The 61,667-nt window shown below is 38.3% G+C and overlaps 1 protein-coding gene and 2 long non-coding RNA genes across 9 annotated transcripts in view; all 3 read right to left on the bottom strand.

The window, feature by feature from the left end:
* Nucleotides 1–10,944: 10,944 nt before the first annotated feature.
* Nucleotides 10,945–21,632, bottom strand: LOC311446210. Its single transcript, XR_014698806.1, has 4 exons — nt 21,258–21,632; nt 21,054–21,152; nt 12,413–12,492; nt 10,945–12,323 (listed from the first exon to the last, which is right to left on the bottom strand). It is a non-coding gene; the product is annotated as an uncharacterized lncRNA (long non-coding RNA).
* A 1,245-nt stretch (nt 21,633–22,877) lies between these two features.
* LOC311429916 lies at nt 22,878–33,600 on the bottom strand. Its single transcript, XR_014688471.1, has 5 exons — nt 33,482–33,600; nt 33,164–33,379; nt 30,766–30,907; nt 27,810–27,868; nt 22,878–23,775 (listed from the first exon to the last, which is right to left on the bottom strand). It is a non-coding gene; the product is annotated as an uncharacterized lncRNA (long non-coding RNA).
* A 27,531-nt stretch (nt 33,601–61,131) lies between these two features.
* Nucleotides 61,132–61,667, bottom strand: part of ROBO2 (roundabout guidance receptor 2) — an 897,160-nt gene continuing 896,624 nt past the window's right edge. For all 7 annotated transcript variants that reach the window (XM_084538901.1, XM_084538898.1, XM_084538899.1 and 4 more), the window contains one exon: nt 61,132–61,667. This exon is cut by the window's right edge and continues 4,782 nt beyond it. The gene's annotated coding sequence lies outside the window, so the exon portion shown is untranslated.

The raw sequence follows: 61,667 nt of genomic DNA, 5'->3' as shown, positions 1-61,667 counted from the left end.
AAACAATATCACTTCTCTGACATAAATACAGCAATGTTGATTTGTCCCAGCTGAGTACTGGGCTCCCAAGCCCTCTTCAGATCTGCCATTGTATGGATAACATCATCCAGACAGTGCTGGACATCATACCAGCCAGAAATGAATAGAAATTACTACCTGTAAATTGCACAACACACCAATACAAAATTACATGACCTAATACAAATACTTACATTTTCCCTGTGAGAACATCAAGGTGTGGACCTCTAAACCTGGAAGCATGGTCTGAGCTCACCTGCAGCAACATGGGGCCCTGGGGCAGAAGCCTGGGCCAGGGCACTCTTGTCCTGCTGGCCTTTTCAGCCTGGGGAGAATGGGCTGCAGGCACAGGGAAGGGCTGCGGTTCTCTCCAGAGGGTGAGGAGGGGGACTCACCTCACTGAATGAGTGTGAATGAGTGTGTGAAAGACAAGGGGCTGTACAGGCAAGATTTCCAAACTCCAGCATTCAGTGAATTGGCTGATAGCATGTCTGATTTGTTGTTCTTACACCCAGCTGCTAAATCATATTAAAAAGAGCTACAACACATTAACTATCTCCAATATGAAGTTGCCTTGAAACAATGGCTGGAGTTGTCCCAGAGATACTATAATGAATATGGTAATTGTTCCATGTGATCCTGATGCATCACATTTAAACAGTTCAAGCCAGCTCTGGGAAAGGCAAAATAGACAGATGTTTAGGACAGGCAAACTGCTCTCCAGAAGGAAAACAGGTATTGCCCCATCATCTACACTGGAAGGCAATGAATAACCAGGCAAGAAGCAACAGCTGATGGAGAGAGAATTTGTGCTGCCAGGGAGGCAGCCCACTGAAGCACCAGGATCCCTGCCTGCACGCTTCATCCCTAGCCTCACTGCAACGACAGTAGCAGCCAGATGCAGTTCCTGAGACACTCTCTTTCATCTGATAGATGAAACATGATGTCATCTCAGGTGATCTGAGATGAAGGACATCTGCACATTCTTCTGTAGTTATCTCCAGTAGCCCAGTACTTATCATTGACCTATAAGAAGAACCAGTTTCTATTCACTGTAGAGAACTTTGAGGAGCTTTAAACCAGCACTAAAATTGTGCGGTATATATTGAGGACAGTTGTTGGATGGAATGAGGCTAAGCAAAGACATGTCCCCAGTATCATGTCATTCATCTATTCTGTTTGCATTTAAGCTAAAATCATCTAACCTGAGATTCTTCCCTCTGGGCTGTTCTTTTTTTTGTATCTGGGAACTGAAAATCTAACCTCAGCTCCTCATACCTAAAATGGGAAAATAAGTGCTTGTCTTGCTGGGGGAAGAAGACACGAAGGGGAGCCGTTTAAAGACAGAAACATTAAAGATTAAGAGGCACCAGGAGGTGTAGCAGTAGGGTTTCTGTAAGCAGAGATAAAAAGATTTGCATACTCTAAACACACCTGTATGTTTTTGGAGAAAAAAGGGCATGAAAACTTCTACTGGTAGAGTTTCTTCCCATATAGACATTAAATACAACAGAGGAACGCATGTTTATTTACCAAAGCACATGCTCATAAAAAAGTCCTTCTCACTCACTTCTGCTAGCAAAACATTATCAGAAGATGCTTTCCTAATTTGTATGGCTTAAAATGTTGATTATCTAAGCTGAATTCTTCAGAAAACAGATGAAAACAAAAAATTTCAGTCAATACCTAAACACTTCTGTCACGAAGGAGTCCTGTCAGAATTTCACATAAGTAAAAGATTCAGTCTTGTGCCAGTGGCAGACCTGATTTCCCAAGTTTGTGGTGGAATCAAATATTTTATACACTTTGGAAAAATTTGGAGATACAAATTGTTCCCCTTTTTTCCTTCTTCCTCACATTAATAAGATTGTCCTTTTACCTGGCATTGGTGCTGGCCCAGATTTCAGTCCGGAAACGTGAAGAAAGCAGAATTACTCACCCCATAAGAATCTCTTTTTAGATGAGAATAAACATTTTCTTTTCTTGAATGATTCTAGGAACTTGCAGCTGAGATAACAAAAAATCATGCAAAATAGTCCTTCATGTTCCCCATTCTTCTTCTGTGCTTATGTAATCACATGTAATCAGAAGGGGCAAAATAACACCTTTGCCCCTGCTAGTACTGCTAGTACTGCTAGTGATAACTTCTATGTTTCAGCCCTTCAATTTGGAAGGAGACATACACCACAGAATCAAGGTTGAATTAATTGATACAGAAAAAGTTGCATTGTAAGCCTTTTGATATATCAAGGTGTATAAAAAATGCCTTCTCAGTTTTCTGCCATTAATACCATGCACATGTAAATGTAGACAGACTGTGGGCAAATGTAAACTTACAGATATAAGAGTATGAAGAAGAGATTGGAGCAAGGAATGTGCCCTTCCTACTGGTTCACTTTCAGAGGGAAAAATCCACTTTTTTTTTTTCCTCATAATTGAATTCCAATGTGCAAAATAAAGGTAACTCTACATATCTGTCTTATGCTATGAATTATGTTTAGCAGGAATAATATATACACATTTAAGTACATGAGGTATATATACTTATGCTCCCTTCAGAGAAATATAAAAGCCTACTTTATCAAGTTTATTAGATCATAGATTAAAACAACAACAAAGCCATCAAAAACAAACAAAACACTCAGTTGAAAGGGTACTTCTTAGCCACAAAGATATATGTTTTATGAAACCTTATTTTAATTAAGCAACATTACAGCCTAAAATTAGGGGGTTGTAATATTTATGAATTGTACTGTATGTAGTTTCTAATGTGTATTAGAACATCACATAGGTATACAACATCACATAGGTATTTTTTTATATTGGGTTTTCAAGATTTCAACTTTCATAGCATCACATAGAAAGACAATAAATATCAAAGAGGTTTTAAGGCTTATTGATTCAGAAATAAGCCCAAAAATCATGGTTTGAATTTAAAATCGTATTTTAAATACTGAAAATATTGAGTTCTACTGCTGGAAGCAAAAAACTTCACATTCTTTTTAAGCTTTTTCCTGACAACATTTGAGAGCTGTAAAGTTACTTAAAATCAAAAAGAAAGAGGGAGAGAGAGAAAAAAGAGGAAGGAAGGAAAGGGTAAGGAAGGAAAGAAAGGATAAGGAAGGAAAGAAAGGGTAAGGAAGGAAAGAAAGGGTAAGAAAGAAAAGGATAAAAAATGAAAAAAAGAATAAAAGGTTTTGACTGTTTCATACAAAAACCTGGCTCCAGAATCCAAGATTTTAAGACAGAAATGAGCATCACAATATATCTTATGATAAAGAACATAACAGAGAGAACATAAATTCAGTCCAGAAAGAGCAATAATTGAATACTGAGTATAGAATTGGGACGGTGAGATGAAAATAATTAAAAATAAGTATGAAAACAAAGAAGTAAGGCTAAATGTCTCATGTTTCTTCTTATCCTTTTGTTCTTCTGAGCAAAATGATTTCTAAAATAGAGAGACTATGAGGATATTCCCTCTGTTTCAAAAGAGATTATCCTGTAGGGATCACTATTTTACTCTTCCTTACATTTTTAAAACTTTTTTCCTTCTGCATGTGGGTTTCAAATGAAACACATTAGAATTGCTAATGACATGCCTTACTTAGCTAAGAATATGTCAGGTCAACTCAGCAACAGAATGAGTCCAAGAACAGCATAGTTGGAACAGAAATAGATGTAACTATTCCATTTTCAGTGCAAAATATATTTGTAACATACTGCAAAGAAATGAATATTCAAACAAACACTCGGGAAGAAGAAAACTTACTAAGTAAAGAAAGGAAATAAAGGGCCAGTAATCTCAGAAAAACAACAAATTTCATTTTTGACATCAAGGAACAGGATAGGAAAATGGAATTATCTACCTTTGACAATTGAAGGGGAAATGTGATCACTAATGAACCTGATGAGTGACATAAATTTAGTTTCACGGCAGCTTACACTACCCTAATCCAGTCTAGAATAGCAGTAAACTAGTCTGATGATTGTTTAGTGGGGCATATGAAATTGCTTTAGGGATTTCTGTCCACAAATTATAGCCATGAATTCATGTTACCAAAACCAAGTTCTAAATAGTTTGGTTTAAAATAAATATTTTTGGCTCAAAGTCATCTGTTAGACATGAAATGATGGTATATAGTTTTGTCTGCCATATGCACATGCATAATAAACACACATTGGTGGCCATTTTGTGAAGATCTTTTCCATTATAAACCTACATGCACTTCCCGTCTCTATAATGATAGACACCACACTGCATCTAGCCTAGCACTTACACAGAGAATGCTTCTCCTGTCTCATATTACTATTTTTTCTTTTATTAATCAGCAGAAAACATAATATTCATCACAAAATTAGATGCACTTAATTTTATTAAGTGTTGAAATGCTCTATCCTTATTGACGTTTCTGCTATGAACATGAAAGAGGTACTAGGCCTTATTTTGAGGGTCTGAGCATGTATACAGCGTTCCTTGTCTGGAGAAAATATGAGTCATCATGGCCTGTCAAAGAGGGTGAATTTCAGAAAAGCTGTAATACTTCAGAGCACATAACAAGAGAGTTGTCCACCTAAAGACCCTAGTCCAACAGTAAAGTTTTAAAATAAAATTACATTGTACAATAACTTTTACTCATACTCCAGCAAATTAAATCCAAAAATAATGCTAATTTAATGGTATTGCTGATTTGAGAAACTGCACAGAGCTCCGAGGAACAGCAAAGACAAAGAAAGTAAATTTTCAGGTAAATATGCCATTGTTTAGCACTTAATGTTACAAGATTCACTGGAGATTTCTCACGTTATGCCACAGCTTCAGTATGGATGTGTCATTAACAAATAGCCCATGGGTACCCAGTTCCTCAGCTTTTATACCACAATAGAACAGACTTTAATGGAGAGCCTTTGGTCAAGCCTTTGCCAGATGAATCTAAACTTAAGTGACTTCTGATGGCTGCAAACCGCCTTGTAGCATCCTTCCCCAAAACAGCAGCTGAAAGTTGATCTTAAAAAGCAGTGCTTTGAGCATATTTTGAAATTGACATTCATACTAAATTTACTAAATGCAGAGCAAATTCATTTTATTTTGAAACACTAGAAAGGATATCTCATTGTTCTGTGATTCAATGGTGGCATTAAAACTTGTCTGTTAATTATCAGAGATGGTATGAGCATCTTTGATTGTTTTACTAACTATAATGACAAAGCGTGCCCAAATTTATTTTTACACATAGTTTCCATGACAGGACTATAAAAAACAAGACACTTCTGTCATTAAACTGTCATTTCATTATTCCTTTGTTCAGTCATTTCAGATATGCCCTAAACATCAAGAGGAAATCTGAGGTATAACTTGAATATCATGTCTTGTGTAGTCTTCCTAGAAGTAAAAATCAGTACCTTAATACCCAAATCAAATTTCAATGCTCTTGGATATCTCGGATCATTATAAGCAACTTAATTGACATAAGCTTGAAGCTTAATTTAAATTGGAACAATGCCTTTAAGGCCTTGAACATTTTTGAAAGGTAAAAAGTGTTTTTCAGGGCTACCATCAGAGAGATGACAAGGTGGCAAGGGGGCTGTGCAGCCTGGTAAGGCAGCATGAAGTGCTGCTGTTAATTTAAACCCTAATATCAGCCTGCATAATTAAGCCAGGTTATATTTTTGGCAGAAGACATGAACATATCTAAGTACTTGATTTGCTCAGAATGGATACCGGGGTCAACATGGGGCAAATGGCCACTTGTAGCCCTCACATACCCTACTTTTGGATGGCCAGAAATTTTAAGTGAAAGACAAGGGGTATCATAAGGCTCCACAAGGAAGAGATACTAAACAATAATGAGGAGTGAAAACCAGGCCTAATCTTTGTTTTCAGTCATGACTGTTGGACAGGATACTCTGCTGAGATTTTGGGCTCTGATTTAGTTTGTGTGTTAGATTTAAGACTAAATTTTACATGCCAAAATATGGCTTAGTTTGAGGGCAAAGATTCAGGTTTTAATAATCTGTAGTCTTTAAAATTAAAAACAGAAGCCTCACTTGGATCTTATTTTATCTGAAAAGGAAGAGGAGCTTGCCTTTAACAGTAAATTGGACTCAACACCTATACAGCATTATTTTATGATTTACTGGACATTTATTTTAGTGAAGCCTGCATCTGCATTACATTAAAGTTGAAAGCAAAGCCACAAATGAAACTTAAATTCAGATCTAAGCACCAGTCAAGTCAGCCATGGATTTGCTAACTGCATTTGTATTGATTAAATTTACATTCTGGAAATAATGAAACTACTTCTGCTGCATTTACCTTATCATGATCCTAAGCGAGGCAGGAATATTATGTAAAAGGAAACAGTAATGCAAAATAGCAGCTTCAGGGAGAGAGGAAAAAACAACAACAAAAAACTCTTGCTCTTTTCCTCTTTCATCCCCAAAGCTACATAATTTACTCCCAGTCCATAATGTTCTTAGTTCCAGTGATTGGGATGATGGATGGCTCTACTTCAGCTGCAGCAAGACAAGATACATTACTGTATCACTCCATAGGAAAAAACAATAGCACAAACGAAACAGCAGGACAATGTGGTGGGCAGAAGAGCTGGGGGAATTCTCTGCTGGTGGGAAAATAGACAGCCCTACCCTGGAGTTATGTAAAACAGCGTGTTGTTTTTGCACTTATTGTGGTGATGCTTATGTGAAAGCTGATAATGAGGGGGTTCCCAACAACTGAAAAAGGGGGAAAGATCTTTTCCATATGAGTACCATTGTTTTTGCAGTAGCAGAGGCTATAGCACATATGCCCCTGCCTCTTTTCTGGTGATGTATTTAATTATAAATGTTTGAAAGCAAGTAGGGTCAGTTCATGGTTAATCTCTGTGAAAGCTAGGTGGACTCTTCAGTTTATTTGTTAAAACTACTATGGGCTAAATAATTCTATGACAATTAATTAAAACATTTATGCTTTATTGTAAGTCCATATTCAGACTTAAATCCAATAAATCAACAATCACTCTGCTGAAGCTATCACTGTTCCTATCATCAAATTCAGCAACAAATGAGAGGAATGTTACTATTAAATATTACATGCTTTTTCACATGAAAAAAAGCACTGTTCCACTGCAAAGACAAGCAATGGCCTGAGGAATTTCTGAAGTCTTAGGTGAAATGCTTAAAATGAAATGAGAGGTCCAAAATATATTCATTATTTATGGATGCTTTCAACATAGAATGTAGTAATAGTGTATTAATTACAACTTGAAATTTAGATAATTTACACAGAACATAAGGAGAGAAATATAACCTCAAATTTACGTAATTCATACCACAAAAGTACAAGAACACTTTCTTTCTTCTACAGTGAATAGAAAATTTTGAAGCTCTGTTTTGAATTAAATGCTACAGTAGGACAGATTTTCTACCTACAAAAAGTTCGGTTCAACAGAGATAACCATAAGAAGCTCTAACGATATGTCATTGATAAGAATGCTACTACTACTTACTACTCAAGCTTTCTCTCACTTTCCATTGTAAAATGTATTTCAGTAGCATGTAACTTTACTGAACTTTAAATAATAAGGTTGACTGTTTTTGCTGTTCTAGTTGAATTCATTTAGAAAACACCTTATGGAATCTGGAAAGCGGAAAGGTGGTTCAACTGATTATTGGATTTCTCATTTGCTTTGTTTATATACAATTCCACAACAGTTTAAACAAATCAAAAACTTGCTAATGTAGATACAATTCCAGTTAACTAAAATATCTAAAAAAGTTGAGCCTCTCAGAGCACAAAGCTCTCTCACTAAGGACCTCACTTGTTCTGGGAATGAATCACAAGCTTTTCTGTAAGCCCCTTTCTTCATTTCCACAAAAGCTGCAAGATTCAAAAAAAAAAAAAAAAAAAAAAAAAGAGTCCTGCATGTAAGGTGGCAGGAATGCCATGTCCAAGACTTGGACACTCTGCCAGCACATGCCTGAAAATTCCTGTGTGCACTAGGTAGACTGGTGGCCAGGGTCCTCTGGACCTTTCTTCTTTCAGTTTGGGCTGGCTGAAAACACGGTTGAGCCCTTTGGTTGAAAGGGAATCAATGATTTTGTTGCTTTCACATATGAAGTTGTAAGTACCCTGAATCTCTTCAGAGTGGTAAATCTCAAGTTGAGCCCCAAAGTGAGCGTACACTTTAAACTTTGATCTCAGTGAGCTGGCTCCTCATCTCTCTCAGTCACTGCACACGGAAGATACACTTGTGACTGTCTCATGCACTAAAATAGTAGAATGGTGATATCAGAGATAAACACACTAGAAATGAATAATCTTATCTTCAGAACAGGGTTTTAACAAACTGCATTAAAATAAAGGCTGTGACCTCATATTGACCATGGAAGATGAAATAAAATACTGAATCAGTAAGGAAATGCAGTTGATTCTGCACACTGAATAAAGAAAGGCTCCTATAGACATACTTTACACATTCATGTAATTAAAGATTAGTATATTACTAATACATTGAAGAGTGAATGAGGTACAATCATGGTTTTGATGTCTCCTGACTTCTGAATACTGTCTTTTTACAAGCTTATTAATATTATTCTTTCTTATCCTTTTGAATATGTTCAAGACAAGTGTTTATATTTAACACAAATATCCAGAATTCGGGAGGAAATAATTCTGAGCAAAATTGAATAAATTGTGAGATATGTAGGTTCTAACCAGAATACAGATTTCAATCTCAAAATCAAAACATATTCTTTTGTTGACTTGAACTGAAATACTGCTTTTTGAAATCTAATCGCAAGTCCTACACTTCTCTTCCAGTAAATTGGCTTGTCTCTTGTAAAAAAAAAAGTCACAGACTCCTCAGGTAAGTCTAAAAAATTGTGTTAGAAGTACATTACTAAGGTTCTAAAATCAAGCATCCGAAACAAAAATTTGAAAGAATTGCTTCCACGGCTGCCTCATCCCTTCCTCCACCATATATTTTTAGTACTTGGATAGCAGTCTGAGAAGTCATTCTCTGCAATGGATTGGACTCCCTGTAAGACTAGATAGCTTTCAGCAAAGACAGTGCCCATTTATTGACTGCCATATGCAATCCTGGTCATGCCATTTCAAAGTTCAAAGGTGGAAAGGATGTTAATCATGCTTTCTTCTCTATGGAAGAGTTTAAATCAACTATGACTCTACAGATCAGAAATAAGAAAAATGAAAGAATATGCATGATACAATAAAATATAACCTAAGTATAATAAAATATAATTAAATAACTACAAAATTATGAATGACATGGAGAAGTAAAAACCTTCAGTTTGTAATACAAAATTGAGAAGGCACTCAGCGAAAGCAAGTACTAGTTGGATTATAATTAAATGATAGAACTCACTGAAGTAGCTTTTTTTTTTTAAAAAAATGCTTATTTTATAAATGAGTAAAGAAGAGGTAAGAAAATCACAAAGGAACAGTCCATGAATATCTATGAAACACAGTGATGTAACTGAAACTTCTGGATCATCAAATCACAAAATACAGTTTACCTGATGCTAATGACAGATTAAAGAATGTGGATCCTAAAATGGAGAAATATTACCCAACACCTGCCCTGTTTCTTAAACTCTTTAACAAAGCACTCATAATTTGCCTCTAACAGAGGCAAGATATTGGGCTGGAGATACCTTTAGCCTGCTCCAAACTACTGTATTTACTATGGCAAAATTACAGGAAAAAAATCTTTCATTTTAATGTGTTATCAGCTGAGATGGCTTCTGAATGAGACAAAGACTACATTCACCTGAACTTTATAATAAAATTTCCTCTAATTGAGGAAATAAAACCCGTTGTAGTCATGAACAATTCAGGTAGTTTTTCTTGGTTGTCTTTTTTTTGTTTTTTTTTTTTGTTTGTTTGTTTTGGTTTGGTTTTTTTGTTTGTTTGTTTTTAAGTATTTTCATTTCATACATGAAAGAGTATTGACTTTTCTTCATTGCCAAAAGTCTCACTTTCCTTGTGGTATGAAAGGGTTAGTATCTACAGGTTTAAGGATTAAAACCCTCTGAACCCAAGACATGTATTCTTTGCTCAGTTATTGGAGGAGGTCATCTTGGCTCCAGCCTGTTTCTTTTATTTTCCAACTTACTTAAGGGCTTTCATGAAATAGTTTTGATCAAACGTGTTGTGGAGCCAAGTGGGATCAGAGAGTCCTCTGAAGTGTCCTCTGAGTGAGAAGCCCTAACTCCTGCTCACATTACTGTCAGGCACCTGCTGCATCCTACTGCTTCATGAAGACACCTAGCTTGTAAAGCCCTTGGGAAGATACAGGCAAGGTTCTCGCTGTCTTTTTCTAGGTTATGTTTTTATTCCACCAACACAATATAAGAGTTTAATTCCAACAGCTCCTTTTCTAAAGAACTTTGACGCTGGGCAGCATGCTACATGATCTTGAACCCCACGTTGCACTTAATGTACCCTGAGAAGTGGCATGTATTTGACATTACTCCAGAGAAACAGGGGGAAAGACAAGAACTGAAAGAAGTCATTAGTGGGATTCTGAATCTAGCAGAAATAAAAGTCTCACACACTCCAACTGCTTTCTGCTGTCACTGGGATTATTAACTTCATGATAACAACAAGCTTGTAAGCAAATTTGTAGCTCAGCCGGGGAAAAGATTGGAATAGACTACATTTTTTTTTCTCTCTCCTTAAACATTTCAAATACAACTAAGAGGAATTTAATATTTAAAAAGAAAGGTTCAAACGCTATTTACTTCAGGGCAGCTTCTTCTAACACTACCTCAGCTTATTTTTGCTGCCATAATTTTGTAATAAATAAATATATGCTCACAGTTAACATCCGACATTTTTACTATTTAATGAATATGAAATTATTTGAAGTCTTTAAAGCATTTCCTCATAAAGCTTCTCTCCTCTCTCCCACCCTAGCTTCATTTTTCTTCTCATTCCAGAATTGCTAAGGCAGACAAAAAAAAAAATCCTTTATTGATATTCATTATAAAAATACAGGATTTCCCCCTTTTCAGAAGACATGCCACTACCTATTTGGTTGAAAACCATCACCATACGTCAGGCTGTTCCACTCAATAGAAACCTATTGTGGCTGAGGGTCATGCTGTTGTTTTACTGGATGCTGCTGCTGTTCAAGCCGTAGAGCAGAAATCCTCCATTTTTCCAGTGTGAAAAGGCAGTTTTGTAAACTGGGAGAGGCAGTCGTTCGGAAGATAAGATGGCGGGAAGGAGCACAGAGAGAAGGGACTCATTCCCCAGTCAGTGAAAGAATAGCGGATGAGTGACGCCACTGGGACAAATCCAGGTTTATCCAAGCCAGAAGGAAAGTTTAAGAGACTGGGGGTGGCAGTTTGTTGGAATTAACAAAGCCATTATCTTGAGCCAGCATACATGGTGAAGTGATGGAAGGAAATATATGTAATAACTTCATAATTCCTAGGTTAAAATCTATTGCTAGCTTTTGACCGAATTACTTCATTTCACTAATGAAGTGATTTTGTTTATTAAATGTAAAGTATTTCCAATGAAGCTTCATTTAACTGACTAAGCCTAAGAACAGTTTATTTTACTTTGCTTTTTTCAAAACAGTAACTGAAGGAAGAAAAGGAATATTCCCACTGCTCTTAATAGGGCCGAAATTATTCTCAGAATATTCACTTAACTGCCTTTTAGATAGTATGGTCACCAATTCAAATTTGCACTCAATAGTTCAGGAAGAAATCTCTTTACTAATTGAACATTAATAGCAGGTAAGGCTTACTAGAAGAGTATAACTGCTTTCAACTACATTTCTTCCTTGTATATCATACATATTTTCTCCAACATTTGGCTAGGCAGGTGGCCAGCAGGCACTGTCAAGATAATTTATGTCTCTTGTTTATTTGAATAATTAAAATAACAACAACACTGGAACCCTGCAAATTTTGCTCTCTCCCAGCTTATATAACATCATCTTGTTCCTTCTGCTCTTGCTCTCCTGCAAAATAAATCCCATGAATAGGAAGGCACCTAATGAATTACTAAAGGAAGCAGATCTTTGTGAAAGCAAAAAAAATCTGTTCTGCTAACCAATTAGAGAAGAAAACTCCCATAGCAGTTTATGAACCTGTCTTCTGCCCTTTTTATCAAAACTGCACTCACCCATCTCTCCATCACCTGCTTATTCAGGTAGCCCAGCGATCACACATCTTCACCCAGCTCTGCTGCTGTTGTGCTGCAGTGAGTATTTTGCAAGCAACAGTGGCTACTTTTCAGGTATGAGTTAATTTTAATTTACCTGTTTCTAAAAAACAGAGAATCCAGTCAGTAAACTGTAACCTTGAACTGTAACCAAGGAGAATGCAACTGAAATCAGTGCGTTATGAATCTCACTTCAGCTCTGATCCTGTCATAACCTCTCTGTGGCTGCATATGTCCTTATCTGATTGCTTCTGATATCTGCAGGACCCTATCTGAAAGAGAAGGAGCTAAATTATAGCAATTAAAATGTAGCAACTGGATTGGTTCTGTGACCAGCTAAGTCCAAAGCATTCTACTTAATTTGGACACACTACCAAGCCAGCTAAGCCACATCGGATTAATCTACAGCAAGACTCAGCTCTTGGCTTGTCTCTACATACCCTCTCTGCCATTACCTCCTTTTTCTCCATAACCCATACTTTCCGAATATTTTAGGAGATTTTTTGGTACATAGATTTCTCCCTGGACTAAAGCAGAGCTGGGTCTTACAATGCAACATGGCTACATTTTGTGTATTTTTATTTTTATTTTTTTTTTAACATCCCTCCAGCATATGTTCAAAAACCAACAGATAATTTTTAAATATGAGAAAAAGTGATCTAATTCAAGGCCTTTTTTTCTAATACGTCTGTAAAATAATTAAGAGCCCCAGCTCCTGTACTCACAAGACAGAGGAAAAGTCTGAAGCAATATAAATTGTTTTAGTGATGAGCACATTAGCTGAAAAGGGTCTGTTCTCCTGCTAGGCAGAATTAGTTTGTGCCAGTATGGGGGAACCAAACCATTGCCATATTAATCCTCAACGCTGGTGGGTGGCATATTAATCCTGGTATTATTGTTTATGTTCTCAGCTGAGTAATGTCTAGGACTCAGAGCTATAAGGTAGCAGGTTCCTTTAGCCAGTAAAAGATTTTAGATTATCATGTTCCCAGTGTTCCTTCTGGCATGTTTTCTCCCCAATATACATATCTTACCATTAATAAAAATAATAATAAAAATGTAATCAGGAGGTAGTATTTAATGTGATACTTATAATATACCAGCTTGTTCCCTCCCTCCAACAAAAAATAAAGGACATGTAGCCCATGGCTGGAATTTGTGGAGTATTATTAGTCACTCAGTGTCAAGGAGACAGAATATTCTGTCTATTTTACCTGCTGATTCATCACAAAACTAAATGTTTTTTTTGTTTGTTTGTTTGTTGTTTTTAAAAGCATTATTTTTAAATTACACATATATTTCTTTGGGAAAGCCCAGAGAAAAATCAGATGTCAGACATACATAAATGAGATGCTAAAACATTGTAAACATTTCTGACAGCTCAAAATACATTATTTCTTTGCTGTCTGTCTCAGTAAACTTCTGAAAGAAAAAATAATATTACCTGCTTCATTATAAATTGTATTGGGAGATTGAAGATTTTTGTTCTCTACCCCTGGTAATCTTGTATTGCTACTACTAGAAACATCATCTTTAGTCTGGGACATTCCTTGACTTGAATTCTACTTATTTCAACACATCAGGCTAGCAACAAAAGCTTTTAGTAGGGGAGGCTTCTCTTTTTTTCAGAAGAACGTGTGCCTTTATGTTGTAAACCTTGGTGCCATCTTACTAAATTTAAAGTCGAGTATAACAGTCTTGATGCTTAATCTAAGAAAACATATAGAAGTTTCTCGACTAGCTTTGTGTTCTGAAAAGAAGGCAAGGCAAAGAAAGACTGAGAAACACTAATTTCAGAAAAAAAATGGAATGACATTTCCACAAGTATTTCTATTTTTGGTATTCTGCCTATAGCGCTGCAAAACCTATCCCTTTTTAAAGTGCTATTCATTATTAACTGCTACAGCTATTATTTTAAAACAATTACAAGGCCACTCATTCCCTTATTTGATATAAATCAAAGTTATTTATGGAGATATAAGTATATGTATTCATATCTATAGGTAAACACAGATTAATTCCTAAAGGGAAAATGCCTCCAATTTCAGTATAAATACACTCCAAAAATGTATGAGAGGTATTTAAAAATACTTATGATTTAAGAATACATTGAAAAAAAAATAAAATTTCAAGGAAATTAGTGATTTTAAATCTGAGATGCTTCCACTCCAGTCTATTCCATTCAAATAAAGAATCTCTCATAAACACAAGCAACCTTATAGCTCCCCTAGAAGCAGCACAGGGGCTCTGTGTCAGTTCAGGACCCTGTTTGGCTATTTCCTTTACTAAGGCAACAATTACAAGGATTAGAGGCTAAGGTGCTGCTTACTGGAGATGATAGGTATTTCCTGGCATTGCTTTAGGAAAACCAGACAGGTTCCCACGGGTCCCAAGATGCAGAGCCTTTTACACCAGCAGGCACCAGAGCAGGTGTGTTTCGCTGATGTTGCAGCTCCAAACAGAGCATACCACAGGTGATGCTCATTACAGAAGCCACGGGGATATAAAGGAGACCATGGGCTGTTGCTGATGGTGGAGTGCCAAAGGTTAGTGAAAAGCTGGATTGTCTGCTGGACCAGGGTAGATAAGAACACAAAAGGGCACAGAAATGGATTTGAATACAGCCTCTTATCAGTATGCCTCTTAAACTACATTATGCTGCATATAATGGTGTGCTGTTAGCACTAAAATTGGGAGTCCCCTTTTATGAGTGTACTAATTTATTAACATCAATTTGTGTCACCGTTTTAGCAGCTCCTCTGCTTCCCTGAGCCAAGAAGCAAGGTACCAAGTCAGCTAAATTCAAACTGAATTCAAGTGGCTCTAGATCTTTTCAGACAACTATTGCAATCTGCTGGTGTAGCTCTCTATTGGCCACTCTATTGTTTTCTCCACCATAAAAGCAAAGTGTGTATATACATATATGTGTATATATATATATATATACACACACACACATATATGTATATATAGATAGGTAGATAAAGATGTTTATGACTTGGAATAAATTGTAGCTTTACTATTCTTTATTACTGGAAACCAGCCAATTATTATGCAAAAGAATAAAAAAGGATTATTTATATACTGTACTGTTAAATTTTATATTGAGTGATATGATAAAATAGCCAACTGGGAGAGAGGGTGGGGAATGGGAGGAAAGCTAGATTTTATTTATGTCATGTTTATAGTTAGCGATGTTTATCCTTTTTTGTCAGTTAAAGGAACATTAAATAGAATTATCTTGGATTTATGGTAAGCAATAAAGCAGTTTTTTTCCATGAATGCTCAATTAGATTAAAGGATACAGTCACAAGTGCAAAGTATGCACCTATTTATGATATGTTTCCTGAGGCCATCTTCTTGTTCCTCTCCTGAGACTGAAAGGATTTAGAATACCTTGGACAAAGCAATGCATGTGTTTACTGTAACATGTGTGAGCATAATGCAAGACTGGTAGGAGTGAAACAAGGAGTTTTGAGATTGTGAAACAGAATAGAATAGTACAAAAAAATGTTAGCAAAAAAAAAAAAAAAACATGCAGTGGAGATTTCCAGCAAGAATTAGTGTAAATAAATATTATTTCAAGAGGACACTAGTGCTGACTAGTGCTGCACAGTATTTGTGCACAAAGAATTAAAGAAGGCTTTGTTTAACCTTTCTACCTAAAAGAAGGGGGAGCCTAGAAATCCTTGTTAGAAGGCACCCAACATATTGCTGTATAGACTTTGACATTTTGTTCAGGCAGGAATCTATCATCTAAAGCCAGCAGACAGATGTACATCTCTTTTGCCGGCATGTGATACTCTTAAAATGCAAAGATGCCATTTCAAACAACACCTGGCATCCTATTTCTTAGTTTACAGTTGTGTCCTATTTTAAGGGAACACCCATTTGAAACAAAGGCAAACAGGATTGAGTTTTACATTTTTCAGCAAGGTTATACGTGCAGTTCAAGGTTTGGGGAAGGTTTGCATTTGCTGCTATGTATACTCTAATGCAAAATAGAGGAAAATGAGACAAACAGATTGAACCATCTCAAGAGATTCTGTAAGACTTTTACCCAAATATTGGCTTGGTCTACTGGATGCCATTTTTTGACTGGCTGATAAAATTCCTAGCCACTGCTGTGAAGAAAAAGGCAGAAGTTCAGATTAAGATCTGAATCATTAAGTTCAGATTCACTAAGATTTTGTGGTGCTTCTCATGCTACCTTTAACATAATTCTAGGCTGGGCTTGACTTGTAGAGCAAGGACTTCCCCAAGCAGCCTTTTTCTCAGGTTGCATGGTGATTTCCTCCAGCTTCAGCACAGAGAAGTTGCCTCAAAGGAATTGCAGCCAGGAAACTGCCAGACCTCTTGGAATCTCGGCAAGATAGACCCATGGCCAGGAACTCTGAAAATCTGCTGTTTCTCCTCATTTCTCATTACTCCACAGCTGAATATCATTCATGTTATATTAATAGCAAGGATCATGTTATTATACATTTCACTTCATGACAGATTATTCCTGCTAACAAACAACTGCAGACTTTGACGATTCTGATTTGGTTTTATGCCAGCAAATTGTAAAGATTCAAACAGCTCTACACTTGTATTACTGAGTTTTACATGACTGTTTTGTCCTTCATGTGTCTTACAAATAGATGTAGTCAAGTAGCTATTGTTCAAAATTTAATCATTCATACCCCAAATAACAGAAGCAGTATGGCTCGTTTTAAAAATCACTTTTGCTGATTTTCTGTGGGGAAAGTTTTCTGAAAGTTCCTTCTGTTGCTGTTTCCTAGTTCATTTTTATTACAAAGAAGGAAACCTACACTCTCATTATGGCCCAGAATGCAAGTCATTGCAGAAAAAAAAAAAAAAAAAAAAAAAAAATTACTCAGGGACATTTTACTTACCTAGAACAGGAAGGTAATTTTATTACATACACAAGTGCTACACATTTGCATTATTCATTAGCTATAATCATTTTCACTTTATATCAATGCAGAAATATCTCTAAAGCTTGTGAGTCAAGGGGGGTTGGCCCAAGTTGTCTGACAGAACCCTGCATGTGCATTGTCCAAATGAGAAATATCTAACACCAGAAATTCCTCTACATAGCTGTTGTTCTTACTGTGTTTGCATATTGAAGATAAACATCCTCCACAGCATCTTTCTCCAATAGGACATAAAGACTACTGACAAAGAAAGAGAATCCCAGACAAAATCAAAGCCCAAACTAGCCAATAACCATGTGTATCTGAAGACCTAACCCTGCTCTGGGTCTCCTCTCAGGAAACAGCACCAGGGCTGTCAGACACTAGCAGGTGCTGGGCTATCTCCCTCTGGGGAGATGCACACTGCATGCGTCAGCCTGACTCCTTCAGAATCCCCTTCTCCCCAACTTCAGTGCTTGAGGGACTGCTTTCTCTATCATTTACATCACCTTTTATATCTGTGTGGACATTGGTCATATGCAGCAAACTCTATTTCCCATCACAGAAAGGAGATTTGTTTAATTTTCAAGTACCATGGAGCTACAGGCAAAACACTAACAAATATGACAAACAGATTGCAGCACCTAATCCCACCTCACTTCAGCCCCCCTGGATCTCAGGTCTCTGAGCCTTTTGTAGCACTGCTGAGATGCAGAGCTGTGTCATTCAGGGGCAGAGAGACTCATGCTAAAGAAATCAGCTTTGTTTCTGCATGGCAGTGCATATGCCTAATCAAAGCATTTGCAGAAGCTTTCACCCTTCTCTGCTGCTTCTCATCACCCACAGTTATGATACTGGGGTGACAATACTGGGCATTACACCAGGCTATTTTGGGGCATCTGTATCATTTGGCCAAGAGCCAAACACCCCTCTATATCAACTGTAAAGAAAATAATGGAAAAAATACATAGGAAACATAACACTGATGATTTCCTGCAAACTGTGTAAAGTATATGCCTAAAGCAACTTAATGTTCACAGTGCAAAATGTTCCCCTTCCACAGAGTAATCTTCTGGCTTCCCAGAAGATCTCAGAGGCTCTGCCACTGAGAGAAGACTTCTGGTGAAGGAGTTAGATAGCAAGTGGTTTAACAGCCAGCCAATAAACAAGTCCTCTCTCTCAACAGCAATTAACCTGTATGCTTATTTGGCAAATGCATCACTACTGCAAGTTTTTGCTAAGAACAATAGCTTGCTTGCATAAAACTTATTTGTAGCTCAGGCAATTTAACTAGAAATCTAAGCCACCGGCAAATCATCTTTTAAGTTTTTATTTAATTTAAGCTTATCCTGAGGGTATGTAGAAGAAATTGTTACTGTATTTTTCATGGGGGGGGGGGGGGGGGGGGGGGGGGGGGGGGGAAGAAAACTGTATGGTGAGACTGATGGGGACACAGAGCAGTGCAGAGGTGGAGGTTGGAGGGAGCTTAGTACTACAAATGCCTTCAGGTGAACCCTTGAGAGAAACCAACTTCTCAGCTGATGGCACCAGAGATTGTGGATGGATGAAGACAGATAATGGAAGCCAGATATCAAAAAAAGAGATCACAGCAAGCTATTAAAATGTACATTTATATTGCTAAATATTTTTAGGGTTGCTGAGTTGAGACAGCTAGCAAACAGCACATCATGGAGAACACTGATTGAAAAGCTCACTGGGTTGGGAAAGAATTTCTCATTTCATAAGTCATTTGCTGTAACCATTCCAAAAAGTCAGCAGATTTTTAAAATTAATGAGAGTCGTTCTGTGATGAAGTCTGGCTTGATGGCCACTTCCTTCCATGGGGTCTCTCTAGAGAACTGAACCTCCTCCTTTTGTGCCATTAGAAGTTTTTGGTCAGGAATGCTAATTTGTTTGGCATGTTTACAGAATGAGAAATTATTTTATCCTGTTTATAAAAATCACAGATACAATGCTTCACAGAGATCTTAAGCCCAACTCCAAATAGCTTTTACTGCAAAACTGATGTTACATCTTTAATAAAGAGTGGAGCAGAAAGACTGACATAGAAGAACCTACAAACAGCAATATTTTTTCCACTTTGTGGAGTCTACTCTTTTTCATATTAACATGGTGTCAATGTTATTTAATGATCTACTTGCTGCCACCTCCTTAAATATATATATTTTTTAAAATAATGAAGAAATTCCCTAGCCATATTCCACTCCTGGAGAAGAACACAGACACTGAACAAAAATTTGACATGTCTATTACTCAAAATGGGCATTTTCATTGTTTTCCATTGATCACTCTCCAGCACCAGTTTAAGTTTCACAATAGGATACCTCAATAAATGTACAGGTAAAACCAAAGCTACTTCAATACCTGCCATACCTTTGATCTAATATAAATATAAACTTTTTTTCTTTTATTAGTATACTGGCAAATGTTAATTGCTTTTAGCAAATTTTAGGAATCTAGGCATACCTTTTTGTATACAAAATATGAATGTTTCAAAGTGACAGCTAACAGGACTTCATCTCAGTAGTGTTTTGCTTTTTGTAGACAAAAGATATTTTATTAGCATAGGCCTTCCACTTGTTTAAAGTTTCCTCAGAGTAAGATCCTGTAAAAGCTCTAGGACATAACATGCAAAGGTGTGAAAGTCTGACAAATAATAATTAACACCTAAGATTTGTCAGGTTGTTGGAAATCACCTAATTACTAATATTCTACTGAGAACCAGCAAGGGTTGTAATATCCAACTTGCCACCTGCATTGTTGCCTTGTAAGAACTATTTTTTCTCTGTTGCCTTTAAGAGAAGTCCAGAAGTCCACAGTACATAATGTAAGTCAGATGGAATAAATGCCATCCCTATTCTCTCCTGCATCAGATGCAATCTCAGTTACACTGTATTGTCACTGAAATTACTGCTACCCATGGCCTCACGAGTGCCGAAAATTTCATTTTCTTCATGTGCGGTATTACATGACTTTAACAATAACGAATATTCTGATATCTTGTTACGGTTGGTATTGCTTTTTCCTTCTTTTACTTCAAGCACCAAGAAAAATAGTGTAGCGATTTGATCAGCTAATTTGCATATGCATTTTGTTTCACAAATTATCTCGCTATTCCAGAGCCTTCCCCAGTCTGGACTGCAATCCTATAACAGTCACAGCAACTGTTTTGTTACGTCAAATGAATGAGATTTTTTTCAATTTCTATTTTTGTAGCTCTTACTGAAACAAATATAATTATGAGCAAAATAAATTTCCATAACAATCATTCAGACTTGTAGTTAAATTCCTAATGGTTTAATATAAGTTTTAATTTCTAAAATTTATTCTGAGATTCAAATATAAACAGAAATAGAAGCTTTTAAGGCAATTTAATTCTCAAATGTTCAGTTCATGAAAAAAATAATTCTTCCCAATCTTCTTTGTCAACAGTCTCTTTCACATTTATACATTGCACAGTCACAAATCTGAAAACTAAAAGGCTTTCTTTATAAAGAAAACTTACAAGATCTACATGAAAGCACATGCCTTTGGCTAAAATCTGCAAGCCTTTTCTCTGTATTTCTGCATTTCTAATTTTTTTTTTTTTTTTTTTGCCTCATAAGGTCTCTTTGAAGAAGAAGAAAAAAAGAAAAAAAAAAAAAAGCCTAACAAAAGCTAAGGTGAACCAGAAGAACGTGATAATGGAAATCCAAGAAGAAAGAGATTACAGGAGGAACGTAGAGGTATCTGAAGAAAGCTAGTAAGCATAGAAATAGAGAGAGAACTTGACTTTTGCCAAATAAGATCCTCAAGAGCTGCACATAAGCAACCATTGCACATAGCCCTTTTTCATTTTCCTTATAGCTGTATTTTTCTGGTTCACTTTATCTCAGTTTAGTTACTCATCTTACCTCAGCTGAGACTCCTCATTTTTGTTTTCTTTGTGGGCTTCTCAAGTGCCTGGGCTACTCTCATATATGGGCAGCAAATGAGATAGAGAACAAATAAGGCTGTAGGGAAAAAAATATATATATGTATGAAGGCAGGAAGAAAACGCTACTGCAATGAATGGAGAAGCCTATACCAGTTTGCGTGTCTAGGACCGCTCCACTTACCCAACAATCCCTGTTCCTTCCTCAAGTCCCTAACACTCCTCTTCTGGTACTAGGCACAGGCCCTAACATCTTTCTTCCACTATGCTTCCTCAGGAACCTCCATGATACACTGCAGTGCCTGTAGCTCATGCTCACTCTCAGGTGTCATATCTTCCACTGCTGCTTCAACACCTCTTGACTCCCTTCTTGCCATCTTTAAGGAGGAAATCATCCCCTCCTCATTGTTCAATTGCACTCTGAGTTTCCATAAATCTCACCGCAAAATGACTCGGCCAGGAAGACACCATATGTCCATGTGACAGCAAACACAAGAGCTTTTCTGAGATTCAGCTCTCCCCTTCCAGAGGTTAGCTTCAGTTTCCTCTTTCACCTCCATCATACCCAAAACTCTGACCACCTATAGCCTTCACCTGCTGCCTCTACGTTAGGTTCATTGTGAGGGGCTGTGATATTTCAGGCATCAGGGGCACACCCCTGATGAACATCATCTGATGCTGAAACCTGCACTGTGGGGCAAGGAGGTGGTGCACTTTTTTTTTTTTTCCCTTTCATGACAGAGACCTCTTCACCCATTTTGCTCTGCCTGCTGCAGACCTCAGCCCACATGTACAGCAGGCCTACATCACTATTTTGCAGCAGAGAAGGACATGGCAAAAAAGGGAAAGTGGTGGGGCTGGGGCTTGCTGGAATAAGGAAGGTATGGGCATCATCACATACATGCTACTGTCCCCGGGGTTCCCCCATCCTTCTCTTCACTCATGGCCCAAAACCTTTTCCTCTCCACTCAAGCCAGGGGCCTTCCTTATCCGCATGGGCACCAGGCACCCTTCCCCTCAACCTCCTCTCTCCTGCCTGGCTTCCCCAGGCTGTCTTTTATATGTAAAGCAGTTTCCCACACACTGTGCTCTAAACTGCCTCTCTCATTCCTCACTCTTGCAGGCTGCCTCCGCCTCTCCTCACATACCCAGTCTAATCCCATATGTGTAGGCTGTAAACTCTTCACATAAAATGATGTTGCTATCACATATTTGCTCAGTTCTGTATGTCATTGCTTTCTGAAGGACCAACATCATTGCTTTGCCTTCAGAACTATTAGGCTATTCAGGTACCAATTCAGATGCTATTTAAATGACAATTGAGTTCACAGGATATGGCTTCCAAGTCTTTTAATTTGATTAGGAATCAATCCTCTGTAATTACATTTACAAATAATTCCTATTTTCCAGCTGGAAATAGAGATAAGGTTATGTGTATATATATTTTGCTCCAAGATTAAGAAAAACGTATAATAATTGTGTATCTGATAAAGTGAACAAAAAAAGAGATGACAACTTTTAAAGAATTTGAAAGCAGGTCTGATTCTGGTAATAATCCCTATATAAAAGCATTAATCACATTAACAAAAAATGATGTATTAAGACTAAAGTGAGTCAAGCTATATATATGCATATCAGGGTAAGAGAGAAGTTTTATAATTTAGGGAATACATAAGTGATTACCTAGGTTGAAAATAAAATCATTAAAAAGCTCTAAATTCACAGCAGATATCACATAACTAAGACAATCTTTTGTGTTATTTAACAATAAAGATATACACGTGCTTGGTTTAAAGTCATTGTTGAGATCATAGATCCATAGAGATAGTAAATAATATGCTAAAACTAAGACATTGAAATCAATTTTATTTTAAAATCTTTATTTCTATACTATTTAAAAGACAGTCATTTGAAAAATTATAAGAAACATTAAAGTATTATAGGTACATTCAAATTCTCTTATCATACACACTTCCAAATGTGATATTAAATAGCTCCACGGAGGAGCAGTTTAAAGGATGACAGATACAAACACATTAAAGTTTAACCACCTGCAAAAGTTAAGTCAACTGTCACTGCTTTTTCCAGCTGTTTGGTGGAAATTGTGGGAACAGCTACGGTGTCACACAAAGAACAGCTGTGGTGTGTGTAGCAGAAGAAAAACTGGGACAAGGAGGGGCTACAACTGGATGTATCACAAAAACGTTCTCTCTGAGGCTTTGTCTTCCCATAACCTAAAACAATGATTCTTTAAAAGGATAATAAAAAATAATAGATCTATATAAGACTTATATTTCTCCTGCTTTTGTGCACTCTGAAATATAAACAGATTAAAAACTTAAAGATAGATATAAACGGACTGGAGAGATAGGAAGGCACTTTTGATGAACAAACTTGTTGAAATTACTCCTCAAATTACTGGTAGAAGGTTTGCATGCATCATGCACAACCACCTGCTATAGCCTGAAACAGAGATGATGCCCAGTGCACACCCGATGCTGTGGTGGGTATCCTTTTCCATGGCTGAAAAAGTACAAAGGCAAGTCATCCACATACAAAGCCTTGCTACTGTTGCAGTACTTTGCTCAAATGCAGCATGAACATAGCACCAAAAGAAGAAAGCAGCTATGGTCACAACTTTCTGACTCCAGTGATGTAAGAGGAAATGGCACACTCCTTGGCTATTTCCGTCCACGTGGCAGCTATGTAAGAAAAATCAGAATAAATAGAAATTAACATTTGTACAACCTACGCAAATATGCTTTTTTTTTTTTTCAACAGTTCAACCATACAGCCTATTCAGCAAAACACTCACTTCCTAAACCTTGTTGAAATGAACAGGACTTAAGTATATATGCCTGAAATTATGTATTTGTTGTTTAATATTTATCTAGGTGCTGCTAAGTATTGGATTTTGCCTAATACCTTAGCATATAATATGCACGTGACACTGAATTCATCTCGAGTTCTCTAATAATTAATCATCTAGTTCCAGTTATTTCATTTATATGACAACTGTGGGATCTCTCCAGATATGTACTCCAGCCATTTCCAGAGGCAGTCAGAATAAGGTCCAGGAACAAGTAAATACCCCTCTGAAGTCTGGACAGCAAAAATACAAGGCACTCTTAATACCCCAGCACATCCCAGAGCATCTGCCCATCAAATTAGATTTGGGTGTAGACACCTATTGTAGAGACATGGCTCTGTTTCTCTCCATTGGTGACAGATAATGGCTTCAATCATGATGGCTATGTAAGATGCATCTCGTTCACTGTGTGGAAGAACAGATTTTTGGTGCTGGTTAAAGGAACAAAAGATTTGGAAAACATATGGCTATATTTTAAAATTGGAAACTACATCATATTAAACTGCAATTTCTCTGTATTTTTTGCCATTTAGCTGAAGAGACATAGGATCCCAGTTTGGACTGTTTTTGTTTTGCTAAACCAGCCCTGATACTCTGCAAAACCAGCAATTGAGACAGACAACCACATATATCAACCACATATATACCTGTATCTATAACATTCCTTATTTAACATATAAAGACATATACAGAGAGATTTGCGTTTCCATCATTTTGCTATATAGTAGAGATGTATTTGCTTTCAGATTCTGCTCTATTCAGTAAAGCAACAAAAGCAAAAATTAGTTCATCAAGTCAGTCACTGAACGAAAGTGCGAGCTTATGATTTCATTCTCTTTTCTCTAGGTGGTTTCCACACACTGAGATGGTTTTGCATGTTCTTTGGCCTCCTAAAATGGCTTCAATATAACCTGACACATACAATTTCGGTCTAACAATAAAGGAAATCAAAACCCATAATGTAGAATCATTCAGAGCTGCTGAGATTTAAAAATCCCATGTCCTTTACGGAACTTTCAAAATAAATGAAATGTTTTATTAATTCTAACAGCTTAATGTACAGAACTAATAGAGGTGTAGTCCATCCATCATAAAAGTCTTTGTCTTCTTCCAAAATACATTAATTTCTTTATACAGACAGATTGCATGGCTATGTTTGTATGACACCTTTTTTCCACTCAGATCAACTGCAAGACCTCTGAACTAAAGAAAATCGTATTTCTAAATTGAACACTAATTTTATCTAATCTGCTTTTTGAAGAGCAGCTCTTATAAATAAATAATAAAAATTAAAAAAAAAAAAAAGCCAAAGCACCATACAAAAGGTAGGGAGAAGAGGGAGTGTAGTTGATGAAATGCAAATGAGGCTTTTCTCAGACAGCTGGCTGCTTTGGGATGACATGTGTGATGAATGGCTCTTAAAACATGAGCAGGCATCAAGCTCCAATTCAGTGTCAGACCGGCAAAAACAGCAGCATTACTGGATGCTTCCTTTAATTAATGCAACACTTCTGCATTAGTCCGTACACTGCCGATAAATGGGAAAGAACTGATATCAGTGGTAATACCAGAAATCTTTCAACCTTGAAGCTGGGATGCATTAGCCAAAAGCTGCAGTATCGTAAAAGGTTTAATTGTATTTGTAATGTACCAGTGCACCATGACAAAAATGGGAGATAGTGTAGGCAGGACAGAGTAAGCCAGTGATAAATGAGTGTGAGTGAGTGATTATAAAGCAAGGAGGAGTGTGAAAACAGACAATAAGCCGTGAAGGGGGTAGGGATGGAGGTTATGATAGCAACAGCTACTCTAATGTGAAAAGTAGGTAATGAGAGAAACCTGGTTATAGTTTTGAATAGGGCTGCAAACACAAATCAGTTTAGCATAAATCTTTCCTCCTAAGTAGTTTTCATTGACGAAAGTGAGATTTACCACCGCAGCTACTCCTAGGAGGACTTCACGGGGAAGGCTTTGCTAGCTAGTTATCTACTACAAGGCATTATAAATCACTAAATCAAACACACAGCACAAGTTTTTCTATTAATTGCATACCAAAGTAATAGGATCCAGCACAATGTTCATCCATTGTGCTAAAAATTATGTTTTGTGCCACAACATGCCATAAAACTCCCATGCAGTTTTTATGCTGTTGCACAGTCACCAAATACCAGTACATAACAGCAGTAACAGCTTTCTTGAGATTATTTAAAAATAAAAACTAGTCTTCCACTGAACGTGTAACAGACTTTAATGCTGAAAGGCCAAAAAAGTATTCATGCTTTGTGAAGAATCCATCTTCCTAACATGGGCTAATGTACATAATTAAGATTAACAAGTTCTGGTGAGATTCTTGAAAATGGCCTATGCTCAGTGTTTCTGAGAAAGGTGAAGTATTCCTGTAATGTACTTAAAGTGATTTGCTGTTTTCTGACGACACCTTTATTCATCTGGTGGCCTTTTGAAACCACTCCAATTGTTCTCTCCCTTTATCTTGCACACAAGAGAAGTACTTACGGTGTGCACCAAGTATTTAATGTGTAGTTTCAAATTTGTTTTTATTTTCTTCTTTTAATTAAACCTTGCTCTATGAAGCCAAAAAGAATCTATTACTTTTAAGATGAACACCAAGATTACTTTTAAGATGAACACCAAGATTCTGTGGATGTGGTCTACCTTGACTTCAGCAAGGCTTTTGACACCGTCTCCCACAGCATTCTCCTCAAGAAACTGGCTGCTCTTGGCTTGGACTGGCGCACGCTTCGTTGGGTTAGAAACTGGCTGGATAGCCGGGCCCAAAGAGTCGTGGTAAATGGAGTCAAGTCCAGCTGGAGGCCAGTCACTAGTGGCGTCCCCCAGGGCTCGGTGCTGGGGCCGGTCCTCTTTAATATCTTCATCGATGATCTGGACGAGGGCATCGAGTGCACCCTCAGTAAGTTCGCAGATGACACCAAGTTAGGTGCGTGTGTCGATCTGCTTGAGGGTAGGAAAGCTCTGCAGGAGGATCTGGATAGGCTGGACCGATGGGCTGAGGTCAACTGCATGAAGTTTAACAAGGCCAAGTGCCGGGTCCTGCACCTGGGGCGCAATAACCCCAAGCAGAGCTACAGGCTGGGAGAGGAATGGTTGGAAAGCTGCCAGGCAGAGAAGGACCTGGGAGTGATGGTGGACAGTCGGCTGAATATGAGCCAGCAGTGTGCTCAGGTGGCCAAGAAGGCCAACGGCATCCTGGCTTGTATTAGGAACAGCGTGACCAGCAGGGCTAGGGAGGTGATCGTCCCCCTGTACTCAGCTCTGGTGAGGCCGCACCTCGAGTACTGTGTTCAGTTTTGGGCCCCTCGCTACAAGAAGGACATCGAGGTGCTTGAGCGGGTGCAGAGAAGGGCGATGAAGCTGGTGAGGGGCCTGGAGAACAAGTCCTACGAGGAGCGGCTGAGGGAGCTGGGCTTGTTCAGCCTGGAGAAGAGGAGGCTCAGGGGTGACCTTATCGCTCTTTTTAGGTACCTCAAGGGAGGCTGTAGCGAGGTGGGGGTTGGCCTGTTCTCCCACGTGCCTGGTGACAGGACGAGGGGGAATGGGCTTAAGTTGAGCCAGGGGAGTTTTAGGTTAGATGTTAGGAAGAACTTCTTTACAGAAAGGGTTGTGAGGCATTGGAACAGGCTGCCCAGGGAAGTGGTGGAGTCACCATCCCTGGAAGTCTTCAAAAGACGCTTAGATGTAGAGCTTAGGGATATGGTTTAGTGGAGGGCTGTTAGCGTTAGGTTGGAGGTTGGACTCGATGACCTTGAGGTCTCTTCCAACCTAGAAAATTCTGTGATTCTGTGATTCTGTGATTCTGTGATTAATTTTTGTCTATGCTTATTTTCATACCTGGGGAGAAATTGAAGGAGACATTAGAGGACTGGAGAAACTTTCTGAAACATATAAGACTGTAGAAAAAAATATAAATTTAGTTAATTCTTTTTACTATATTTTACAGTATTTTCCTCATTAAAATATAACAGTATTAATATTATTATGTACAGATATGATTTCATACTAAGAGAAATAAATGGCTGAAGAGAAGGAGAGCTGGATGATTTCATGGCACAAGAGGAGAGAAGGGTAGTAACAGGTTAGTGGTTTTGTTTCTTGCTTGATATGAGACTTCTGTTAAACCTTTTAAATCTGGTTTTAAATACTGCATCTTTTTAGGTAAAACCACACTACTGTGGTTGTAAAATGCGTATGTAGCTCCCTAAAGTACATTGGAAGCAAGCTTGGTATTGATTAGCAGAGCAGCTGAACAGGGAAGAGGGCCAAATGGGTTTGGATGAAATTTTTTATATTTTTTTTCTTGGTAAGAAAAATACAATCAAGTTAAAACAAAACAAAATCAACAACAACCAACAACTACAACCAGAAAAAAAATAAATAAATAAATAAAAAAAAAACAGAACCCACAGTTCTCATCAGTTACCAAATTTGACAGAGATGCTCCTAGATATCTAGACATATTTTCAGACTGATAACTTGGTACAGAGCCAATGACACTGGTGCTAATATTTACCATGTGTGTTTGTCTTTATTTCTAAGGCCTAGTAGCTATCTCAACAAGCTTAGAAGATTTGATGCAAAGTGTCCTATCACATCAGGAGCTTTCCGAATAGGGTAGGCAAGGGATACTTGCCTTCATAATTTCACAAGAGAAAAATGTTTACAGTAGACATGAAACAGGGAAAATATAAAGGCTGTCATTACCGAGCTTGTCACAAAGTTAGCAGTCAGTACTTATTGTACTTCACATCTATTCAGATGGCCAGTTTTCATTCTGAACTCTCCCTGTTCCTGTAATACAGTTTAGCTCCTATATTATCTACAAAGTACTTTAGCAGAGGATAAAGAGACTATGATCCAAGCATTCTCTTCAGCTGAAGGTAGGAAGACCATTTGTCGCCCGTTTCCCTCCCTCCCTCATTTGATGTACAGGACAAAGCATTCATTTCCACTAAATGAGAGATGCCATCAGACGTGAAGGTTTCATGCTCAACCAGGAACAGATAATGATATGCTTACTCATGCTTACTACATTACGAAGTTTTAATAGGACTACATGAGGATCAGGTGCTAATCATTGGAACGGCATCAGATTGCAGTCCATAATTTGGCTCAGTCCTTCTGCACAGCAGTTATTCAGTGCTGATGGCTGAATTCTATCCATCCCTGAAAATACAGGAAGGCAATGAAAGAATAGTAAGGAAATATAAAAGGTCCCTAACTATATGGTTACACGACCAGAGGAAAGCCACCATGTAATTGTCCCTGCACTTAGTGATGGCAGGGGCACTGGCTGTGCAGATAGTCCTTAACAATCCCCTATTGTGCTCACCTCTCATGAGATTTTATTTGGAGCGTTTTCCACTAATAGATGCTAGTCATGAACAAACAGCTATAAATCACTTTGGCCAAGTTAGCCCAAAGACGTGTGCCAAATTCTAGTGTCAGTCTAACACACATTTCCTAATAAGCAGAAACGCTTTTTAGCAGAAAACAAACAACCAGGAACACGGGTTATGTTGAAATTGTCAAACCACAAGGATAGACGCAGATGGCTCTGGATTTCATGGTAAACTCCAGAGCTCCAGAAATCTGCTGCAGTGAGCCTGGCCCCGAGGATATGCCCTCATTTGCACAGGAAAACAGGCGAATGACCATGATCAAGTACAAAAACTCTGACAAAAGAGGAATATCCTACACATGAAATGTTTACAGCAAAGATGTTGATATAACATCTACATGCAGAACCAAGGAATTTATAACATATGCTTTACATGATATCTATTTTAGGACTGTGCTTTCATCATTGACCAATATTTCTAGTTACCTGAACTCTCGTGGTAAGAGGTAAAGCAGGAATGTAGAATCTGATTTGTGTGGGCTGAAATTGTTCAGAGCAGGAGTAGTTTTGAAAAAAATGTTTTTAAGATGATTATAATTGCAGAAGCTTGAAAATACAAACTGTCCAATTTTTGAAAAACTGTAAACCAGATGCCCAGTCAAAGAGCTGATCCTGTTTTCCTTACATCACAGACTAGCACAAGATAAAAAAGCAAAGGAGTATGGTACTTTTTAGTTCACAGCAGATTATTTTAATTTATTTATATATTTATGTTTCAGACACAGCAGACTTTGGAACCATTATAAATGAAGCCTGCATTTGGGTGTGATGACACAGCAAGCTGTGTTTTGTTTCATTTGGAGATTCATTATGAAATTTTTTAACAGGTTAATGGCACACTAGAAACCTTTTCAGCAAAAAAGGAGGTAAAGAGAAGTATAACTGACTACCTAACACTACTTTAAGCAGGAATATAGCATTTGATAAATCCTTTGGAGCAGATGGTCTTCTAGCTGATTTAAGAGATATGAGGTCCATGGGAGTAATTGCTCCTGGAATATGAACAACTAATTCCCATTCTTCACATGTTCGAAATTCTGGTTTCTCTGGAATGCTGCTAATTGTTTTACTTTGGCTCCATTCTCGAGAGGAACCTAAATAATTTTATTTCAACACCAAATTTGTTCATAATCACTGGAACAACTGAATTTTGTTCGGAAAACTACAGAAACTACATTTGCTATGTCCTATTTATTGACCATTTTACGTGCTTGAGTAATTACACCAGAATTATTTTGAAGAAAATACACTACGGTTGAATTACTTATGCAATGCACAGATGATTTCATGCTACCCCCAAATTACCAGATGAAATTAGTCAGAACAGATATGAGGTGTGTACTATGAAAGATGATGTGAGTCAGAGGACCAAAAGGGAAACCAACAAACCTGGCCTATGGCGAGTCAATTCTCTTCTTTATAGCTATTTTTATTTGGATCATAAGCTCTTTTTGGACAAGGTCTATCTTGTGCCATGTGTTCACATGGTGCTTTCCACAGTGCTGTCCTTAAATCAGATTGCTGGATGCTACTGAAATACAAATAAGAAAGAAACACCACACATCACAGTTTATCATCATTTTCTCTTTCTGCATGGCTGGAAAATGTCCTATATTAAGAACTGGCCATAAACCTTCCCACACATTATTTTGTGAAAGGACAGCACACGCGTGTGCACGCACACACACACACACACCAAAACCCCAACAAAATAAAAAAAAAATCACTTTTTACTACAGGAATAATCAAGTTTTAAAAGAAATGGAAATCAAGATTCAAATATGTTTCTTTTGTTTTGAGCAGTTATCGTAATTCTTCCTGAGCAAAGAAGAGGCATGAACCAACAGACAATCAAGTATTACAGAGATGGCATACTTGGTTTACTTAACAAAATACTTTTAGTGTTCTCAGAGAATTCTTATTTTTCAAGATTTCTGTTGTTATTTTTCTTTTACAAGCTTATTTTGACAAGACAGTACCTGACTGGCAGCACTTGCAAAAAATAAATAATTATAAATCATCCTTAACATGATAGTTTCACACCTTGCTTGGCATAAAAACCACTATGTTATCATAATTCTATTCCATTCATTTTAAGACTAATCCATCTGCATTGTACATCACTGTATTATATGCATCATTACACTGTAACAGCAAAAAGGAAAATGAAGGTATGATAAGACCTAAACATCTTCATAACAATTTCAAGTTTAAGGATATGCAAGATGCAATTGTCAATTACATCACACATTCACATTCTGTTTAAATAATGGTTCACATTATGAAGAGAACAAACACTGATTGCCCCTGCTTTCTGTTTTGTTTGTTTTGTTTTGTTTTTGTTTACTCCTTTCACCTCAGGTTTTGGCTAAGTTCCTGTTCCAGTAATAGTTAGAAGTAATTTTAAGAATTACTCCATCTTTTTCTCTCCATGTTTGGTTTGTGTCCCAAAATTTCAGAGTCAAATAAATGCAAAAATTCTGAAGAGGAAAACAGTTATTCAGTTTAGATGATCTACCAGTGCACAGTGATTTGTCTAAACTAAATAATCAAAAAAGGGCTGATAGCACTTTAAATAAATTCAAGGATTTTCAGAATTTTAGCAAATGCCTTTGCAATACTGAATTCTTTGACATAATACATTTTTCATCAATTAAGAGAGAAGCACTACTCTAAAAAGAAATTCTGTTTCTTTTGATTCCTTATCCAAATAGTTAATTGTTATGGAAAAGTCTGGCCTTTGATTATCGAGAAGATCTGACTCAGACTGAGAAATACTGGTGAAGAAGCTTACTCATTCTTGGAGTAATATCCAATGGCTCCAGAACATTTGGCAGCCTTCCTTCTGTTTCCATTTGCTCAGGGGTGAAGCTGTTATGGTTGCAGTAGATACATTGCTGGGGTACACCTACATTAATTAACTCCTCAGATCATTTATTTTGACCATCTAGTAAGATAGATGGATACTATTCATCACCTTACTGGCATCATTTACTGTTGACCACATCAGAGAAAATCAAACACATATAGACAAATAATATATTAAAACAAACAAACAAACAAACAAACAAAACCAGGTTCATCTGACCTGAAAAAAAAAAGCCAAAAACTTGGGTCAAATCCATCAAAAAGATTTCTTCTAGCTTCTCCCTTTACTCCCCCCCAAAAAAAAAAATTTGCTTCTAAAAAGCAGAAGGTCTGGGACTCACCTTTTGCTAGCACTGTGCTTAGGGCAATCACTGAGAAAATGTGAGAGATGAAGAAGTTAATTTCACTCTTCTACGTGGACCTGTATCTGCTGAACCTGGCAAGACTAAGCCACCAGGCTTCAGGGTCTCTCACTATATCCCGTTACAGCTGTCCTATATGGTGTGCGGTAATAACATATTTATTGGAACCAGGAGGAATGAAATCACTCTCTCAGCTACAGTGAGTGACCCCAATGATGGAGGAACTTAAAAGTTAGTGCCTCAAGCCTGTGATCTATGAATTTGGGTCCCCCACTTCTTCACTACCTCAGCTCCAGGCTACACAAGCTTCCTCCAGCTTCATCACAGCACCTATATCTATCTCTTTATTTTCACTGGTTAGCACCACTTAAAGATTCCCCAAATAGGACCAAAATATTTGCTTTGAATCAAAAGCAAAGGTTTGATTGATCTAGAAGATGTTAAGGAAGAGAACTGGAAAAGAAAAAAAAAAAAAAAAAAGAAAAGTATTTCTCTTCAAAATGTTAAAAGTCAGGAGACAAAAGTTAGCACATCATTGGTACTCTACTGTCACTTACCAACTTGTTCCAGTGAACAAGAGAGCAAGCAGCCCAGTTGCAGACGTGCTGGTTTCAGCTTGATGGACAGCTGGACTCTACCACAACTGCTCTCTCATGATGGAGCAGGGCTCAAAGGCCAAGATAGGACAGGGAGATTGCTCACCAATTACCATCACAGGCAAGACAGGCTCAACTTATGGATATTAATATAATTTGTTGCTTACTGGTAACAGACTAGAGCAGTGAGAAAATAAAGCAAATTAAAAACACCTCCTCCCCTCGGCCCCCTACACCCTCTTCTAACTCCTCCCCCCCAAGCAGCACAGGGGAACATACAATGGCGCCTGTGGTCAGTCCCTGTCACTTCATCTCTGCTGCTCCTTCACCGTCACTCTGCCCCTTCTCCACACGGGGACCCTCCCACGGGATGCCGTCCTTCCTGAACTGAGCCTGTGGGGGCTGCCCACAGGCAGCAGCTCTTCAAGAACTGCTCCCACATGGCTCCATACCACGGGGTCCATCCCTCAGGAACAAACTGCTCCAGCACGGGTCCCCCACAGGCAGCAGTTCCCCCCAGACTCCCTGCTCCTGCGGGGGTTCTCCATGGGCCGCAGCCTCCTCCAGGCCACATCCACCTGCTCCACCGGGAGCTCCTCCACGGGCTGCAGCGTGGAGATCTGCTCCATGTGGGACCCATGGGCTGCAGGGGGACAGCCTGCTCTACCAGTGGCCTCTCCACAGCTCCACAGGCTTCAGGGGAACTGCTGCTGCCTGCCTGGAGCACCTCCTACTCTCATTCTGCACTAATGTTGGGGTCTGCAGGGCTGGTTCTCACTCCTTTATCACCCAGCTGCTGTTGGGCAGCAGTTAATTTTCCCCTTCCTTAAATCTGCTCGCCCAGAGGCTAGCCAGCCATGCTTCCTGGCTCTGGCCAGTGGCAGGTCCCTTTTGGAGCCAGCCCTGATCAGATATGGGGGCTCTGCTCACAGAGACCACCCCTGCAGCCCCCTGCTTCCAAAACCTTGCCATATAAACCCAGCACAGCAGAACAACACTGACAGCACTTCCCTTACACCCTTATTCCCTTGAACAGTCAGATAGATTGGATTCTGACTCAAACTAATTTGTTCCCTGGTAATGAGCTGTGATACCATCACCTAAATATAGAAATAAGTATTCAGTGAAGATTTTAATAAATGCAGGAACGGAAGAGAATGTCTCTTACCTAGCTGTAGTCCTTTTGAAAAACTAGAGATCTATAATGGAAGTTGTTTCTTCTAATGCAAGATAATATTAATAGCTTTCAATCAAATTAACTGCCTCATGCTGAATATCCCCTAACTCAGATCCTGTGCTCTATTTTTTTTCCTTCAGTAGGACATCTGGTGTGTCTAAGGATTCTGTTCCTTAAATAAGGCTAAGAAATCCTATTTAGGTTGTCACAGCTAAAAATTAGTAATTTCTCAGACATTTTTCATGAGGACTTCAGTTATTTTGATAATGTCTACAAATAAAAATCTACAAGTGATGTCATGTTGGAAGATCATAACAGATTCTGCCAGTCATTTCCAAAATGTATAGAAATTGTTCCCTGTGTTCTAAAAATAAATAAATATTCACTGCTTTTCTGTTCTCGTGAGCTTCTTTATGAAACATTTCTAAGCACTGAAGTATCATTTGGAGACAGTCAGAAGACTGACTGTGTAGGCAGTAAAAGTCTAAAAGTGTTCTATATGAGAAGAAATGTTAACAGTGTTAGCCTGTTGATGCTGAAGTATGACAAAAGTAAATATACATAAATCATAGTTCATAGCTCATCTTTTTTCATCAGCTATGTCCAAAACCAGAAGTTCATTCAAACCCGCATATCATCATATCAAAGGCCAGTATTTGAAGTATATGGGATTCACAATGTTATGAACATGGCAGAACTTCTAATAGGTATTTGCATGTTGTTCTGAGTAAGAAGGAACACAAGCATATAATTAACTGCTTGGAAACGCTCTGTGAACTTGTCTAAATTTTTTAAAAGGCATGTCATTCTCTTTCTTGCAGTTCTATAACTTACTATCCAAATAAAACATCTCTAAAACAAATAAAACATCTCTAGTAAAACTTCATGCATCCAAGGAAATTTGTCCCATAATACCTTCTAACATTTTTATATTCAGACTTCCTCATTTTCATTTTGATGTTGGTTACTAACTTAACAAGAACCATAAATCAAGTACTTTGTTATATGCTTTTAGAAGTTTTAAGTCAGGATCAGTGTCTCGTTATGATTGTGAAAAGATGGACACCTATAGCAACTGTTCTCCAAAATTTCACTGATTTATGATATGCTTAAGAGAAAGCAAGGAAAACAAAGGAATGCAATTGTAATATCAATATTAACCATACAGTTGCCTCTGCCAGTTAGCCCCAATTCAATCAACTTGTTTTTTCCCTTGTTATTCACCAGTTCCTATTCCCTCTAATCCCCAAATATCTTAGCACATTTACTTCTGGACCCCCATTTTACGGAATAAAAATGAACAAAAATACTCCCACCTGGATAGTCTTTTTGTATAGATCTAAAAAACTAGGTAATTCCTAATTCCCTAATGCAGCTGGGAAAAACATACGCACTCAGAGGGTGGTGAGGCACTGGAACAGGTTGCCCAGATATGTTGTGGATTCCCCATCTCTGGAGGTGTTCAAGACCAGCTTGGATGAGGCCCTGATCAACCTGATCTAATGGATGGTGTTCTGGTGACTATGGAAGGGAGGTTGGAATTTTTGAGATCCCTTCCAACCCAGATCATTCTATGATTCTATAATTCAGCAAAACTTGATTTTATCTGTGAATAATGGCTTCTTCAATCAAAATGAAAAGGTAGTAACAAAAAACGTATGGCTTTATATCACTTTGACTTAAGAATCTAAAATCCAGAATGTAAGAGTTTGAGAAACAATGGCATTCACTTTTGCATAAAACCGTCAGATATTTAATTTTATATTTTTATAATCTTCATAACAGTTACAGCCTTACTTTTGTAAGTCAAATTATGACATAAATGAGCAGTTTTTGAGAGAAGAAAATTCCTCAGCTAGACTTGTTCCCTAATTTTTATCTCACAATAAGTCTTTTCCTGGTTGAAGAGACTTTCTGTTAGAACAAAAGCAGGCTTTTCAGTCTTCAAGGCATTCACACTGTCACCTAGACTGTGGCAACTGCATTCTGTTCCTACATTCCCTATGTATCAAAAGACCTTGGTGTGTAATATTCTACCAGTTTGTATTTCCATATATATAGGCCCTGATTCTGCAATCAAATCCATTTGGACAAAAGCCCTTTGTCTGTGGAGAATACTCATGATTTCAAAGTATGGCCATCTGTTCTCAGATTTTAAAACTAAGGCTGTATGGCAATAATTGTTTTTTTCTCATAATAGCAATTCTATACAATACTTATAGCTTATTGTACATCGCTACTGTAGATAGTGTGGCTGAGCTACATTTTTATTTTGTACAAAAAAAGTATGGGATAAGAGATGTTACACAATCAGTGTAAAAACAAATGTTGTTGATTGTGGAAGAGTGCAAATACTCCACACCAAGTAACCACTGATCATGTGTGGTTCTTTTCTAGTTACCTATCCAACAGAACCAGGCGTATATGTCAAAAGGTTTAAAGTATTTCTAGTTCAGACAATTATCATTATTCTTTGCTACCTTCCATATACATACGCATATGCCTGGGTATTGGAGTTGTGTTTTGTTTGTTTGTTTGTTTTTGTTGTTTTTGTTTGTTTGCTTGTTTTGTTTTCCTTTTTCTTTTCTTTTTTGGACAGCTGCATGATGAATTAACAAACATCTAGTGTACGGACATCATGCAGTTCTAGTGTTGCATAATCTCCTTCTCCCAGGTGGTATTAATAATCATTAGTCTGTTGCATTAAGTAACAAAAGAAAATCCATAAAGGATTAATCAGAGAAATTAAGTTTAGGGTTGATTTCTGAGTAATTCATAATCTATACTGAAAATGCTTCACCAAAGATAATTGGCTTTTTTTTTTTTTTTTTTTTTTTTTTCTTTTTTAAATGAAGTGAAAAATTGAATGACTGTGGACAATAAGAATATTCGGTAGCTTCATCCCCAAATGGTTCTTTCCTGGTCAAGATCAAGGCCTTCATCAGTCAAGCTCTCTGAAGCTCCAGTTTCCATCTGTCTGCATAATGTGCATAACACTAAAAGGAAAGAGGAAACTTGCACATGTAATTGTATTTCTCATTACCCTCCCAAGAGATTTTTAGCTTTATTTTGTAGCAGCTTTAAACACGCAAGAGATGCAAAAGGAACATAACTTACTGCTCAAAGAAAAAAAAAAATGTCCAATTTTGCATCTGTAAGCACGTTCTTTTTCATAACCAACCAGAATAAGGATGTAGCTCATTGTTTGTAGAGACCACTACAATAGTCAGAGATTCAAACTTACTGTAAGCAAAAGAATGAATTTTCTTCCCCATCACTTTCAATTGATTGAACAGAAAAGTCTCTTGGTTCAACACACATAGAGAGAAATCATTTTAAAGCATAGTGGGGGTGTTTTCACAAATAATGTAAGCCATGGAGGCAAAGGTGGGAAGAATTATTTTTTTTAAGTGCTGTCATTCAGCAGAAAAGATCTTAGCAAATTATTACTAATATATAATATTTCATATTTTTTTTCAGATTTCAAAAATATGTTGGAAACATAGACATTGATTCACATGAGTATATCAGTAGATTCAATTTTTATCATGTGATTTAGTCCATTCTAATCAACAAAGCACTTTAGCATACGGCTGATTTCAGGGTGATGCTCAGCTAAAATCAACAGAACATAGCTTATGCGTAAGAATATTAGTGAAGCAGGATGGACTTAAGAATGTATTTAAATGGCCTTACTGAATTTGGGTATAGACAATTCAATCTGCATAGGCAGGCCTCAGTAAGCATGAAATCTCACTGATATCAATGAGGTTTTCTGTGAGTAGACTGCAAAATTAGGGCTCCTTCTAAGGTGGACAAAAATACGCAGTTTTAAGCAGCTTTTAAATAACAGAGAAAAACAAAACAAAACAAAACAAAACAAAACAACAAAAAAAAAAAAAAAACAGAGCACAACAGATATAAAAAACTATGCTTTAAGCAGTTATATATATATTTAAATATTGCTTATAAATGCAAGTAGTGTTACATCTGCTGGCAGAAATGTGGCTATTAAAGCCATCCACCAATAGAACTTAAGGAAAGTTAGGTGATGAACTGCGAGCAGCTGCATCTTTACTGCACAGTCAGGATTTTATAATAAGCCTGTAGGTAATGTTTCTCTGCATAATTTTCTCTCTCAGCTACAAAAGAAGTTCTTTCTTGGGAAAACCTGAAGAATATGTACTAAAGACTAGATCTCATGGGGAATTAAAAGAGATTTAGGCATCTAAATTATCAATTAGATGCCTAATATAGATCTTCAAAAACACACCTTGCCTTAACAGCACTGCAAAGCCATGCAACCTAAAATTTCCAATGGAAGAATGCCTTAATATGAGACTCTGGCCTGCCACTTTAACCACTTGGCCTGACAGTCAGGATATGTGCTCACACTTAAACATAAAGCCTGTAAACATAAACTCTGACAGACATCAGAGCAACTTCAGCAAAAGGTAACAAGCGTGCAAAACCTCAGCCTAGGCTGGCCACCCCACAGGGTCTTAATTAGGGCACTCTCCTGAGAGGTTTGGGTTTGAATCCTCTCAGAAAAAAGATGCTGAACAGCATCCTGAGTGTCCTTAGCAGCCAGTGAAGGCGCAAAAAGAGCACCTATACCAGTGTTTCACCATATACTCCTAATCCCTCTCTGCTTTTACAGAGAAGAGACTTTCACCCAATTTCTGGGTGTGTTTCAAGGTTATGAAGGAATAAAGAAGGCTGAGTATTAATTCTGGCCTATCCAAGAGCAGCATTTCCAATTAACTTCTCTAGATGACTCACTGACTCTCTGGCCCGGATTTTTACAGCACCCAAAGCTCTTCATGAGCAATATGCAGAGTCTCTACACTGGTGTGGTATTCTGCAAGACTCTTTCAAATTTAGCTCTGATAATGCTCTAATTTTCTTTGTGTAGTTGATTTTTTTCATAAAATATTTTAAATTGTTCCTTTGACAACATTTCAGGCAAGCTAAATACATCCAGAGAGTCATCAAAGTATTACAGACTTTCAGCCTGTTTAAATATTTTAAAATGTACTATCCAAAATAAATGTGCAGGACCATGTTAACAACAAAATTAGTATGTATAGAGAGAAGCTTTTATTTTATAAGTGGCATTTCTATGAAAGTGATAAGTGTCAAAGAAAAGGTAGAAGGTAGATAAATTGAGTAAGTGAAACTCTTTGTGCAGCTCCAAGAGAGACACAAATGTTCTATCTCCATGCTGCGCAGTAGGTGTTGCTCCACAGTAAACCCTGCAGTCCTCATTTCTGGATGATGATCTGATGGCCAGATCCAGGCTGCATGTCAGGAAGAAACCTCAGTGCAATTGCCCTCTTCCTGTCCAGATATGTTTCAGAAGGAAAAAAATTGTTTGTTCCAATACCTAACATTGCTTGTTAATAATGTAGCCAGGATAAAGGCACAGATCACACCTGTTCTTTCTTCCTAGACCTACAGATCCACTAAGTATCTTTTCATCATTCAATTACCAATTTTACCTAGATTTTTACATCTATTTACAAACATATCTGTATGGTCTCACCGAAATGGAGACTAGTTAGAGAAAGCCATTTTCTCTTGTAGCTATGGTCTAAACTCTTGATATGCAAGTAGCACCCAAAGTAATCCATTAGTCATCAGGGTATGCCTGAAACCCAGCTAAGGGTATGAGGGGAATAGGTTGTTAAGAAATTGTTGCAGGTTTCTGCAATATTACAATTACTGTATATGCTGCTAACAATGTTTGCTTGTCTATTAATCCTAAATATGATAGTATTGTTTTTAAAATACTCACAAATGAACTGTTAAGTGTGTTTAAATTGTGACTTTCTGAGGTGGGAAAGGATGCTGCCTTTGATTTTGGACTTAAAGTCTTTGTCTGATAAAGGAAATACATAAGAACCAAGGAGGTAGGTAGAAAAATTCATTACCAAGTTAATTGCTAGTTAGTCACATAAACCTGACAGCATTTCAGCTCCTCTTTCTGAATGTGACACTGAACAGAAAGTCTTTTACTCCTTTTATCAGTGTGTTGGACAGGCAATGCATCCCACCATGCTGCAGTGGAAGGGCTGGTTCTGCCCACCCCCTTGCACACTCCTGACCGGGACTATTCAGCCGACCAGCAGAGGTTCATGCCACATGTGGGACACTCTATGGGTGTTGTGCCACAGCTGCCAGCAGGCAAGATGTGCCTGACTCTCGAGTTAAAGGAGGGTACTTGATCTGAGAATCAGTAACAGGTTTTGCAGGGGGTATGTTTTTTCAGCAGATATTCAGGTTTGAGTTTAATACAAGAAATAGCTCACTTAAATGTTTGTTTTCTAAGAGTTGTTTGTTGTTATGAATAACACCAATCCCATCTGCATCCTCCTACTTCACTGCATTTTACCCTTCTGTAAACTCAGTTAAATATCATGTTTCTGATGCAGCAGGTGCACCAGTTGCCACCAGCTTCATATTTCCGTGCCTTCCTCCAGCAGATAGCAGCACTAGGACTCTGCAGTCCTAGCAGCCACTATAAAGAAACATATGGCATATGCTAAACCACGGATATGGTTGGAGTCTTACATAGCCATTCCCTGCACTGAATAGCACTTAGATTAATCAAGCTGCATAAAGGAAAATTCCAGTATCTTATAAGTCAACAAAAGTTAAATCAGATACAAAACACCAGAAGAAACACATTGCATATTTTTAGACTTTCGGGATAGCTGCACCTTTTAGTTTTTCACTTTTGTGTCATTCTTTATCTCTGCACTCAAACTAAAGAAGTGTATTTTGTTGACAAAATGGTTTCAAAGTCTGCACTAATAACCTAAGCTCTTCTCTCCTTCCCTTCCAGGTGGTTGCTTTGGTTTCATGTGGTGCAGCGTGCTGCTGTTGTATTTGTCTAACAGGGCAGCTTCAAATGCCTAATGCTTTCAGTTATGTTAGTCAATTCTTTGTTTCACCATACACACAGATACATTGCCAAGGAAATGGAAATTTAAACAAGTCACAGAATTTCTGAAATATAGATGACATAAAAGCCACTTGCTAAAGTAAATAATAACCTGGCTACTTAATGTCTTTCAGTAATGAGAAATTTCAAAGTTATTCCTAGTGACAATTGATCATAGCACTATATAGTCTTCATGATAAACACTAGATAAAATGGAAAAGAGTGTTGTGTCCATTAGTAGAGAAAATGCCTTTGAAAGCATTAGAAAGCATAGTAGAAGATATCCTAAATAAATTGACTGAGCATTGTAATGTGAAGAAGCCAAGTCAGAGTCTAAAATTAGGTCATTTATGATACTTGGGACTTTTGAAAACATTTAGCTTTAAAAACAAACCATCCAATCTATTCCCTCCATTTCTTGCAAACAGATTTGTCGTGCCTGGATATGTCAACATGAAAGAAAAATGGTGTAGAAGGCAACCAGAAACAAAAGAAAAACTTCACACTCCACAGTGTTCCCTCTGCTGAAGACAAAAGCAAGGTGTCATGAATAAAGAAAGGAATCAACGGCTGAAATATTTTCAGCTTATACTTTTCATCCAGCATACACTTTTCATCTGAAAACTCTGTGGGGTCTAATACTGTTGTTAACAATGGTCTTCTAAATACAATTTTCAGACTCACACTGTTCTTTTCTAAAGTGCAGCAACAAAGGAAGTTGAGCAGGAAAAAAAAAAAAAAAAAAAGGAAGCAAAATAGAATTACTTAAAAGTTCCACTAATTCCTATCTCCAAAGGGGAAAAAAAAAAAAAAAAAAAAAAAAGAGGACAGAGATGTAATGCCTGTTTGACCCTACACAAAACTACGTTCTCCCCTACTGAATAAGGCCATTTGTGACTGGGTCATCTGGCATCTAAGCCCACTGGGCTTGCAGGATATCAGAGCACCAAAACAGGCAGGAATAGCTTTGATCATGGGAATAGGTTAAGTGTATAAGTGATGAGTGTACACAAATTGTTCATGTCCATGCCTCTAGTCCTTGTCACATAAAATGCATCACATGTGGATAACATTTTATTCAGTGTTTAAATTACTTTAAGGATATGATTAGACACGCAAGTAGGAAAACAAAGGGGGGAGGGGCAGAGATACTTAAAAAAACAGTAATCTATAGCTTAATCCCACCTTGGCCATTTTGTGTAAATCAATGAAAATTGTACTTACAGTTGCAGGGGGGAGGGAGATGACAAAAACACAGAAAATGCATCAGAAAATGCTCTCCAGTTAGGGGTAACTGGAAACCATCCCTGAGTAGAAAACAAACCTCATGTAAGCAGTAGCACTGCCAGCCAGCTGTATCTGTCACCCTGTCCATGTCCACCATGGCACTGCGCTTCTCTGGCTCTGGAAAAGATCCTAGTTTCTGCTTCTCCTACTACCTCTAGATCCTGCATTCTCATTACAGTGCTGTTAACAGAGACAGGGACTAATGAAAGGTTTCATGGGGGATTAAATGTACAACTGACATTTATTAATGTTATCATATTTCCTGTGGCAGTCACCAGTCAGGGCCTGGTGCCCAGTCTCCTGTAACTTAAATAGGCATAAAGGAAAAGTTGGCCAGGGAACTTCTGTTGAAAATTTTGATTTGATTAAGACTATTTAATACTTAGGTGTTATTTTGAGGCAGGAGACTTACATCAGAAAGTCTAGTACTGTCTCAAGCAAAGTTAAAAACAGACAGTTCACACTGCAAAATTGAAATCTTTTCCTCATGTGACATGAATGTCACACCACAATATAGCAGAGCAAGAAAAGACACATTTAAAAGTCTTTTGTGAAAAGACAAATTCCTTTCATGAAATAGATTGCATGAAGAGCAAATCTGAAGACGTGCTGAGATTTTTTTTATCTGTAGTACTCTAATGCAGAATCTTAAACACCTTCATTCAGTAAATCATATATAAATTGAAACTCTTTCAGTGTTTTCCTGTATTTTCTTTACATTCACTGCATATATTTGTGTTTTGTTCTTCAGAATCTATAATCTCTCTCCCATTGAGATTATAGGACCGATTATATTCGGTCCTCTTTAATATCTTCATCGATGATCTGGATGAGGGCATCGAGTGCACCCTCAGTAAGTTCGCAGATGACACCAAGTTAGGTGCGTGTGTCGATCTGCTTGAGGGTAGGAAAGCTCTGCAGGAGGATCTGGATAGGCTGGACCGATGGGCTGAGGTCAACTGCATGAAGTTTAACAAGGCCAAGTGCCGGGTCCTGCACCTGGGGCGCAATAACCCCAAGCAGAGCTACAGGCTGGGAGAGGAATGGTTGGAAAGCTGCCAGGCAGAGAAGGACCTGGGAGTGATGGTGGACAGTCGGCTGAATATGAGCCAGCAGTGTGCTCAGGTGGCCAAGAAGGCCAACGGCATCCTGGCTTGTATTAGGAACAGCGTGACCAGCAGGGCTAGGGAGGTGATCGTCCCCCTGTACTCAGCTCTGGTGAGGCCGCACCTCGAGTACTGTGTTCAGTTTTGGGCCCCTCGCTACAAGAAGGACATCGAGGTGCTTGAGCGGGTGCAGAGAAGGGCGACGAAGCTGGTGAGGGGCCTGGAGAACAAGTCCTACGAGGAGCGGCTGAGGGAGCTGGGCTTGTTCAGCCTGGAGAAGAGGAGGCTCAGGGGTGACCTTATCGCTCTTTTTAGGTACCTCAAGGGAGGCTGTAGAGAGGTGGGGGTTGGCCTGTTCTCCCACGTGCCTGGTGACAGGACGAGGGGGAATGGGCTTAAGTTGAGCCAGGGGAGTTTTAGGTTAGATGTTAGGAAGAACTTCTTTACAGAAAGGGTTGTGAGGCATTGGAACAGGCTGCCCAGGGAAGTGGTGGAGTCACCATCCCTGGAAGTCTTCAAAAGAAGCTTAGATGTAGAGCTTAGGGATATGGTTTAGTGGAGGGCTGTTAGCGTTAGGTTGGAGGTTGGACTCGATGACCTTGAGGTCTCTTCCAACCTAGAAAATTCTGTGATTCTGTGATTCTGTGAAAATGAAGGTCCAATCTTATGCTTCATTGTACTCACGTTGTTATGTGTAAAAATGTCTGTGCCAGAAGTAATCTATCATTGCTATGATATCACCAAGAGATAACATACTAGAATAGGAATGTCCTTCATCTAGAGCTGGCCTGAGGCTGCAAAGTTTGTATCACAATTTTTAATTGAAGCTTGATTTCCCTAAATGTTATGCTAAATGTCAGTTGCCAATACTAACATCATGATATGGAGATGAGATGCAACAGGGTCGACCATAGACCTCTGGAAGTGTGTCATGTTGTGTTCCGTGTATGTTGTGTGAATTATGATAAGCTTCCTTTTTACTGAACTGTGGTACATGCATCCCTATATAGCACACCAGATAGGGTGGTTAATTAATGCTTTTGGAGCAAAAGAAGCCCGGCTGCTCTTACAAGCCTCAGCATGCTTTGTGAACATTCAGCAAGGGCATTCATTCATGCCTGCATGTTTAGCCCATGATGAAGACCATCCTATTGTCTTCATCTCCATTATAGCTATTGTACTTGCCCTTCTGACTACAGACCTTACATAAACTCTTCCATCTGTAAACCACAAAAACAGGATCTAGGTTTCTGAGCTCTGATTCACTGAAGCAATTTTTACTCTTGCAGATCTTCCTACTGAAACCATAAGACTGTTCTCATGACTGAAGATCACACTTAAAGATTGAGGCAACTGGATTCTTTTAATACCTGAGCTTTTAGAAGGCACTCGCGAGTACACTGATCACTGCTGAAAGAATGTTTGCAAAGGAACTGTTCTGTGTAGCAGGGAGTAACAAAACCACTGAAGAAATACACATACAGAACAGAAGACAAAAGTAAGTGTCCAAGGCACAATTCGAACTACACAAAGGCAGATGACAGTGCCTTGAACTTGTGTCCTTGCTAATCAAGTGCATTTTCAGTGATATAATTGGCTAACTATGAATCAGAAAACAGTAGATGTTATCTGCCAAAATTTGTTGTTTTAATGGAAAAAAAATGTAAAGAGATTTCAAATGGTGGCATGCTGCACATTCTTCTTTTGTAAAATATTGCTTTGCAAACATCTTGTAAAAGAAAACAACACACTTCAGCTCTGAATCGGAACACTGGGAGATACGCCAGGCTAGCCCATACTAATTTGATTACCTACATCACTTCCAGTACATGTCTTAGCAGTGTAGATACTGCTAAAAAGCATGTGAAGAATGAAACAAGATTAGAACATAAGATATTGAAGAGAAAACTGGTCTGTTCCATAAATATACCTACAAAACTACAGAGAAAGACATGTTCAAAAGACATGACTAGAATTGCTACCTGTGTCATTAAACTGACAGCTCTCCTCTTTAATTCAATGTCCCTCTTCAACCATCTCCAGTGCATCACCTACTTTATCTCTCCCTACTCCTTGGTGGACTCTGAAACCCAGGGCTTTTTCCACCATCCATCACCTAACCAGAGTCTCTGGAAGTCTTTCAGTGTTTTCTCCAGTCTGTCTTCCTCCTCCCATCTCTCTGCCCTCTCATGGACAACAGCCCCAGGTTCCTTTATTCTGTCCTGTCCCACACTGGTTACTTGTGGGAAACTCAAAGCTCTGTACTTCTTCACAAACTTCTTCACAAAATGTGTAGCTGGTCCACCCTGGTAGTAGCTGAGGCATTGATGACAAAACGTCACCTTCACTATCAAATGAGTGAGAGCACTCACACTGTTGAAGGAATAGGTGGCTGAATTTCATTTTTTTTTAGTGAAGAGCAGTCCTTTTATCTGTGTCCTCATTTCTTAAGAAATAGCTTATCTATTTTGCTATAATCTATGCCATACATTGTCATTGGGATTGTACTATAAACTCACAGCACAAGTTACTACCACCTTTACTACAGGATAAACTGCTTTAGGTGGCAAAGCAGCTGTCACTCTGGTCCATGATCTTGGAGGTCTTTTCCAGCCTTAATGATTCTATGAACAACTGTGAATAGCTGCGAGGCCCCAGATGCAGTTAAAGGTAGCTGTAATTATTGCTCACCTCCAAAAGACCGTGGCAGTTCCTTCAGAGAAACTCCAGTGAAGGACTGTGAGGAGGCTCTGTAGTGGGACAGATGCTGTCCTTCCCCATTACTCTTTGGTGACTTTGGTACCTCTCAGGGGTGAGCAAGGCTGCTGCAAATCTGCTGAGGGGGAGGGACCAGCTCCGTAGACAGCTCCTTCTCAGTTATTTGAGAGGTTGCCAAATTTTCCCTAAGGAATTCAAGAAAAGGAAGTTGAAATGAAGTGCTGTAAATGTATAATGGCATACAGTTTTATCAGGTAAAGACAGAGCATTTTATATTGCCAAGAGACTTTCTCCCTCCCAGATTTCAAAGATCTCCTGTGAACAAAAGCAGTAGCAAGCTACTAAAAGAAAGGTTATATGCATTTAAAGTATAAGCTTAGGGAACTTCACTATAGGAACCATTCCTGGCTCCCAGTAAGTTTCTAAATATATTAGTCTTTGTATGTGAGTTTTACATATGGTTTTGTTAAAAGAAAGGTCATACTGTGAGTAGTTTGTTGGATTTTTACATTTCTGCTATGGATTCCAGAAATGTAAAAATGTAAATTCTTTAATTCTTTTTTCAAAATACTACCAACTATCACAGCTTCTTTTTTTTTTTTTTTTTGCCCGAAGGATCAGCATCCATGGCTGTTCCCAGCTGATAGCTACAGATCAGTGCCATTTGAACATCATTTGATCTACTGAGATGGTACTAAGTGAACACAGTTGATGGTTTTGTGGAGTTCTAGTTGTCTGCTCTGGTTGAAAGCTAGTTGTCTGCTTCACTGGAGATATAAGCTGAAACAGCTGATCAAGAATGAGATCTTACTTGAATAGTTAAACACTGTCTTCATCTAAGCATTAACTAATTTGCGTGGCAAAATTCCAATTTGCCATCTATCACTTAAATGACAGCTTGTGAAACAGTAGTTCAGCATTCTTCACTTGCAGTGTTAGATTTCTATTCAAAGCAGGAGAGGAAACATATGTGGAGTGTGTGTGTTGGGGGCAGGCATTGTAAAACACACACAGAATGCATGCTTAACACCAAAAGCATTAAATATAAAATATCAAATATAAACAAGGAAATTACTCCGTTTCATTTAAAAAAGTCACCAAAAAAACAGCTGTTTGAATTGTACAGAAACAATAAGCAATGTTAAAATTTTCCCTTAATCCACAGGACCAGAGGCATTTAGAAAATCTAAATTCATTTCCTTAAACATAATGGCAGCATCCCACTAAGTTTTTTTTTAGATACTAAAAAGAAAACTATAGAAACTGTATTTTTGTGCCACCAAAAATACAGATTCACCCATTTTAGTGGAATGCAAAAAGAATCATGCTTGGTTTGGGGTAGCTTAAGCACCCTGTTGCAAAGAAATCATCTCTGGGTATAAACCAGGTTTAGAGCTAATACAAAAATAGGTGGCTATTTGTTCGCCTGTCAATGTTACTCAGGTGCATAGGACCCAGAAACTTGATGATATCTCCTATCTGAAAACATTATCTGTTTGGGGAGTATCTGTACCCATTACAAAGCCAGCGTGCTCCAAGTCTGTAAATTGACAGCTTAAAATAGGAGTAATTTCAGGAAGTCAGAGTGACTGTGACCAAGGCACTGTTGCATTCAGACTGCTAATGCAGAGCTGCTGGACAATCCTCCGAGGCCCGAATGTTAATGCAGCTTCCATGCTGCCAACAGAAACTTAGAAAAAAAAGACATATTTTAAGTCCAGGGAGGTTTAATTATATATTTCTATTATATATTTCTACTTTGTTCCATTTCAAGATTTAAACAATACAAGCAAAAATATGCAAGGTGGCAAAAAAGGAAATCCATGGCTGGTGCCACCCATGCACACAAGCACAGGCACAAAGTGTACACCTACTGAACTCACTTATCTGTCTGCCCTCGGGTCCTTCTTGGAAGGAGGCAGCTCTTTCCTTCTGGGGTAGAGACACGTTGGCATCACTCTCCCAAGTGTTTCTGCTCCCTCACACATCCCCATAGCTCCCATGATGTACAGCAGTTTCATGCTATGAAAATGCTCATGACACAGCACTGTTTTCACTGTATTTCAGACATACTAAACTGAAGAAGGAACCTGTAGAAAAAAAAATAAGTAAAATTTAGTTCTCTGGAGATACCACAGAAAGGCAAGCAGAGGCTAGAAGTGAATGTCACCTAATAAGAAGTAGTCAGCATGCTCCACAAGTGACTGACACTGAGCAGTTTGTGTCAATTGCCCATAAGGACAGGGAATCACTGGTCCTGGATGTGCTTATCGGTGCAGAAGGGGTCAGACCAGATTCCTAATATAAACCTTTAGAATACTTTGTATACCGAGGTAGCAGATCCTCTTTTGTATGCAAGTCACAAGCATGTGCCTGCCAACAGCCTTTTCTTCACAGAGTTAAATGCAGACTTTCCCCCAAACAGATCCTATGCATTAAAGCAGGACCTCTTAGGTTACGCTTGTAGGTGATTCTCCAGTACTAGCAGGTACTAAGCATCCTGTAGAATGTGGAAGCAAACATACATTTTTGAGGTGGGGAAGAGGACAGGACAAAGAATTGTTAAAAACTGCAGCTGTGGTCACAGGCGTCCTTGCTCCCTAGACGTGTTCCCGGCCTGAGCACAGCGACCCAGCAGTTCCTGCTCCAGGATGCTGGGTTGGCCATGAGTGGCCCTGGCCCTTGCTCCAGCCCAAGCCCCAGGGCTGAGCATGGCCTGCCACCTAGGGCTGCCAACAAACCTGTATGCAGTTGGCTTCTCCAGGCCCCGTGGTATGGAGCAGTCAAAGGGTGACTCCTTCCTCTTCCTTCTGGTCTTCAGGTTCTGCAGGGAACTAGGCCCAGGTGTTCACACTCTCAAATGTGCTTTTTTTTTAAAACAGTACCAGGTATAAATAACAGAAGAAGGGTACAATCTATGCCTTTAATCAGGTATTTTTAAAAGGCAGTGGCATACATACATTGGTGAAACAGGGCTGGTTTTACTGTCATATAGGAGTACTCTAGGAACTCATTTCTGTGCTTACATATGCTACTGTGCCAACAATCTGCAAGTCAAGTTTTCTTTTAAAAAGGGGTATAAAATGGCCTTTTAGACATTTTCACAAAAAATTAAGAACACAATTTTACAAAGCTCGCCAGAAAAAAAGAAAAAAAAAAAAAGAGAGAGAGAGAGAAAAAGAAACAAACAGAAAACAAACAGACCTGGAACTATGGGTACAAGTCACAAGCCAAGTCATATTTTGCAAAACAATGTAGGATGGTCAATGTTTTTACATTTCATGTGTGAAATCCCAAATTTGGCATTGTATTTTTTTCATGTGAATACCCTTCCTTGTTGACACAGGTAGCTCGTTATGAAGAACTGTACAAGTATCTTGTGCCAGAACGACTGCAGTAGGAAAATCCTGCTATGTGTTTGCGTGCTGGAATGTGTCTGCTTCCATAAGACGTATATTAAAAAAATTAAAAACATGTGTGAGAAAAATCAGTTTATAAAGTCTGTGGTCACATTTTGGTCTTTTTCATTTTCATGAGATACATTTGAAGAGGAAATTAAAAACCAAAAACACATACAAAGAGATGAGGCAAAAATGAGTTTAGATGTAAATATATGAACCTCAGCGAGAAGACAGAAAAAAAGTGCAATCTCTATGTTTGCCTCTGTGAATTTAACCATTACTTACGATTAAACAAGCAATCACAAAAACACACAAAAAGTGCTCTGTTGAGATGTTCTTAATGCATCGGGAAGGCGCATGCATTCTGTAGGCTGTTTGCTTACAAAGAGAAACTGCTAGCTCTTGGGGCTTTTCCCAGAGGAGATGGGCATTTTGCCAGTGTTTCATTTTCAAGTGCCATTGTTCACCTAGGGCTTTAGCGAAAAAGCTTTTGCTTATTTATTACTAATCCTAGCCTAAGTAATGATCATTTTTAATCCTTTTACATTTTAAAACAAATTTATCAGACAATTACACCAAACACAATGTCCCCAAAAGCTCTGGCATTTATTTTTTCATTTAATAGGTAATTCTATAATTCACACATCCATGGAATTGCTTTATTGGTTCATGAAACCTGCTTCTATGAGCATGCCATTGACAAAATATAAATTTTACTCAGATTTTGAGGACTCTTTTCAACATGCTTTCATTAGTCTTGACAACACAGCAACAGAGGAACAATGTTTATTGCTTACTTTATCCATCTGCCTGTAAACCTTTGTAAAACACTGTATCCATATATTATATTTCTCAGACTTGACATGAATTAGAATGTTTTTGGTTTTGTTTTTTTTAACAGCTTTTTCACTAACCTAGAGAAATGTCATATTTTCACTTCATGATTTGGTATAAATTCACCTTATAGCCTTGACAAATATCAGTTTGAGAGACTCAGCATAATCCTTATTTTCAACACCAAACAGTGCAGTTTGGTGTAATTGTCTGTGCTTGTACATGAGCTGCCCAAAAACCAAACAAGCATGGATGCCAGATGTCATCATTCTGATGATTAATGTTCTACTGTTGGTAAGGGATTCTGTAAATATGAGATGGCTACTTTTGTAACTTTGCTAGCCTTGCACACAAGGCTCTCAGTCCGCAGTCTACACTATGAAATGATTTACCTGTCATTCAATTAGTTTAGTGCCATTACTAAACAATTGTTTAAGCAATTTGCAATAGAATCACAGAATCACAGAATTTCTAGGTTGGAAAAGACCTCAAGATCATCGAGTCCAACCTCTGACCTAACGCTAGCAGTCCCCACTAAACCATATCCCTAAGCTCTACATCTAAACGTCTTTTGAAGACTTCCAGGGATGGTGACTCCACCACTTCCCTGGGCAGCCTGTTCCAATGCCTCACAACCCTTTCAGTAAAGAAGTTAATACATACATACATATGAAGAGTTGTTTGGGCTTTTCAGAAGTGTTAGAATGAAAGAATTGGTGTAAAAACTAGTATCAGCAACAAACCCATCTACTTGTCAGCTTCAGCTAGTGCAGCTCTCTAAACAAAACAGACAAAAATATCCTTCTACATATTTATATAAAACCCTTCTGTATATTTATATATAATGTTTTAGCAGATTATTTCAGTACTTCAAAGAAATGGAGATGTCCTTGTGAAATATCTACACTCCCAGTTAGCAGTGCCAGAGGAAAAGAACACTCCAGAGATTGTCAGTGCAATTTTGTGGTTCCAATCTATGCAGAAACCATAATTTCATGCAGAAAAGGGAAAAGGAGAAGATGGCATCTTCTGTACCAAGATTCATTTTGTTAATCACTGTACAAGGAAGGAGGTTTACCTTTCAGCATCCAAGTAATGAAAACCAGTTAAAAACAAAACAAAACAAACAAAATAACAACAACAACAAACACCAAAAATCACCACATTTCCAGAAATTACAGAAAGATACACAAAAACACAGAATCAGGATGGGGAAGTAGTGGGGGAAAATGGAAGATCTGGTCATGTGGGACGAAGAGAAACCCAAAGAGTTTCCTTGTGTCCAATCCTGGCTGCCCCCCAGGCTCCACCAGCCAGTACCTTCTTCACATACTCACTCTACAGATTTTCTTCAGCAGCATGTGAGTGAAAGGAGAAGCTGCTTCAAACTATTTCCAGCATATCCAGCCTTATATACAGAGGCAAGAGATGCTGAGAAGTTGCCTGGGACCTGTAGCAGCTGCTTCTTTCACAGCAACTCTTGAACCTCTCAGCAGGGTGTAAAACAAAACAAAACCAAAGGCATCTCTCTGGGATTTGTTGTCACAGTGTCACATGTGACACAATGATGCTTAGACTTGCTTCTGTGCACCCACGATAGAATAAGCAGTGCTTGTATAGGAGCACAGCAAAGCCCTGGACATTTCACCCATACCACCTCTGCTCCCTGCATGGACCAGCTCATGGCCACAGCCCTCTCAGGGACCTGAATGTCATGTGATCACCAGCCAAAACACAGGCTGTGACCCCAAAATGAGGATAATCTGCCTGCTGATTCTCAATATATATATACATGTATATATATATATATATAAATGTCAGGAGGTGAGAAAATCATTTTCAGCTGCACTTAAAATCACCTGGATTAAAATATGATCCGAATCTGTTCTGCTTTACAGTTAAACCAGTAGACTAAACCATACTGGTAAGGGATATTATGTTTGTAAAATTTTACTTCCTTTTCAATTACATTTAATTTCCACTTCATCTTTCCTTTATATTTATTCCACAAACAAGCCATTGTGTTATTAATGATACAGAATTCCCCAAATCCATATGTTTTATGGATTTTATGTCAAACTGGACTCATAATGCTTTAATGAGGAAAAAGAACAATATTTTACTGTATTCACTTTTTACAGTGCCCAGCCAATAGGCCTGTAAGCAGTTTTAAATCTATCTGTAACAGCATCATGGAGATTACAAAAACAAAACCAAACAAACAAAAAAGCATTGCCAGCTTCTTCTGTCCACCTTCTTAAAGACCTAGTATATTTGTAGAAAAACATTAATTTCTCTCTGATGGCTGTACACCTACATACAGGTGTAGAAAATCCTGTCACATTTTGTAACAAGCAGAAATCAGGTACATGATAAAACACTTTAACAGTCAAGTGAATTTGATTCTACTCATTTTTCTGGAGACATCTAGATTGCCATATGTATGCTCAGAGATTTAGCTATTCATGTATTAGAATGACATATTTAAAGCAGTGAATTTCACATTAGCAATGCAGAGGGAGGAAAGAACGATCTTGGAAATTAGACAGTGGAAAGAATGGTGTTGGAAGGTAGCATGAGAGTTGGAAATCCTACACAAAGCAGAGAAAAAGAGTACTAGGGAGGAGGCAGAATGGGAAAAGCAGAAGGATATAAATTAGAAGAAGAAGAAAAAACTGAGATAGAAGATGGGAAGATGTAATAAAGAATCTGAGGAAAAGCTACAGTGAAAAGATGAATGTTAGCAGCTAATAAAAACATTAAAATGTTTAGATATCAGCATTTCATTGACATTTTAATAAGAAGTGTTCTTGTGTACAAAGTTAATGCCATCTTTTCATGAAATAACTTATTTGGCCCATTGTACCCCCACTCCTCCAGTTACGCCAATCACTTGCTGGCAGATTAAGATACCAAAATGTATGCTTATACAGTTTGGATTAAGCACTATTGTACACATATAGCCATGAGCACAGAAAAGTGCTTCAATGACTATTTATGAGATAAGGAATTTGCAGAAAGGAGTGGATACAACGGGAGGGGGAGTGGAGGGATAAGGGAAGAGTCATGGAGCAAAAAGGAAACATATTCAAGAGACATCAGTCTTGAAATTAGAAGCTCATTAATTCTCAGACTATTTTCAGAGTCTCTATAGAGATTTACCATATGTGACAGCTACTCAGCCTTGGAGTCCAATTAGAAATGTTTTCTACCTACAAGTCTAAATTACTACTGCAAAGACTCATCATTTTCAACAAAGTTTGATGAACTAGCTAGCCTTTAACAGCAATGTTTGGTGCACTAAACTGCAACTGGCCTGCTATTTTTCTCATAGCACTGCTGACAGATGAGCCCGATTATCATCCTAGATCCACCTTGCTCAAGCTCATTTGGACAACAAAGATAGCAACTGAACTGAAAGAAAATTCTGGGAGAAGTAATTGAAGAGAAATTTAAAATTTCAATAGAATTTCCTGGAAATTTGCCCACAAAGCATATTGTGTACATATCCACCTCCATCCTGAAGTTTGAAAGCATATCCCAGGATGCCTGCTGTTAATGTTGCAGCCCTACCCTAGCCAGCTTTCTCGCAGAGCTTCTGGATGCTCTAGGCCAAGACCAATTTGTCAATGCCAGGTTGTATGATGATTTATGACTACAGCCGAATGAGGCTCCCTAACTAGTTGTTTTGAACTGAAACCATTCCAAATCGCTAGCTGGCAAGGTGGATGCAAGCTTGGAGATACTGAAGTTGTTTATTGAATTTCCAGATATAGTCCACATCAGTAACTTCTGCAGTTGAAGGGAAAATTTGGAAGAGAAAATATTAAACTGTTCAAAGCTGCACCATACTTCAGTAAATATAACACGTCACAGAGGGAGCTAGACTTGTCTAGGAGATGTGAGAAATCTTCTCAAAGTCTGAGATTTATTTGGTCATTTTTTTTCAAGTCACACAAGGAAGGATCATCTGAACATACACGCAATATATGCCTGCAAAAACAGCAACAGCTGTCTCAACATGTACATAAATACAGGCAACCTCTAAATTATTCTGGTCCCGCAGGGTGAACAGTTACGCTCTGATTTTCCTTACCCCAAGTGGCAAAGAAGCCATGTACAACCCATAGAAGGGGATCAAAAAAAAAATTAAAAAAAAAAATCATGCACAACCCCCCCCCCCCCCCAAAAAAAAAAAAGAGTAAAAATGGAGGGTTAGAAAATTACAAGTAGTGAATCACAGAATCATGTAATTTGAAAAAGGCCCTTAAGATCATCAAGTCCAACCATCAACCTAACACTACCAAGTCCACCACTAAAGCATGTCCCCGAGTGCTACATCCACACTTAAATACCTCCACTGCCTCCCTGGGCAGCCTGTTCCAATGCCTAACCACCTTTCTGTGAACAAATTCTTCCTGATAGCCAATCTAATCCTCCCCTAGCACAATTTGAGGACATTTCTGCTCATCCTTGCATGAAGCTAATACTGAAATAACAAAAGCATTACAAATATTAGAGGGCAGACTGAAGGATTTAAGAAATTTAAGAGCTGTGTAATGAATGGCATGAATAAGGACGGACCAAGTGGCTTGTGTGAGAAGCATGGGATAGACATACACTAGCATCATTTCTTGTTTGGTGCTAAGACTAAGATGGTGCTTAATACATATGAAAGGATAAGGATCAGATCCTGTCTGGTAGTGAATTAATGCCTCTATCAAAATGATTCTCTTAAGGAAACTAATTTGTTTTTCTGAATAAGAATTTTCTTTCAGCAAAGCTGTGAAGATTGACAAAAGTTTTATAAAAAGAAAAAGAAACTATATCCTCTTTTAGCATCATTTTCTGAAAGAACACTTCTCCCTACCCCATCCCCATTCCCAGTCCAACACAGCCATCCAGGAGTGCTTTATCAGCAGGGTTATGCAAATAATGGGCTGCACCTCAAGTATGATGAACCTGAGCCTATTTCACGTGGTGGGGGTGGGGCGACGAGGAAGAAAAAAGAGGAGCAGAGACAAACAAATATGTTATTAGTGCTTCCTCAATATCACCAGATCCACTAGCAGGTCAAAGTTGTAATAATTTCAATCCAGAATAATAAAATCAATGCCAAAGAATGATGAAACAAGAGCTACCATGTCTGTTTCAGGTGTTATGATACCATTATAGTACAATAGCCTTATTATTTATTGTATTTCTTCCTAGTACATTCTGACCACCTGTGACAATTGTTTCTGAATCTGCACGGTCAAAACCTTAAATTAAATCTGACAAACACGAAAAGTATTTTGAGCTAACTTGTCCTCCCTTTGCAGTTGCTTATTATGTGAGTGACCTCTTTTTGTGTCTTACATGAGTCACATCCCTGTAGATTGTGTTTATTGAAAGCTGATTGTTACAAGTGTTGACATTGACCAGGTTTTATATACCAGGGAATTAAAATAAGAAGAATCTGACAAAGACATTGTAAATAACATGAGAAACCCTTACTAAACCCATACATTGTATGAATGCAGAGGAAAATTAAGTTACTCTGCTTTCAGAGGCTCTTTGTGGTGCTCAGTTCCCATTGTATGAGTGTTATTAAAAGTGCAAGCACATAGCTACAGATATAATGTCAAAGTCATTCACATTATAACAAGGTTTCAGATGCTCCATAATGAAGACTTCATCAGAGAGTGAAAATTATTGGCTCCCCTGTTGATGACTTTTACAAAATTCTTAAAAGTAGATAGTTTGCCAGCTGGATTAATCTTCCTGTGCACAGTCATTTATGAAAACTGAATTTTTACCATTGGCAACAATGCTGTAGTTGAAAAAACTCCAAGAATATCAGTTTGATGACAAACAATGGTCTGCTAAATAGAGACATGCTGTCCTGACAGCTCTGCTTCAGCTATATGGCATGATATGTGCCAGCAAAAGCAAAGAAGACACTTTGTAGCATCATAAAACTGCTTCCAAAAATGAGCACCCTGCAGCTATTAGAAACTGCGTGAGAATCACCAAATGTCAGCCTCATGCTCAACAACATTCAATTTAATAAATGGATTTAAGACAGTGAAGAACACAAGATGCTTCAGAACACCCTTAAGACTACCATAATAATATTGAGTGTTTGAGAGAGACTCAAAAGCAACTGCTCACCATAAAAAAAAAAAAGCGGGGGGGGGGGGGGGAAGGAGAAGGAGGGATTTTGTCTCGTTTTTGTTCCCTGGGACCAATTAAGAGCATTCTGTCATTATCATTGTTAGCACTAGGAACAGCATACGAACGATAATCAATTTACTGACATATCCTAATATTGATGGTCAGAGGCCAGCTCTGAGAACAACCCCACATTATTCTGGCAGTTAGTGTTGTTATTTTTTTATGAAATCTCCTTTTTTTTTTTTTTTTAGAAAAAAAAAAAAAGACAGCTACTTACACTTATCCAAATCCAAAGAAAAAATGAACAGTGGGCAAAAGGAATATTTCTATATATCCTAAGATCCACTGTGTGCTACAGAATTGTCTGGAAAAACAGAAGCACTATTTTTTGTCCTGAAAACTGCTGTTGAAATAGTGTTGGTTTTCTTATTCTTCCCCTCCATTTTATTTCTTCTTCTTGTCTTCCACTCCCACAGCCGCTCCATCTCTGAGCAGGCCTAGGAAGGCAAGAGGCGGCAGGGACATCAGCAGGCACAAAAAGACCAGCACCAAATATCTCCCAGCTTACACCAAAAAGGGACCAAAGCAGAAGAAACCTCAAGCACTCCCCAAACAACACTGAGTTTGCCTGGTTTCACTGACACTTTCTGTAACAGTACTGCTACTGCTAAAAAGGCATGTATGATTTACTTGTCCCGTAAAGTCCAGGTATTGGTCCAAGTAGGAGTTTCTGATTACAGCAACTCAGTGTCAAAGTGAAGTTTCATCACCCAGATGACTGTGCCAGAAATGTTATAAAATGTTTGAATTATATGATGACATTAGTTAAAGTAGGTAAAATTGTACTCAAAGCTTTGACCTTCAGCAAAAGTGGAAAGGTTGGTACTTACCGGAACTCAGAGATCTGGTGCTTTTACCACTAGTTTCTAACTAACCAATTGACAATAGCATATATGAAAATTGCAGTTCCTAAATCCCTCAATGAAATTATAAGTGTACCTTATCAGCAACCAAAAGCAGAAACTGCTGTCTGCTGTCTTTCATAGCCATGTGAAAGACCCAAAAGAATATGGAAATATGGAAATATTCTCAGCCAGCAATGAGTACTTGTGAAAACACTTGGAATTTAACTGACTTCCAAAGGATCCAAAGCCCATAAGGACAATGACAGAAGGAAACTGAAAGCCCTTTGTTTGGAAACAGGTTTTATATACACAAATATTAATTTACACAAAATCAGAATATGTTTGAATGTGTCAGGGCTGTAAGGTGCAAAGAACAGATAGCCAGTCTTTTGATGTGTAAAAATCTGTTACTACACTAAGGAGTTTATCCTGGAAAAGCTAGTAAATTGTTTTGATTGAAGAAAAAGCTAGTTTTGCCATAAAATTCACCAAACTCCAAATTTACTTGCAGGCTGTTGCTATTTATAGTTACTTATTAGTTTAGAAGTTCAGAGGCATGTTCCTTTGCTGCTACCAATAGGTGCACATTGACTCAAAGAACCACGTATGGCACAGTGTACAAGGACTGTTACACACAGCCTTAGTCCCACAGCTGTGATCATGTGCCCTGAATTTCTCAGGCTCAGTGTACAGGGTTGAAACACTAAAATCTAGACTCATCAGTGGCTCTCACTTAGAAATGCTCTAGAGGCAACTAAAGCCAATTACCGATTTTAAACCTCATATTCCACATAGATCAAACATAACAGTGAACTTGTAGAAATCTCTAAGTGTGATGCTTCTAAGACAGCTTTCTGGGCAAAGAAAGACAGAAATAGAAAAGCTTCATTATATGCCTAACAACAAGGTAGAAAATATGTAGATGAATCTCATGCCTGATGGTAAAAAAAGAAAAGAAGGAAGAAGGGGGTGGGTAGGCTGCAGCTAGTTTTAAGCTTGTGTCACCAGTGTAAATGCAAAGTGTTTGTTTATTAGCATCTGTAATTCTGCGGATTTGAGGACTGGGGAAGAAAGGGAGAGAGAGATTTATTTATTTCAAATACAAAGTGGACCAAGTGGCTGTCATTTTAAGATGGGAAGGGACAAAGAAAGGCCTGCAGTAGCTCAGGATAAAAAAGTGTTTCAGGCTATTGGTGATTAATTGTACTCTGCTATGCCACATCTCTTTCTATTAAACCTTAGATTGCCAAATCTGTTTCCTAATTGTTTTTGTGCTTCTCAGTCTTCCTTTTGTCTTGCATAGGAGTAGGCAATTTCTAGGCCATCAATATCTCATTAAGGGGTCTGGGAAGTGAAATGCCTTGTTTTGCTTTTAATTTTGTTTTCCAGGCTTTTTGCTACATTTTATGACATGGCATTTTTTGTTTGCTTGTTGCGGTCCATTTATTCTCTGGCATTCCTTTCCCTAGGTTATAGGTTTATTTGTTTCTTTGCCTGTTGGCATTCAAGGTGTATGCAAATTATTGTTACATGCTTCACCATCACTACCTATTGCTCTTAATTTCCCCTAATGACAGTCTCATTTGAATGTTAGCACCTGCTCAGGTTGTACATGTGTAGAAAACAACTTCAACTCATCTGTGAGCTCTTTTATTTATTTCTGTCATATGTCTGTGCCCCCCTGCCCCTCCCCCCCCCCCCCCTTTTTTTTCCTATTATGGTTTGCATCAGAGTTGTTTTCATGAGGAAAGAAATAATACAGCTGCATGCTTTCAGCCTAGGGCAAAATCTTTCTACTGCTAGTGCAAGTAGCTAGTGCTTAGAGGAAAAAGGAAGGGCATTCACGCAAATAGCTAATCAAAGGGTTTTTAATGATACTCATTAGGAAAGAAATTCATTAACAAGCCAGCACAAGAACATTCCCTGAAGCAAGAGTGATGCTACTGGTCACATCAAAGTCCCCACCTGACTAACACCTTTATTGCTGTTAATAGTAAGGCCAAGTTAGCAGCAAAATCAGTCGCATTCGGGCCCTGATAAGGAAAAAAGTCAGCAAAGCATGGTCATTGAAAATGGATTAATTGTCTTTTACTAATAAGAAGGGGTTTTCACAGGGTTGTATAGTTGAGCACTCACCATTGATGCCTTTGAGTTCATACAGTTTTAGGTTCCCCACCCTTCATACTCTCCCTCTCTCCCCATTTCTATTTTGATACTTCTGGCTATGTCCACACCGGAGGCCACAGAAGTGGTGCACACACCCTCGCCGTGTCCCAGTACCACAGAACCGCAAACCTCAAATGGGTGCCACTGCCCCCTTCTGAGTGAAAGCCCACAGGACACCTCCTTGCATGATGCAGCAGGACCTGTGCTGAACTGCAGATAGCTCATTCAGAAAGGACAAGGCACCCTGTGGCATACACCTCAGGAGAAACACAGCCCCTCAGCATCAGAGCCATTTCCAGCTTGCAGGCATATAATTGCCTTTTATTATGCTCACACCATTACTTACCTATAAAAGAGACTCTGTATTTTTCTGCCAATTCATTCCTAGAGATTAGTATTAGTATCTTGGGATGCTCATTTGCTCTGTAGAAATTAGGTTTTTAGACTGAACCAGAAATCTTACTTTTATTGCACTGCCCTGATACAGTAGAGCTCAGTTATTAGAACAAATTGGAGCAAGCGGCTTCCTGGTTGTTATACCCACATAATTACTACAGGCTGATACATGAAACTGCGCTTCACTCTCATGCTTAGAGGCGAGATCTCCATTTTGCAAGGACAGAGCAAGTTCTATTATGCATTTTACTGCCAAAGGAGGTCAATTAAGTTTAATTGGTTCTAATTAGCACTTGCTCAAGCTGTTATATTCTTTACCTGCATCCGAGTGGCTCTCCAAGTGCTGCACAATGGACTCCTGCTTTTGAACACAAACAAGAATTACTAATGGCATCCTTGAAGTCAAAAGATGCACTGATCAGCATAAATGGGGAACAAATATCAGCTCAAATAGTTGCAGGCCTTTTTAGAAAACAACAACAACAAAACAACAACAAAAAACACATTTAATCCCCATCTGGCTTTGATCAATTGAAGTGAATGCAACTGTGGACCTTGCTGTTGAAAGTTATAACACAGAAAGTACACAAATGTAATTATTTGCTATGTCATAACCTATTTCATAACCTATTTACAGCTGAAAGTACTAGAGAATAGGAGGGAAGAGTTCAGCAGCTAATTAAAAAAAAAAAAAAAAAAGCAATTTCAATGGTAGCTAGGAAAAGGAAAACAAAACCAATACCAAAACCCAAACAAAAGCAAACATGTACATCTCAAATGCTTTGGTTTTGGATTTTTGAGGATTGTTTTAAAAGTTTTCTGTTAAAGTGACAGTCGTTTTTCTTTTTTTTTTTTTTTTTTTTTTTTCATTCTGCTGCATAGAGAGGAACAACAACATCACTGGCCTAACTGTCATCATATGCAATTTTCAGTCCTCAAGCCATGTGGTGAGACAGAGGCATCAAATTCAGGATGGTCTGTGCCAGACTGAATGAGGAGTCTCAAGTCAAAAAAGAGACTGCAGTGCTGAGGCATGCTCAAAGAATCTGTTTTCTGCTGGGGCCTTCCTGGATGCAGCTGAACAGTTACATAAAGGCAGGTTAGAGAGCAAGCTAGTCCTTACAACAGCACCAGAGCTCAGAGCCAGCTCTCCCCAGACATCCAGTAACTGCCCACATTCACAGCATGTAGGAATAGCCAAGAGTCTCCTCTGGGTCCCACCAGATGTCTCTAAGCCATACGTATTATTTTGGGTGTAAGAGCACCTGGCAGGGCAAGAGGTCAGTCTAAAACAGAAGCAGGGAAACATGGTAGAAAGGTCAGAGCGGATGGTTGGGTACCACTGCTCTCCTGTGATCCCTGGCCCTCTCCAG

Source organism: Aythya ferina (assembly GCF_964211825.1).
Source record: "Aythya ferina genome assembly, chromosome: 1".
NCBI lineage: Eukaryota > Metazoa > Chordata > Aves > Anseriformes > Anatidae > Aythya > Aythya ferina.
This window is presented reverse-complemented; position numbering and strand designations above follow the sequence as displayed.